The sequence below is a fragment of the Cryptomeria japonica genome, chromosome 7 (assembly GCF_030272615.1).
Source record: "Cryptomeria japonica chromosome 7, Sugi_1.0, whole genome shotgun sequence".
In the NCBI taxonomy this organism is placed as follows: domain Eukaryota; kingdom Viridiplantae; phylum Streptophyta; class Pinopsida; order Cupressales; family Cupressaceae; genus Cryptomeria; species Cryptomeria japonica.
Genome location: NC_081411.1, coordinates 310,459,542 through 310,531,630, shown reverse-complemented (window position 1 = coordinate 310,531,630; position 72,089 = coordinate 310,459,542). Strand labels below are relative to the sequence as shown.

The window sequence follows — 72,089 nt, the reverse complement described above, 5'->3', positions numbered from 1 at the left end:
TCCCCTTCATTTTCACATTCATTCTGTGTCACTTACCGACATCTTTATACTTATCAAAACATACTCATTAAGATATGGCAACATCATACTGAATCAGAAAATCAATTGCTTGACATCAATGACAAAATAATATTATTAAGACAGTAATCATCCTTTCTCAGTTATATCAACAATCTTCAACAACCTTCTCAATATCCTTATACCAACAAACTTACTGGAATGCCCACAATCTCCCTTTGTAAAATGCTAACATTTATGTGGAGATTAGGTTGTTCTGAAACAAATTCCCAATAGTCATAGTGCAAGGCATGAAACTGTATGTTTCATCACAACTACTACTTCCAAGATCTATCCTTTCCAATCCTTCTCAAATTTTTCCCTCCACTCCATTCGACACCATATTGGATTTGAGATCAAGTCTCACTGCTGATTTTGATCCGTATTATGGATTCGGATGACAACACCTAAGTGAGAACCTGCGGTATTGTAAATTCTATTTACAAGAACAAGAAAGCATAGAATTGAAGCCAGCCAAAAAGTCATCTATTCAATTCGAAATCCAACATATATCAGTCCAAGGGATTCCAAGGGTCACCAAAAACTCCTTGAGAATCAAAACCCAACAGTCACATCTTATTTATTTACATAATAAATTCTAAAACTATGAAATTTTCAAAAAACTATATCAAATTTTGTCCTAACTTTAAATAGGCATAACTTTCTACACAGGACTCAAAATTACGAGTCGTTTAACTCGTTGGAAAGGTCTCCAAGAGTTGGAGGCAAAGTTCTAAAAGAACCTGCCTCCGACAACATTCTAAAGGATAGGCCAAACTTTCAAGGGCTAAAAATGCCCCGAAGGCCTTCAAAAATGACAATTACTAACGTATAGAAAAACTAAAAAAAATATAAAAATATTTTTCCAGTGTTTCAGATTTGCTTCTGATCATTACTTCCCCCTTAGAAAGCAATGGGCTCCATTGCATCAACACTCTTAATGAGATGAGGAAAACATTCTTGAAGATGCTCCCTAGTAAACCACTTTCCTTGTAGTAGCTACCGTGGCATATGGATCAGCCTCAATGACCTGTTCATGACTTCCTTCTATGCAAGTTTCTGCCACCTTAAATCTTGCCTTGTCTTCATGTCTCTCCATCATTAAGCTTTTTATGGTTCTTCAATCTTTTGTATTATGAGAGGGACTCTTATGGGATTCACACCACATACCATTCTCTTGTGTCTTCTTCGGGTGAATTCACAAAGCTGGTTCCCACTTTCGCCAACGAAGGAATTTGGCGAAAGTGGGAAGTTTATTTTTTGAGGGGATCGCGCGAAATAGGCATGTTCGCTCGAGCTACCCCTTAGAGTTCGAGCGAACCTCCTTGCGGTCATGGGTTCGCTCAAACCGCGGGTGGTTTTTGGGTTCGAGCAAACCCACTATAATATTATTATTTTAAGGGGTTCGAGCGAACCCCCCCTTTGCTCGAACCCTTTTTTGGTTAGGTTTTTTTAAACCATTTATAAATAGCGAATGTGACACTTACACGTGTCATTGTCAAACTTGTCTTTTTCTATCTAGTGGGGGTTGGATCGAACCAGTCGTCAGCATCACGTCACCGAGCTTTGTCTGTAGCAGCTAGCGTCTTTCATATTTCAGTTTTCGACCTTTATTATATCAGGTGCACAAAATAACCCTTTGTTTGGTTTAATAATGTCTTTTTTTATTAAATTAATAAATAATTTGTTTGTTAATTTATTTTTTTAATTAAATAATTGTATATAGTTATTGTTTTTCAGCATTTTAGAAAAATGTTTGATAATTTATTGTTTTTCATTATTTTAGAAAAATGTTTGATAATTTAATGTTTTGACTGAAATGTGTCAATTTGTTTTTAAAATTACATAACTGTATATATGTATTTTTTTTTCAACATTTTAAAAAATTGTTATGAAAAACATAGAAAACTAAGGTAGTAAATCAGAACTTAGAAAAACATTAGCAAAAAAAGAAAATTAGAAAAATGTCACAAACGTAAATATAATAAATTAAACGTTAGAAAAATTAATAAATTTTAATTTAAAAAAACATTAGAAAATTTAGATAACAAATTTAAACAAATTAGACAAAATAAATCCTCTACAATGTGACCCATTTTCACATCCTATTACACGCACAACATGACCCCTTAAGACCACATATGCCCCTGATGACACTATACGTTCCCTTAGGACCATAGAGGATCACATATAACATACTAGTGTACATATGACATTCCCTTTAGGATCACATAGTGTCCTAAGGGGTCACACACGTGTTATAACACATGCGTGACCCCTTAGAACCACATATGACCCCTTATAAAATCCTAGTGTGAATGACATACCCCTTAGTCCATCACATAGTGTCTTAAGGGGTCGTATGTGAATGAAATACCCCTTAGTCCATCACATAGTGTCTTAAAGGGTCGTATGACATTCCCCTTAAGATCACATATTGCAAATTTAATACTTTTATAATCATATGGGCCCAAATTACAAAAATACAATGATTTTTTTAGATATGGAGTTCAATTACAAAAAAATTGTCAAAAATTTTAGAGACTTGTTGCATTCCATGTTATAAATCATGTTCTTGAATTTTTTATGTATTTCAAAGATTTAAATATACACGTGTTACATCTCTCTATCTCTCTGAAATATATGTTATCTCTAGATCTGAAATATATGTTATCTCTCTCTCTCTTTGAAATATTTGGATTTTTTATTGATTTTTTGAAAATGAAAATGATCTCTCTCTCTCTCTCTCTCTCTCTCTCTCTCACACACACACACACACACACATGAAGATTTATATGTATAATCTCTCTCTCTCTCTCATGCAGATTTATATGTATAATCTCTCTCTCTCTCTCTCATGAAAATGATCTCTCTCTCTCTGCTTATGTATTTATTTTAACTTTATGACATGTACCTAGATAGATGGCATCCCAGGATATACTTTCGCATGCTCCTGATCAGGATCCACCTGCGCAGGCTCCTGATTAGGAGCCACACATTGATGATGTTGATCCTCCACAGCAGGATCCCCCCTTGCTCGACATTGCTACTATTTTCTAGTACAGTGGTCGTGAGTTGCATAGGTTGAGGGCCATATTAGATGACCCCCGTATTGATGGCGTGTACAAGAGTACATGCACGTCCATTTTTGATAGTTTGCGGACATTAAGGGACCGCTTAGTTTCTCACACTTCATTCTCACCTAAGGTTATAGAGGATATATATAGATAGTTGAGGAGTGAGGTGAGGGGTCCTCATTCTTTTGCTGATGTGGTGGGGGTGGTCTCGAAGGAGACCATCAAGGAGAGATGCTTTCCACAATATCAGGAGAAGAGTAAGGTGAGGGGTATAAGGTCACCTGATGTATCGACCCACAAGTTGCATCATTGATTCACCCACGCTTCTTAGCTGCCCATGGTCGTTATCCTAATAACGACCAGATGCCATTATACTTTGCACAACAGGTATTTGCTGAGGTTCATTGTCAGATGAAACCGAACTACCTTGATATTCCAGGATATTATGGATAGGGGAGGGGCAGGATTGCTAATAGAGATGCATATTGTAGGCATGATAGAGCTCCACCTAGACACAAGGACCTTGTTGGCTAGAGATTTCCTGCAGTAGTCCCAGCCATGGCCCCCATAGTAGATCACATTGTGATTGCTTCTCAGAGAGAAGCAATTGATAGGATTGGACAGATTGCATCAGCAACAGCCACCATATCATCTGACAGGCTGGGCAGATATATGATGAGTCGACCACGTTTGTGATCATCCACAGATCATGCATCTTCTAGTCATGGGGGGGCTTCAGATCTAGATGATCGGTATATTACTGTTGGCATCCCCTCCCTAGATGAGGTAGCAACTATAGTCGGAGGTAGTAAACATGTACAAATGTCACAGTATTTAGCTAAGGACCTACTACATGCTTATAGTTTTATTTCATCTCGACTTGGGATACCATTGGCTGATATTAGAGAAGAAATTCTCAGAGATGGTCAGGCTACAGTGGCATCAACACATACCCAGAGGTAGTCACAACATTCTCATCACTCTATGCATGCTCCAGACACTGACCCACCTACAGATCACTCTGTTGCTGCAGAGGAGGAGCTACGAGCTGATCAGATCCATATCACAGATGAGGGCCACTTGGATTCATTTGAGGCCACTTGGATTCATTTGAGGAGGAGATACGAGTTGATCAAGTCCATATCACAAATGAGGGTTTGGACTCATTTGAGGAGCAGCTGAGAGATTTGAGCCATACTAGGTTTATGGACATGCTACTATAGTCAGACACTTCATCCACAATGCCCACTCATCTAGTTAGCCCCTTGCACTCCTCAGTGATACGTACAACTAGAGAGAGATATGCAAGCATGAGTGGTGTTGTTGATATGATCACGAGACAGGATCAGACTATATAGCCTACTCCAGGTGATACACAGGTATGTACATGAACATGTGCGTTTAAATTTTTAGAAGATATGTATACATGTCAAGTAAATTTGTAGGATAAATCTATATATACATATATATATATATATATATATATATATATATATATATATATATATATATATATATATATATATATATATAGATCATGTTTAATGAATAATCTAGTTCTAAGTTTTAATTTGTAGATCATTTAAATTGATCGTGGACTAATCCTTAAATTGACAGTTAGCTCATGTCACTCCTTCCTTGAGCTCTGAGCGTGTGCGTAGGAGACATTCTTTAGATTTTGTTAGTGGATAGGTTAGTTATGGTTTTTGGTACATATATGTATACATGCACGTTACAATTTATATTTATTTTTTTATTTAACTCTACTTGGATTTGATGTACATGCACGTCTAGAGAGATAGATATATTATATTTAATATTTAAATAAATTCTAGTTTTGTAGGACTCTCCCTCAGATGGTCGCTCAGTTCGTAGCTGACATGATCCATGTTGATTTGCTCTAGACTTTATAGCTCATTTACATTTATCTTTTTATAGACTTTCATATTATATATATATATTCATGCACATACATGAAGTTTAGACTAGATTATACTTTATACCTGGTTTGTGTTTGATTAGATTATATATATTTCATGCATGTACATGGAGTTTAGACTAGATTATATACTTTATACCTTGTTTGTGTTTGATCAGATTATATATATATTTCATGCATGTATGCAGTTTAGACTAGATTATACTTTATACCTGGTTTGTGTTTTATATGGATTATATATATTTCATGCATCATGTATGAAGTTTAGACTAGATTATATTCTTTAAATACCTCAGTTACATGTTTGATTAGATTGTATATTTCATGCATGTATGAAGTTTAGACTAGATTATACTTTATATCTTCGTTGTGTTTGATTAGATTATATATATTTGCTGCATCATGTGATATGAAGTTTAGACTAGAGATTATATATTTCATGCACATGTGTACATGTGTTAGATTATATATTCCATGTGCACATGTACATACATGTTAGATTATATATGTACTTTATGTTCGATGGACTGGACTGGATTTTATATATATATATATATATATATATATATATATATATATATATATATATATATATATATATATATATATATATATATATATATATATATGATCTTGAGAATGCATGTATGTTCTCTAGAAATTAAAAAAATTAAACTACATGTAACACGTATGTACATACAGTATCTATATGCATTAAAATTTAAAAGAACATGTTCAAACAAAAGAGTATGTATCAAATGAACAAACTAAACTTAATAGGTCATGTATTGAATAGTTCACATGGTATGTGCTTTTAGGTATGTATATTGTAGTTAAATAGTTCACAACATGTACATGTTCTAATTACACGTCCTAATTCCATATTATATCAATTTTACAAATGTACATATTACATTCTAATTTAAATGCATGCATTTTTTAATTAAATTATTTTAACTAGTGGTCCTTACAAATTACATGCATTTAGAATTAGATACAGTACCTTATACATACAAATTAAACATGCATTTAAACATGTACATGTACTTGAATTAACTTTGAATACATCCTAATTTGATATAATTAAAAATTTCATGTATTTAAACTTAAAAAATATTTATCCTTGAGTTTCAAAACAAGTTAAGAGATCTAGAATTTATCTTGAGTATTAATTCAATTCATGTGGGTTGAACCACATGTGTACTTTGGATTACTAAATATATATAGTTCATACCACATCCAGTGGTTCAGAACGCTCTTCAATAACACTTAATATTTTGTCATGATCTTCACTATCTAGTCTCCACTTTTGAGACCGCCCTCGACGTGGAACTGTTTGAAGAATTAGGCCAACAACAATGACCAAGTGACTATACTGATATACCTTGTTGTCAATTTGGTATTCAGTGAAATGAATCCCATGTTGAACAATTTTAACTTGTCTAAAATATGTCCCTTGCACTACAACTGAGCCTGCATGTACATGTATATAAGAAACGTGAGAAATTAAAAATTTCCACGTAAGTGATTTGTACATGTACATATTCAAATCAGAAATCAAACCTGTGGGAAATGACATTCCATCACTCATCTTAGATTTTGATAACTTCTTTCTCTCTTCTATGCAACACAATAAATAATAACTAACACCTTCTATATTTCCATCTTCTGCTATGACTGCAAAAATATCTCCTGCAATTTGACACAAGTTAAATAAATTCTAAGTTACATGTCATTTTTAAGGAAATATTTACATGTGTACGTCATATGTACCTTTTTTAATCAATCCTCAAATATGATCATAATCACCAGAAATCAAAGGAATGTCTTCAAAGTTTTCGTCCTCATTTGAATCCTCGTATGTATCAGAAACATCTAGTGGCACCATTTTCCATTCACTAACATATCCAAGCTCTTGGTTCATGCAATCAACATAGTTTTTGAAAATGCATTCAGAACAAAAACATGAATAATCCCTAGTGTATAATGTCCATGGGCGATTATATGTACTCATGACACAATGCAAAGATCTTGTCCTCTCCACGCTCTTGCATCCATGCATTGATTTTCTATCCACATCTGCAAAATGTACGTGTACAAGAATGTACATGTAGATCAAGTTGTTAAATTGAAACATTTGAACTAGGAACATGTATTTTTTAAAAGATTAAAAAAAATTAAATAAACCACTAAAAGAGAACACGTACCGGTTATCTCCCAAAACATTCTATATGGAATGGGTCTGTATGTTCTCGATGATGATTCCCCAGGATAGTTAGGTTGCTCAAAGTGTTTCTCACACCATTCAACAACATCATGTGCATCTTCTATATGATCTCCTATGTACTTTATTTGATGCTTTCTTAGAGCACGTTTGATACAAGCTCTTGCACCATCATGTTCACCCTTTCCATGACCACTCTAAAAAAAACTCCAAACATGTGGTATTTTGTCATTTCGATGATATCTACATAGTGCATAAAATGGCCTCAAAGATTTGAATTGTGCCGCACATCCATCAGACCAAACAAAATGTTTAACTATTGTTATGCCTCTATCTTTCAAATATTCAAAAAACTTCTTAAAGCAATGTTGTACAAAAAGTGTATCATGCTCCTTATCATCACTAATATAGAAGTGGTACTCTTTCTTAATGACATGATTTTCAAATGTACTATCAACACCATCCAAATTCATATGTGCATGTCGATAACACACATGCACCAAAATAGTGATTTTCTTTGAAAAGTAATACTCTGATTGAATCTCTTTTTGATGTGCAAAAGAGTAATTCTCTGCAAAGTCAACTACAGATAGAATAGTTCCAAGTGGGAAAGTGTCTCTTAATCTTTTAAATTGTTTTGCTTACCACTTGGCAAAAAAACCATGGCATATGTATGGTTTTATCAACTTACCAAAATTTTCCATAAATGTTCCAATAGGTATTTCCTCTTCTACATAATCTAGCCTTGTAGATTCCTTTCCAAATTTTGTTTCAAATTGTTTGTACTTGTAACTCTTGCAATTTACCATCTTCCTCATGTCAGTATCTTCATCTCTCAAAGGCAATTTAGCCAAGTCCTTGCATGTTCCACAAATTCCTCTTATGCAATTTATTTGACCAGTTGCATTATCATCTGATATATCACATTAGATGGATGCTATGAATTGACTTGTCCGTTTAGGAGGAGCATTTTCATAACCATCACTATCTTCTCTAATCTTTCGAAACACCTGATAGTACAAGTCAAATTTGATGTGATAACGACAACAAGAAGTTTCAAAAACTTTGTTTAACTTCACATAATATGGTCTTAATCGTTCAAACATGGTTTGTCCAATCTTTATATGAGGGTTTGTTTTAGTAAACAACACATACAATTCATGTTTTGTTGTGCCTATCCAATGTTTTACATGGAGATCATAACGATCGGGACCAATCCTTTGCTTGATAACATCTCTACTATTTGATGAAGTACGAGTATTATCATTCCAAAAAATTGTCACAAAGTTCTTAACAACATCTTCAATTCTATCAGAACGAGGAGCTCTACACATAATTGCCCAATTCCCTTCTCAGGTAGTATCATCCAAAATCTTTCTCCTTTTAACATATTTAGATATTGTCCTTCTACTAAAACCAAACTCAGATGACAGTGAAGAGATTTGTCTTTTTTGAGGCAATCTTTCATTTACTAAAGATGTCAACATCACTCTTCTTGAAATGGTCTTATCTAGTTTTTGATATTTTCTACCAATGTTCACCAAACCTTTCTTAACATTATCAACAATAGATTTTTATAGTTGAGAAGTTTTCCTCTTTTGACTTGTTATATTTATACCCAACAATTTCATTGGATCTATTAAGTCTTTATGAGTAAGAACAATTGATAACAATTGAGCTTTTTCTAGTGTAGTATCAAGATTGTTGAAATGAGACATTATTTCTTTTGCACTTTTATTCATTGACCTCCTTTTAGTATGTCTAGGTTCTTCACTGAGATGTTTCAACTCATCCACATCCATTTCAAGTAAATGATCTAAATTTTTATAAGAAACATTTCTCTTCACCTATTTAGCTAGATCCACAATATGCTCATCCATATCAGTGGTAGGAGGTAAGGACCCTGACCCCTCTCCTTCAAAGGTCTCCATTGGTTCAACTTGGACAATCTCCTCCCTATGTTCATCAACTATATTGTGTTCTTCAACAGGTTCGTTTTCCTCGACTCTCGCTTCAGAACTCCCTTCTTTTCGAGCCCATTCTGCACATAATTTAAGAGTTTGTGTAAGGTTCAAATTAATCTAGATTATTCAATTAGGTTTAAGAATAGGGGTGAATTTGGCTTAAAGCTTTGTGTTAAAATTAGCCCGTTCAATTTGGTTTATTAAATTTAATTACTTTTAGGACCTTACTGTTATAACTCTAATTAAATTACATGTTTAGGTTTAAAGTTCAATTTGTTCTCAGGTTAGGATTAGGGCTCAAATTTAAATTTAACTTGTGCAAGTAGGTTTAGAGTTAGAGTTAAATTTTGTTCAGTAATTAATATTTCAAGAAGATGATAATTATTTTAATTTAATTTTTTTCTGATGCTTAATTCTAGATTTACATATGAAGAATTATAATTAGTTTATTATTGTCGTTTAATTTATATTATTCCTTACGTATAGTGTTAAGGTTAAATTTTGTTTTGCGCTAATATAACAAATAAACATAAACATATAAAGTGGAAATAAATATTGATGAGTTATTTTGAAAACCTCAATCTCTCACTAATTTAACACATAAAATGAAATTTTGATAAATTAGAAATTTCAATTTTGAAAATTAAAAGTACAAATATTTTGATGCATGCATACGATAAAGGTGACCTCATATTAATTTGTTATGGACCATAATGTAGGTGGACTATAATTTGTCACATGTGTGTATATTTAAGACCTATTATTGCATAATAGACCTCCTAATTTGAAATGTTTTTGCATACGTGAAGTCATATAAATAGAACCTAAATTATTCAACATGTAATAGGTTATAAATTTATGTCACATTTAAGACCTACAATCAATGTAATAGTCCTAATAGGCCTTATTATTGAAATCAATATGACCATGTATGCAAAAAAAATTCACATTAATATACTTAACTCCCCTTAAGACAGATATATTATGTGATATTAAAGGACCTATCACATGAAATTAAGTACATGTCCTAAAAATTCAATATATATAATTTAGAACCTAAATTATGACATAATAGGTCTTATTAATTTTATGACTTAATAGGTCTTATCTACTATAAATGGACTTAATTATATAGGAGAAAAATGCAATTACACAACAAACAAGTTGATGGAATTTGAAATTTGCAAATAAACATATTATCTCAAATTAATTATGCTTTTCAATTAAAATGAGATTATTTTTAATCCTATTATTTCCAATTAATTTAATTAAGATTATTTAAATAAATTATCATTAAAAATATTAGATAAAAAATATTGAACTAATTAATACTAACAAATAAACACTATTTTTGGTACGTAATACATATAAAATTAAATAGAAATAAAATTAAAAATACATACTTGCATCATGATATCTTTGTCTTCTCTGTTCTCGATATCTTTCTTCCATTTCAGGTGAATAATTCCTTGAAGTCTTATTTTGCCTTCTCTTCTTGTTCCCCATGCTTTTAAAAAAACCTTCAAATTATTGCTCTCAAAATAATTTTCAAATGTCTTCTCTCATCCAAAAATGCGAATTATTTTAATCATTTGTGTGATAAAAAATGAAAAAAATTATGGACATTTATATGACTCCACAAATGAAAAAAAAAAAAAATTGCGTCGGCCAAAGTTCGAACGAAACCTGACAGTTAAAAATGGTCGGGTTCATTCGAACCTGACCGTTACGAAAAAGTATGGACCAAAATTAAGCCTGTGGGTTTGAGCAAATGGGGATTCGCTCGAACCCCTTATGGTTCGAGCGAACCCAATTCGATCTAACTACTGTTCATTCGAACCTTTCTGTTAGAGGTTTCTCCCAAAAAAATTTAGAGTTCTGAAGAATTTATGACTTCGGAGCTCTGGTTCAAAGAACGAATGAAATAATCTTGATAACCCAAAAATATTAGATGGTATTACTTGGAGAAAGCTTTCCAATGAGTATAATTTTGTTATATTTTGAATTTATTATGTTCTTGTTTTTTTAATTTTATGGAAAATTGGTTTTTCACCGAACATGAACTTCTCTGTTCAACACATTGGGAAAAATAAGAAACTAATTCAAAAAAAATTTGAAAAATATCTAAGCCCATGGTATTGATGTCTTCTTTCTAACCAAAAAAAAAAATGAATTTCATTATATATAGAACAAGTTATGTGTTCAAACTTAAACCTATGTCTGAATTATGACTGGTCGGACTTCAAAACTTTATAAAATGAAAAATATTGAACATATCACTATCAAACCAAATGCAAGCCATGGATATTGATGTTACAAACCAAAAATCGAAAGATTTGAGTTTTTATCATTTATAGAAAAAAAGTTATGCGTTTCGGGAGGCACGTCACTCTTAAAAAATGTAGTTTGTTGTAAAACACTACTTTTTGAGGGAGATGGACTTTTTTTTTCCAAAATCCTTCAAAAAAATTTGAAAAAAATGTATATAGAATCTACAAATAAAATGCTACAAAGCACTAATTTACATCATCTTCAAATTTTTAATAGTTTAAAAGTTATAGTTCTTGGAAGTTGAAGATTATTTTAAAAATGTACATCTCAGTGTCAAAAGTGGCAAAAAAGTGGGAACCATTATTGTGAGTTCACCCCTTCATACTCCATGTCTTTTTTGTTGGTGAATTGGGAGAGGGTTCCTTAGAGGTTTGTTTCCATGTAGTTTTTCCACCTTCACCCTTCCATCTGTTGTTTGCGAAATTATCCCTCCTTCCTTTCTGTTTGAATTTCTCCTCAATTTTGGTAGCAAATTTATATGCACTAGGTAAAGTCTCTATGTTCAGGAATTCCATTTCGGTTTGGATGTACCTGTGGAGTCCACTCTAATATTTCAAAACTCGGTGCTTCTCAAAATCTTTGATGCCAAGCTTTGTTGCTAAGGCATGAAACATATTAGTATATTCCTGAACAGTTTGGTCCTTCTTCTGTCGAAGCAATTGCCACTGCATATATTTATGTTCATATGTATCAATAGGAAAATATTCTTCCTTTATGTGCTCCATGAATTCTCCCCATGTGGGTTTTTGATCAAAAATAAAAGTGTTGTCTTGGATGCTAACTTTGCTTCCAAAGAATCTTTCACATGATTTTTAGCTTTGAGGAGAGCGAAAGTTATCTTCTCTTCATCTGAAAACGGATTGACAGAGAAATATCTTTCCAGTTTTGAAACCCAATCATCAACAACATCTGCATCGATCTTTCCTTGAAATGTGGGTATATCAAAATTCACTTGCACCTTGAATGGCGTATACCCTGTGAATGGTGGGTTTGCTTGTGACCCACAACTTTCCAGCATTTGCTTGAACTGCTCCATCATTTCTTCACATTGTTTTGTTAGTGCATCTGCAACTAATGCTTTAATGTCATCGTCAGTCTGTAACATAGCCATCTGCGATCATGTGCGTCTCAAAGGAAGGTAGTCTAAAGGATTCCTTGTTTCCAACCCCAATCTTTGATATGTTGATTGCATTTGATATGACATACATGAGTGAGATTGCTTTGATGCCACTGATATGAATTATGGATTCGGATGACAACACCTGAGTGAGAATCTGTGGTATTGTAAATTTTGTTTACAAGAACAAGAAAGCATAGAATTGAAGCCAACCAAAAAGTGATCTATTCAATTCAAAAATCCAACATATATCAGTCCAAGGGATTCCAAGGGTCACCAACAACTCCTTGAGAATCAAAACCCAACAGCCACATCTTATTTATTTACATAATAAATTCTAAAACTATGAAATTTTCAAAAAAACTATATCATATTTTGTCCCAACTTTAACTAGGCATAACTCTCTACACGGGACTCGAAATTACAAGTCGTTTAACTCATTGGAAAGGTCTCCAAGAGTTGGAGGCGAAGTCCTAAAAGAACCTACCTATGGCAATGGTCTAAAGGACAGGCCAAACTTTCAAGGGCTAAAAATGCCCCGAAGGCCTTCAAAAATGACAATTACTAACATATAGAAAAACTAAAAAAAATATAAAAATATTTTTTCGCTGTTTTAGATTTGCTTCTGATCAGATTTAGAAAAGTTAGACAAAAGTCATGGTGCACTACAGACGGGAAGTTTAGTCCACGTTAATGAGATGCCTTTCCAGATCCTACAAGCATGAAATGGCTAAAATAATTCTTCTCTGCAACACTGAGAAGATTCATTCCACACGGTTCAGAAGAAATATCCACCGTTGGCAAAATCCAAAACCAAGTGATAGAAGTGTTTGTGTCTTTATTAACTAGATTCATTCTACTTTTTTGATAATATCAGAAAGAGCGGCCAGATCTGTCTATTTGAAAGTTGCCACCGACTTGAAATTGGTAGTTAATGGCATGGAGATGGGTTGCTTAAATATAGCTTGGTAACCAGGCTAGAAAGAAGTATAGAAATGCCATCATTCCTCTTTGGCCAGGGCAATTAGCTGGCAATAGTTGTGCCTGTGCAAACTTGAAGTGCACGTAGGTAGCTTTAACTGTTAACGACATTTCAACAAGTAGTTGAGTTGATGTGAAAAAAGTTTGACATTGAAAGTAGTGAAGTGATTATGAGTACAATGTGTCTTTGATGGAGTCAAATTTGATGGTTGTATGTTTACTTTTTGATCCCTCTAGATGATTGTATGACATACAGGCTCTCTAGAATTGACAGGATAGGGCGAAGAGCTTTGGTTAGAATTTATTTTAGGAATTAGGTATGTTAATCACAATCTCATCGTCTTATGATTGTATAACAATACAGGTTCTAGAATTGAAGTCTCATCGTCTTATGATTGTATGACAATACAAGCTCTAGAATTGAAGGATAAACATCCCATTGAAAAGAATCTAAGAGTTTGAGTCAAATTTTGACTTATAGTTAGTTTTTAAAAATTATTTTAATTTTATATTTTATTATGTTGAAGGCGTCTTCTTATATGACATGGACAACTTGATTGAAACGATCAATAGTTGAAAATGTTTCTTAGCGTCACAAGATGATTGAAGACTTTTGAACCATCCATTTTTCTCTCTAATATCTATTGTTCATAGCATTAATTGAGTTGTATGTGTACCATCCATGTATATGAAATTTTCTTATAAAGCATGTTCTTTTCCTTACACTATCAAGAGTATTATCCTCTTTTTAGGTCATAAGATGAGCATGCATTATTCTCTACACGTGTGAAATAAACTATTATTCAAAGTCTTTCTATAAAGTATGTGTGCTAGACAAAGGATTAAGTGTTGTAGATTTATTAGGCCAACTTTATTTTTTCTCAGATAACAAATTCAATTAAGTTAGAGATTGGCTAACCATATATTTCTATGTGCGTGCCATAAAAGTCAAATACATGATATGTTATAGATTAATAATTAATAACTAATTATATTATATTTTCATCTTTGCTTTTTTTAATATCAAAACAAATTACAAAGTAAATATTTTAGTATTTTATTATTTATTGAAATAAAATGTATTATATGTGTGCATTCATTGATACATTTAATCATTTAAATATTTTAATAAACTTTTTAATATTATATATATATATATATATATATATATATAATTTAATTTTAAATTAATAAATATAATATATAAATAATAAATTATAAGTTTATGATGAAGATTGGAAGGATGGCGTGCGAGTGCTGGGTGTGCAGGGGTCGAGCTAGGGCATACGTGCCCTAGCTCATGTTTGTGCTTTTCTGCTTGTGTTTTCAAGGAGAGGGTTTTCCTTTTCCATATCCACTTGGGGTGTGGGTTTTTTGTTGTGCACGATGGCTGGTTTACGAGAAGCAACTTCAGAGGCATCTCCTAGCTTGTATTTTCAAGTAGCTTTGGGTTTGAAATCCCCAAATCATGGCGTTAAGACTTTTGATAATAATCTCTTTGCTCCCGATTCGGGGGTTGTTGGTGCTGGTGTGTTCAATGGTTCTCGGATTTCAAAGATTAATGGTTGTCTTGAGAGATGCAAAGAGAGGCCGAAATTAGTGATTCTGCTTGAGATGATTGACGAGGATGTTGAATATTTTTCAAAGCATTCGCTAAACTGCAAATTTTTGGGGATGAGGGTTTCTCTGTAGTTTCTGGAGAATTGGGATCAGCGGACTTGGGTGCCGAAAGGGGAAATGGATATTATATTGTTGGCAAACAATTACTTCATGGTTACATTCAATTGCATGGAGGATCACAATAGGGTCTTTGAAGGAGGCCCGCATTTTCATAACCAAGTGGGGTTTTTCATCAAACCGTGGCATGCGAGATTTAACCCTTCAGAGGAGCTTCTGAATCATGTCTCAATGTGGATTCGATTACCTCAATTTCTGATGGAATGTTGTCGGGAGGATGTGTTACGAATGTTAGCTTTGTTGCTTGGGAAGCTTGTCGGATCCTCAACACAAACCTTGGGGAGAAAGGTAATGACTTTTGCTCGCATTTGTGTTGAAATTGATCTTAGTAAGCCTTTTCCAGATGCTATAGATATGTGTGTGGGATTTTATTCTTAGGTCCAACATCCTGATTATGAGACTTTACCCTTCTAGTGTGGCCTATGTCATGAGTCTGGTCATTTGCAGTGCAAGTGTCCTAGGTCTAAACCAGTCGAGCATCAGCCTCAACAACCCTCTTGTAACCTTGATGGGGAAGATAAAAGAAAAGCCTCCATGTCTGGTGAGGTTGTGGGTGCAGATGGTTTCGTCCAAGCTAGGACAAAGAACAAGAGTCGAGGTCAGAAGAGGACTTTGTAGGAGAGACAGGAGGAGGATACTTTTAACAGATTTGAAGCTTTGGATGATCTTAGCCAGCAAGAGCTGAATCCAAGAATGCTTCTTTTGGATCAAAGTGTGGTGGGATTGGTTCCTGATAGTGTGAACTTGGATACTACCCAGGCCCAACAAGAGGTTGGGAGTCAACAAATGGATACAGATCAGCAGCTAGTGGCTCAAGAGGGACCCATCTCTGGTAATGAAGCGAAGATGGCTATTGGGGAAGTTTCTCCTGTAGCACAGAATTTGGGCTCTACTAGGGTTAAAAGTAATAATATTTCTTTGCATCTTGGCCTTCTTCAGAAGGACATCAAAAAGGACTAGTGGAGACGATATCGAAGGCTAGCAGAAAGGACTTATATAAGATCAAATTGATGGGGGAGAATTTGGTTGAGTCGGGGTCAGCAAAGACTCCGGATTCTCATTTTTAGATCATCCCCCAAAATGATTGTTCTATCATGGAATGTTAGGGGCTTGAACAGTGGCCCTAGACAAAAATTTGTTCGAGAGTTGATGAGTCATTCACCTGATGTCATTTTCCTACAGGAAACTAAATTATCTGTGGAGAGTATGTTTGGTCTGGTGTGAAAGTTGTGGAGGAGAGGTGAATGCCAGTGTATTGGGGCACATGGCTCCTCTGGAGGTGTGGCTTTCCTTTGGAACCCCCTGAGGATTCGGCCTATATGGTGATTTTCTTCCAAATCATCCTTATTTGGGATTGCTTCTTGTCTTGAGACTAGGGAGTACATCTTGCTTACTAATATTTATGCCCCTACTGATCTTCATGGTAAGCAAAAGTTGTGGTCTCATATTACATTTATGCATAGGTTATTTCCTTTCCATCCGTGGATTATGGCAGGTGATTTCAATGCTATCTTAGAGTTGTGTGAGAAGAAGGGTAGTGCTATGCGGTTGGATCCTTCTTCAGGATACTATATCAGACTTGAATCTTGTTGACATCAAGCCTAATAATGGTTTATTTACTTGGAACAACCTGAGGATAGGGGAGGATTGGATTGTGGAGAGACTGGATCGCATCCTGGTTTCTGGTTTTTGGGTTGGTGGGGGGTGGTCCACATGCTCTGAGATCCTAGATTGGAGAGGATTGGACCACTAACCCATAAAATTAGTGTCTTCTTCTACTCAAGTGGCTTGTGCTCCTTCACTCAAATTTCATCTTATGTGGCTGTGTGACTCTTTTTTGCCGGAACTTATTGTGGAGTGGTGGAGAAAAGGGAGGCCAACCTATGGCACTACTATGTACACTTTTTCTAAACAGCTGCAATTTATTAAGTTTTAGCTTAAATGGTGGAATCGTTAGTGCTTTGGTAATATTTTCATGCTAAGGATGAAGCTCAACTAGAGTTGGATGGCATTATAAGAGAGATGAGAGAGCATGGATTGTCAGAAGCCCTGCTTAGGGAGGAAGACAGGGCAATTAAGGATCTAGAGGAGTGGGAGCTTAGGGAGGAGATCTACTAGAAACACAAAGCTCAGGTTGATTCACTTCAAGAAGGAGATAAGAATACTGCATTCTTCTTCAATTTGGTGAAAGCAAGAAGACATGGTAATGCCATCCCTATTCTTGTTAATGATAGAGGTGAGTAGTGTTTATCTTTGCAGGAGATTTCTAGGGAGTCTATGCAATACTTTCAATCCTTATTTAGTGAGGATTCTCAGGGGGAGTCTAAAGAGGAAGCTCAGGTTCTTGCGTGTATTCCTTCTTTAGTTACTCGGGAGATGAATGAGCATCTTATGGGTCCTATTTTGTTGGATGAACTTGAGGGGATTGTTTTCCATATGAAGAAGGGGAAAACTCCTGGACCGGATGGGTTTCCTATTGAGTTCTTCTGGGATATTATCAAATTGGATTTATTGGAGGTGGTTCAAGAGTCCCACAAAAATAAACAAATGCTTCAGGCTTTGAACGTGACTTTCATTGCTCTCATTCCCAAGTGTGATGGGGCTGCTCGGTTAAGTCAATTCCGCCCTATATCTCTCTGTAATGTGATTTACAAGATAATATTTAAGCTGATAGTGGAAAGGCTGAAGAAATGGCTTGGGGGTCTCATTTTTTAGGAGCAGAGTGGTTTTGTAGAGATTCCTCAAATCTTGGATGGAGTGGTCATTGCTACTGAGACCATTCACTCTATGGCTACTTCTAAAGAAAAATATATGTTTATCAAGCTAGACATGGCAAAGGCTTATGGTAGTCTCTGATGGTCCTTCCTTCAAAAGATCCTTAGGTCCTTTGGTTTTGTTGTTCAATGGATCCAATGGGTGATGAGTTGTGTTTCGTCTACCTCGTTCTCTATGCTAATCAATGGAGATCATACTGAGTTGTTTGGAGCTTCCAGGGGTCTTCGACAGAGGGACCCTCTTTCCCCATACTTATTTATCCTTCTGGCTGAGGGTCTAGGGAGATTGATTAAGTATAATGTGGGGATGGGTATTATACATGGTTGGAGCTGGGGTAATGATATACCTCCTCAATCTCACTTGCAGTTTGTGGATGATACGACCTTGATTAGATTGGCTAGGATCCGAGAAGCCATAAATTTGCATAAAGTCTTGGATGTATATTTTGCTACCTCTGGCCAGTTGATCGATGAAGATAAATATTTTATCTTCTCTTCAATATACTGAGGTCTATTCAATTGAGGATTTCTCACATCTTGAGATTCCAGGTTGGTTCTCTTCCTTTGACTTACTTGGGCATTCATATCTCTGTCAGTAATCCTCTCTGGGAATCATGGCAGTGTATTATGGACAAATTTTGAATGAAGGTTGAACATTGGACGCACAAATGGTTATCCTTCGTTGGGTGGGTTCAATTGATCAAGTCGGTGGTTCAAGCTCTCCCAATGTATAGGTGTATGCTTCATGTGGCACCAATGTGGTTTGTGAAGGAATTGGATTCCTTGGCAAGACAATTTTTATGGGTAGGCAACTTGTCCTCCTCTAAATGGTGTCTTGTCAAGTGGGACTTGGTGTGTAGCCCAAAACAATTGGGTGGGCTTGGCTTAAGGCAATCTACATTATTTGGGGTGGCTTTGGCAGAAAAATTGTACTACAGGTGGTGTGTGGAACAGGACCAAAGTTCGGCTAGGATTTTATCTTACAAGTATATGCGGAGGATTCTGGAGGAGGAAATCCCAAGATATCTACTTGCGGGAAAAGGTTCCACTATTTGGAGCACACTTAAGAAGAGGGTTGCACTGATAAAGGAAGGTTTATTTTGGATCTATAAGAGGGGGGAAGAGGCTCTTTTTTGGTTGGATTCTTGGGATGGCTACCCTTCCATTATTATTTAGTTTCCTAATTTAATGAATCTCTGTCAGAGGTTCCCTAAGGTAGGGTGGTCTAGAGAGAGCGACTTTAAATTGGTTTATAGGTGTGGGCAATTGGAGAGGGTGCAGTGGAAGGTTCCTGATGAATGGTTGGTCGTTGGTATGGAGGAAGATTGCATCGAGCTTCATGGCATTTTGGCTAGTAGACATTGTATCCCCCTCAAGGATAGGGATAGACTTGCGTGGTCCCCATATCCTAAGGGTTTTTTTACTGTTGCCAGTGGATACCAGGAATTCTTGACCCAAAGATTGGAGGGGAGGGAAGTACACTGGTGGAAATATATTTGGAGTAAATTCTCTTGGCCAAAGTGCAATTCCTTTGCTTGGACTTTGGCTTTGAATAGATGTCTAACCTGGGACAATATTCGCAAGTGTGGGTTTCATGGTCCCTCCATTTGTGTTTTGTGTGGTAATGGGGAGGAAGATTCTTCACAATTGTTCTTCAGATGCCCCTTCTCGATGCAAATCTAGCATTACTAGTGGGGGGTGTGGAAACATCCCTGTATTCATGAGGATTCTTTAATGGATTTTTGGAGCATTATGGGTAAGCCTCCTACTTTGTCCTTTTTTCTCAAGATTATGTGGCACATAGGTCCCATTTTTATACTTTGGCAGATCCGGTTAGAGAGGAACTGAAGGATTTTTTGGGAAGTTAGGCTAACACTTCAGCAAGTATGGTATAGAATAATAGGAATGATCCAGGAGACGGTGGAAGCTAAATGTGAGGTAAATTTTCCTCTGGATAGAGGAGAGACTGAAATTGTGAGTAGGATGGGTTTGCAAGTTTTGTCTCTTGTTTCTATTTGTGTCAAGAGAGGTAGACATGCTATGAAGAAGGTTCAAATGGTGGGAAGATGGTTGCCACCCTGAGATGATTTCATAAAGATCAACGCAGATGGCTCCTCTCGAGGTAATTTGAGTTCTGCTAATATTGAAGGTGTTGGTAGGGACCGTTTCGGGGATGTGGTTTTCTTCTTTTCAATGCACAAAGGACAACAGGCTAATAATTATATGGAGGGATTAGAAATTCTCTATGCCCTGGAGCAAGTTTATGTGTTGGGGTGGCATAAGGCTATATGTGAATCGAACTCATAGATTATTGTTAATCTGCTAATTGAGTAGAAGGTGTTTCTGATTAATTGGTAGATGGAAGGGATTGTTCACTAGAATTCGTGGATTAGTGCCATGATGGATAAGTGTTGGCATTATAACAGACAAAGGAGATTGTTGGCATTCTAATTACAAAGCGAGATTGTTGGCATTTCAATAAGGATATTGAGAAGGTTGTTGATGACTATGGATATAACTGATTAAGGATGTTCACTGTCTTAACATTATTATTTTGTCATTGATGTCAAGAAATTGATTTTCTAATTTAGTATGATGTTGCCATATCATAAGCAGTATGATTTGATGAGTATAAAGATGTCGGTGAGTGACATAGAAAGAATATGATGAATAAGGGGAGAAATAAGTTATTCAATGGGCAACTATTACCGAGTTAGACAATGATGAGATCATGATGTTTAGATTGTTTTGATATTCTACATATTCTATATTTTTGTAACGTTAATACTATACTATGTTACCGAGCAATGAACATAGTCAATAAACCCTAAGGTTATCGCTATTGGTTAATGAAGGCAGAAATGTCTATCGAGTAAAGTTTAGTATTTACTGAGTTGCAACCGAGTAATAACAGAATGCATTGAATGAATAAATGTGTTATTTAATGAAGGAAGCTGATGAGCTGGAGTTGATTAAATGATTGGTAATCCATGCATGAAGTTTGTTAAAGAATCTATGGCAATGGAAGATCGGCAGGAAGATCTACAGCTCAGATTGACCCGCAATACCTTAGCACAAGTTCCAAGAATGTATGCAAGTTCCAAGGCGAGGTAAAACGTTTTCAAATCGAAGGATACATTGAACCTGGTTGAGTTTGAAGATTTGATGGCTATGATTGATCATGGGAAATGTGATCAAGGAGATTAAGCAGTTGGAAAATTGTTTATAAATAAAGAACTGGTGATAAACAATGTATGCGGCCAAGTGTAAGCACAGGAATGCTACATAGTGATTACCGAGCACAGAAGCTTGAAGATTTGTTTTGATAACAGAGTATAGAGCCCAACAGAGGGATAAGATAAGTCCTATGACTAAGATTGTATTGAGCAAATAAGAATTTGCTTTAGCATTTGTAGATGTGAAGTTGCAGATATATTTTATTACTGTTATTTTGTGAAGTGACAGAAAATCTCTTAACCGAGTGGACTTAACAGTCTTATTTGTAAAACCCTCTAGCAAGGTGACATTCAGATTGAGTGTTTGAAATCCTTCAACAAGGTCACCTCTAACAAGGTGAAGATCCTAACAGATCTGAGGGAAATCCCTTAACCGGGTCACATCTAGCAATGTGTTTGTAATCTTTAACAAGATTATCTTTTAACCGAGCATACTCTAGAAGAGTATATTTCTTAGTGGATCTGAAATCCCATAGTGGTTTTTCCCTATTTGGGTTTCCATGTTAAATCTAGTGTTATATGTTGTGTGATCTAATCTATTTATGAGTCTGCATGCTTTATAGTTTTTTTGATAAGTTTATCGAGGTTGAATCTATTGTTTTTATGGAAAATTAAGTTTGTATGATTCACCCCCCCCCCCCCCCTTCTCATCTTGTTAAGCTTGGCATCTGTACTAAACATATTAGTATCAGAACTATCAATTAGTATTAGAGCTTTGGACTCCGGGAGAAAAAAAAAAGTTTAAAAGTACCTAAGGCAAAGATCCAAAGATGTATAAGAGGGATGCACCGAAGCTGAACAATTCTAGCTTCTCCACATGGCAGAAAAGGATGAAGCTGCACCTATAAGGAGTTGGAGAATATGTTGTATATTATCTGGAGAATGAATACACTGCACCTAACACCTATCCATTGACAATGCAAGAGATAAAGGCAAAGCAATGATTGAAATAACATCTACATTGACCGACTCAGAGTTTAATGACCTAGAAGGCTGCAATGATGCTAAGGCAATGTGGGATAAGCTCATATCTGTGTATGGTGGAGATGAATATGTTCAAAGAGCAAAAGTGGATAGTCTAAGAGGACAACTTGAATCTATGAGGATGAATGAAGGTGAGAACATAACCTGGTACAGTACAAGACTAAAGGAGATTATCAATCAAATCAAAGGAGCAGGTGGAACTATTGAAGAAAAGGATGTAACAAGTAAGTTGTTAAGAACCCGTCTACCAGCTTATGCAATCCGAGTCTCTGCAATCAATGAATTGAGGTATGTATCTAATATGCCAGTTTCTTTAGATGCTACTATTGGTAAGCTATATGCATTTGAGTTAAGTAACTTTGATAATAGTGAGTCATTGGTAAATAAAGTTGAGTCTGCATTTAATTCTTTCCATCTTGATGAATCTGATAATTACAATGATAGAAAGTATAAGTATTCTGAAGGGAATCACAGTGGAGCAAGTGAAAGATTTCACAAAAACATGGAGGAGGTACACAAACTATATGAGGAAATCAAAAAGCAAGAAGAGTTTGAAGCACTATTAGCCAAAAGGTTACCGAGAGGAAAAGGTAAGTACAAAGGAAAATTACCCTTGAAATGTTTTAACTGTGATAGAATTGGACATATGGCTTCTAACTGTCCTGACAAAGAATCTAGTGAAAAGAGAGACTATCGAGATGACAGACAGAAAGATAATCATTACAGAGGACACTGAGACTTCATGAGAAGAGATAAAAGGACATGCCTAATAGCTGATGAGGAATCTAATGATGATAAATCAGATGAAATTGATACAGAGGAAGTTGTTTATGTGGCTATCAAAGATGGATCAGATGAAGAAAGGTATGAAGAAAAATCTTTAATATCTCATATAAATACTAATGATTCTTGGATCATAGATAGTGGATGCTCACATCACATGACAGGTGATAAACACAAGTTTGTTATATTAGAAGATTATGATGGAGGCTATGTGAGATTTGGTAATAATGCACCTTGTCCGGTAAGAGGTAAATGATCCATAACACTTCTTGACAATGCTAAATGTAATGATGTTTATTGGGTTGAAGGTTTGAAATACAATTTGTTGAGTGTAGCACAACTAAACAACATAGGTTACCGAATAGAGTTTCAAAAAGGAATTGTCAAAGTTCATGACAAGCATGGAAAGTTAGTTGCTACTGGGACACAAACAAAAGGTAACACATTTCACCTTGAATCAAATCGGAATAAGTGTCTATATGCAAAGATAGATGATACCTGGTTATGGCATAAAAGGTTTTGTCATGTAAATTTTGACAATCTGATCAAAATAAGTAAGAAGCACCGAGTAAGAGGGCTACCAAGTCTTGAAAAACCTGAGAATGCTATGTGTTGAGGATGCCAGATGGGAAAGATGACAAGATCAAGCTTTACAAGTAAGTCCTACACTTCTAAGGGAATTTTAGATCTTGTGCATACTGATCTTTGTGGTCCTATGAAAGTTCAGAGTTACTATGGTGATAAATATTTCATATTATTTGTGGATGATTACTCAAGGATGATGTCAGTAATGTTTTTAAAAGAAAAATCAGAAGCTTTTCAAATGTTTAAATGGTACAAGGCAAGAGTTGAAAATGAGACAGGAAGACAACTGAAATGTCTTAGATCAGGCAAAGGAGGAGAGTTCACATCTGATGAGTTCAACTTGTTCTGCAATGATCATGGTATTAAAAGGCAAGGCTCTGCACCGAGAACCCCACAGCAAAATGGAATAGCTGAGAGGAGAAATAGATCTATTGTGGATTGTGCCAGAACCCTGATGATTGAGAAAAAAGTGCCACAAACATTTTGGAGAGAAGCAATGAGCACAACAGTTTACACCCTGAACCGAGTACAACTGAAGAAAGGAACTTTGAAGACACCTTATGAAATCTGGTATGACAAGAAACCCAATGTAAGTTATTTTAAAATCTTTGGAAGTAGATGCTATGTACACAAAGATGATAGAAATGGTACGTTTGATCAGAAAAGTGAAGAAGGAACATTTCTAGGTTATTCTTCTAGAAGCAAAGCATATAAATGTCTGATCAAATCATCTAACAAAATAGTAGAAAGTACAAATGTGAAAATTGATGAATTTACAGACAGAAATGATGAAGGGAACTCCAAAGAACCAAAAGATTATGAAGGATTTGTCTATGTTCAACCGAGAAGTCCTACCGAGAAGACTGTTGAAGGAAATGAAGAGAATATCCAGTTACCGAGTGATGAAGAAGAACATGCAGAGTCTACCAAGCCTGTATTAGCCAAGTATGTCAGAAGGAATCATGCATCAAGTCAGATTATAGGAGATAAGGATGATCCAATGATGACAAGGAACAAACTAAGACAAAACACGTGTCTGATATCTGAATTTGAACCGAGGATAGTGAAAGAGGCATTTAACAGTGAAGATTGGATAAATGCTATGACAGAAGAGATTGATCAAATCAAGAAGAATGACACATGGACACTGGTCCCAAGACCGAAGGACAAAAATGTAATCGGTACAAAGTGGATTTTCAGAAACAAGCTAAATGAAAAAGGTGAGGTCATTCGAAATAAAGCAAGACTAGTTTGCAAAGGTTATGCTCAAGAAGAAGGAATTGATTATGGTGAAACTTTTGCACCTATGGCAAGACTTGAAGGAGTAAGAACATTGTTGGCATATGTTGCATTTAAAAATTTCAAGGTATATCAAATGGATGTCAAATCTGCATTTCTGAATGGTATATTAGAAGAAGAAGTTTTCATTGAACAACCTAAAGGATTTGTTGAAGAAGAAAATAATGATCAGGTATGTAAATTGAATAAAGCTTTATATGGCTTGAAACAAGCACCTACAACATGGTATGAGAGATTGCATTCATATTTGATCAAAATTGGTTTTATAAGAACAAGTGAAAACAACAATATGTACATGAAGAATGATGAGTATGGAATATTGATCTCAGCCATATTTGTTGATGATATTATCTTTTGTGGAAATGACTCTCTATGCAAAAACTTTGGAAATGAAATGAGCAAAGAATTTGAGATGTCATTAATCGGTGAGATAAAGTATTTTATAGATTTACAGATACTGCAAATGAAAGATGAAATTTTCATTACCCAATCCAAGTACATAAAGGAAATCTTGAAGAAATTTGGAATGGAGGATTCAAAACAAGTAAGTACTCATATGCCTACCAACTGTAAACTATCAAAGAATGATGAATCTGCATCTGTTGATGAGACACTTTACCAATCTATGATTGGAAAGCTACAATATGTTGTTCACAGCAGGCCAGATATAGCTCATGCAGTAGGAATAGTTGCAAGATTCTCTGCAGATCCCAAGGAAACACACATGACGGCAATCAAAAGAATTTTCAGATACTTGAAAGGCACTGAAGATTATGGCTTAGTATATCGGAAAGGAAAAGTCTTTGATTTAAAAGTTTATACTGATGCTGATTGGGCAAGCAACATTGATGATAGGAAAAGCACAAGTGGAGGAGCTTTCTTCTTAGGAGAAAGACTAGTGAGTTGGCTTAGCAAGAAACAAGGATGTGTTTCACAGTCAACAACAGAAGTTGAATATGTTGTTGTAGCATTAAATTGTACCAATATAGCATGGATCAAACAACTATTGGAAGGCATAAATGAGCAAGTTACCGAGCCAGTAAGCATATTCTGTGATAACACTAGTGCCATAAACATTTCAAAGAATCCTATAATGCACTCTAAGACAAAACACATCTCTATCAAATATCATTATCTTAGAGAAGAAGTTCAAGAGAAGAAAGTGGTGTTGTAGTATGTTAGCACAAAGGAGCAAATAGCAGATATCTTCACCAAGCCACTACCAAGGGACACTTTTGAATATCTCAGAAGTCAGTTAGGGGTCCTACCCCTATCTTCCATTCACTGACCGAGTTCGATGAAAGCATCAATTCGATGACTCTACAAAATATATTTTAGGAGTTGATGCTGATTTACACACTTTAGGAAGTTTTCTAAAGGTGTGCAGGAAACAATAACAGGAACTGGAATTGAAGACATAATGCTCAAACCGAGACTAAGTAGATACATAACAACAAGGAATTCACTTCTCAGCGACAGAAATTATGTTTTAGTTCTTTTCATTTTTGGCATTGTTTTCAAAGGGGGAGAAGACTAATGAATGGGGGAGAAGTCTACTGACCGAAGGAGAAGACTACATTTTAGAATCCGGGAGAAGACTAATGACCGAGGGAGAGCATTTTAGCATTTTAGAATTTCACAGCAATCCGAATCATTTAGGTCAAATCAATTGGTTTTGCCATCAATGCCAAAGGGGGAGATTGTTGGCATTATAACAGACAAAGGAGATTGTTGGCATTCTAATTACAAAGTGAGATTGTTGGCATTTCAATAAGGATATCGAGAAGGTTGTTGATGACTATGGATATAACTAATTAAGGATGTTCACTGTCTTAACATTATTATTTTGTCATTGATGTCAAGAAATTGATTTTCTAATTTAGTATGATGTTGCCATATCATAAGCAATATGATTTGATGAGTATAAAGATGTCGGTGAGTGACACAAAAAGAATGTGATGAATAAGGGGAGAAATAAGTTATTCAATGGGCAACTATTACCGAGTTAGACAATGATGAGATCATGATGTTTAGATTGTTTTGATATCCTACATATTCTATATTTTTGTAAGGTTAATACTATACTATGTTACCGAGCAAAGAACCTAGTCGGTAAACCCTAAGGTTATCGCTATCGGTTAATGAAGGCAGAAATGTCTACTAAGTAAAGTTTAGTATTTACTGAGTTGTAACTGAGTAATAACAGAATGCATTGAATGAATAAATGTGCTATTTAATGAAGGAAGCTAATGAGCTGGAGTTGATTAAATGATTGGTAATCCGTGCATGAAGTTTGTTAAAGAATCTATGGCAATGGAAGATCGGCAGGAAGATCTACAGCTTAGATTGAACCGCAATACCTTAGCACAAGTTCCAAAAAATGTATGCAAGTTCTAAGGCGAGGTAAAACGTTTTCAGATCGAAGGATACATTGAACCTGGTCGAGTTTGAAGATTTGATGGCTATGATTGATCATGGGAAATGTGATCAAGGAGATTAAGCGGTTGGCAAATTGTTTATAAATAAAGAACTGTTGATAAACAATGTATGCGGGCAAGTGTAAGCACAAGAATGTTACATAGTGATTACCGAGCACAGAAGCTTGAAGATCTGTTTTGATAACAGAGTATAGAGCCCAGCAGAGGGACAAGATAAGTCCTATGACTAAGATTGTATTGAGCAAATAAGAATCTTCTTTAGAATTTGTAGATGTGAAGTTGTAGATATATTTTATTACTGTTATTTTGTGAAGTGACTGAAAATCTCTTAACCAAGTGGACTTAACAGTCTTATTTGTAAAACCCTCTAGCAAGGTGACATTCAAATTGAGTGTTTGAAATCCTTTAACAAGGTCACCTCTAACAAGGTGAAGATCCTAACAAATCTGAGGGAAATCCCTTAACCTGGTCACATCTAGCAATGTGTTTGTAATCTTTAACAAGATTTGCTTTTAACCGAGCATACTCTAGAAGAGTATATTTCTTAGTGGGTCCGAAATCCCATAGTGGTTTTTCCCTATTTGGGTTTCCACGTTAAATCCGATGTTATATGTTGTGTGATCTAATATGTTTATGAGTTTGCATGCTTTACATTTTTTCTGATAAGTTTACCGAGGTTGAATCTATTGTTTTTATGGAAAATTAAGTTTGTATGATTCACCCCCCCCCCCTCTCATCTTGTTAAGCTTGGCATTTGTACTAAACATATTAGTATCAGAACTATTAATAAGGTGTATTTCATCCACATTCCTCATGAATGGAATACAACAACGGATTGTTTGGCTAAGTGGGCTTCAAAACATGGTGATGAATGGAAAGTTGAGGGTTGGGGGCATTTTCTAGGATTGCTGTTAGGATTTCCATAGGATCCTTGCCAAGGATATGGATAGTTATGAAGTTGGATGATGACTTTATTTGCTTGTAGTTCTTTCCTGGATCCTAGTGACTCTGGGCTTCTTATGTAATGCTTGTTTCTAATTATTAATAAAGTTTTTAGCCCTTTATTAAAAAAAAAATTATAAGTTTACAATTTCTACAATTTTTATTTTATTTATTTTAATAATTATAATATTATAATACATAATATTAAAAATTATATATAAGAGTAAATAATAAAAAAATTTAATAAATATATATATTTTTGAAATGTTAATATTTTAGTCATATTTGGATCCTTGTAAGTGGACGGATAGTTGATTTGAAGCTATCACTTATTCATTGAGACCAATTTTATACAAACAATATCATTTGGTAAATGCCCTACCAATTCACATGATGAACTATACAAATGTATGCAAACAATAGACAACAATCTTCCTTCTCTCTATCAATCCATATCTCTCCCTATCTCTCACCCTTTCCATCTTCCTAGACCTCTATATCTAGATTTCTTCGCCTCTTTATCTCCATTTCTTCCTTTATTTGTTTTTTCCCTCTATTTTCATCCCTCCATATTTCTTCTTTTATTTCTTCGCTTATCTCTATCTTACTATTTCCTAATTCAAATATTTTATTTAAATCATGCTTAGATTTGCTTGAGTGGATACATAGTTAATTTGAAGCTATCACTTCTCCATTGAGACCATTGTTGCACAAACAACATCATTTTCTAAAGGTCTTACCAATTGGCCTCGCGTATTACACATTTGTGTACAAAAAATAGACAAAAAAAAATTGAATTGACCTTCCACACCTTTTTGGCGTACCCATTGCACACCAAGGTGCAATTGCTAGTTTCTATTTATTTATGAGATTGTAAGTTCATGTTTTATAGGGGTAAGATATACACATCTTGTTTGTGATACAATTTGATGTTTTTGTATTGACTACAAGGTAGTGTTACATTTTACATGTGAAATGCTTATATATTATAAGTCATATATAGACCTCAAAATAGATCACTTGATATCATGGACTATAAAAGAAACCATTTTCATTTTTATATGTAAATAACTATCAAATAGTAGGGTCTAAGGGGTTGAGCTTAACTGGTTAAAACATTGGGTTCTCACTATGGAGACCCAAGTTCAATTCCCTATAGGGACATCTGAAGTGGAATTCTAAGCTGTGACTCTTGGCCTTCCATAGGATGGGGAAGGTCTTGGGGTCAATCTAATCAAACATAATAATAATAATAATAATAATAATAATTCAAAGATATGCAATGGGGATGGGGCCCCTTACTGTGTCCCCACTGGTTCATAGCTCCAGTCAAAAGCTATTTAGGCTTCAGCGAATTACTGATCAAAAAAAAAAAACTATCAAATAGTAGGAGAACCTAATTTTTTAACATCACTAACACTTCGATAAGAGCATGTTTCAATAATTTTCATACATACTATATTTAAGATATTTATGCTAGTGGCATCTACAATTCAAAATGTAAGACATCACTAAAGTTCCAATTAAAAATGTGATTAAAGTTACAATTAAAATATTATATAGTAATATTATCAATAATTATATTATTATTATATTTTAAATATTAAATTTATATTATTCTATTCTATTTTATGCTAGATTAATATTACACTTTTACCTTAACAAAATTGCATTTTAGTGCTTACCTTAACGTGACTCTAAGCCCAAGCTTTATCTATTAAATGGTAATCCTAACTATTATAGTAATCAAATGTGTAAGGTTATTCCAAAGTTTTATCCCATAATCCAAAACTTAGCCCTAATTTTAGTCCTATCTTAAAGTTGTATGCTAGAATCCTAATCCTAATGATTCAATCATTATATTATATTATATTTTTAGTGAATTATTATATTATTGATTTTTATTTTTTAGGTAAGTACTACCAAGGGGGCAACTCCCATGCTATATGAAAAAATGCATGCCCTTGCCACAAGGGGTGCAAAAAAGAACAACACAAAGATGCACTATCAAAACAACCCTATTATGAAAACACAAAAAATAATGTGCAACAAGAATGAAAAGTAGCCAAAGACACTCAACCCAAAGAGGTGGGTGTAATAAGTTTGCTCTTTACTTTCACACTAAGTTTATTGAGAGAGGATCTCAAAGTCATTTTGTGTCTCAAATGTGATAATGTGTTCTTCATTTTAACTTTTGTCCATTCTTCGTCGTTTGGAAATGGGGAGTGTTGGTTTTCCAATGAACAAGCCTCCAAGTGTGAAATATTTGGACTAGCCGGAAAAGAAGGGAGAATCTCAGTGCTAAAAGAGGAATTGATGGAAGAATCAGAAATAACCTTCTCAAAGGACTTAACATCACCAACAACCCCATCATTGGACACCTATGAACCATTAGAAGGGATTGAATTTGGATGCGATTTAGTTTGATATGTTAATGGTAGAAGGTCTACCTGTGATGATGCTCATACACATTGCTTTTGAAGTATGGTTAGTTGGTAGTCCTCACAACTAGTTATGGTTTCTATTCTAATCAATGAGTTATTAGAAACTACTCAAGCTTATTTGTTACCATTAGATTTGGTGTTTGTCTTTAGATATTAGGTTGAGGTAGGTTCAACGATGTTTCTATGTGATAGCTAGTGTGTCATCACCTTTGGATAGGATCTATCTTTTAGGAATTGACACAATGGATGATGAGATGGTTTTTGATTGAGTGATGGTCACACTAGTTTTTTTTGTAGGTATCTTGATGGAACACATGGATGGTTAGATGGTATATATCAACTATAAGAATTGCTTTCTTAGCAATTGAATTTAGATTTGACCCCTAATACAATGCATAAAACAAATGGGAGAATATTGGGAAAGGTGTGGTGTACACCTTGCATGATAATGTTAACAATGTAAAAATAAATATTTAATTGTCATGCATCTAGAGATGTGGATACAACATGGATAAAGGTAAGATCGGGGTTGTATGAAATATATATTTAATATGAATGCCATATTAAGAAAATATCTCTTTTTAGAGTAGTCACTTATGAAAAAACATTTATTTTTGGGGTCATTATTTAGTGAGCTCATGATTTTTGAGGCACATGGTTTATGTAATATAATTTAGTGATTTTGTACAAGCTTATTCTATGAAAAACAAGCACATAAGTAGTTGTTAATGTCGGCTTATTGAACCTTTAGCGTGTTGGTTAGAGGTTAGATTTAGCATCTCTTGGAGGTTGCATGTATGTGATTACAGGAAACATGTATTAGGATATGTGGTTACATAATTCTTATTTTCTTGTCTACATGAAAGAGCGCAATTAAATTTCTAAAATACTTTTAAGGTCTTGCATGGATACTTTACAAGCGTATTATAATATTGTTCTTGAGCTAATACATTGAGTCATGTGGGTGCTTTTGGAGGCTATATTTTTTCCTAAGGTGCAACTAGTGTTATCTTGTGGTAAGCTTCATTATTCTTTTGCGTTATATATTCTAAATACATAATTTACATTTGTTTCTTTCATGGCGGTTATTTGGAATTGGCACATTTTTTCTCGTAATTTCCTTTTAATAGCTATGTTTCTAAATCAAATGATTTTTTCTCATATAAGTTTCAATTTTATTCACATGCTTACAATGATTGTCTTTTTCTTAGTTTACACTCATAGCAAGTAGATGCTAGGTCATGTTATGCATTGTTTCCTCAAATGATTGCATTAATAATAGTTACACTATAATATGTGTTTAGTTAATTTGCTGTTGTTTATGGTTTTTAAATGAGAGAGAGACTTGTTATTTCTTATATTGTTTAATATGGCGAGCTTACTCTTTCTCCTTGCTCTTTTTCCTCACTTTCGATTGTTTTTTTTTTTAAAGTTCTTTATAGCTCATATTGTGAACTATCGATATATCTTATGAGTTGTCTTTGGATGAGTAATGAATATATTCATTTTTTGAAGAACTAAACAAATGCTTCTTTAGTAGATATGATGTAACATGAAACTTTATTTACAGAAATTTGTAAGACAACAATTCATCCACACATGAAAATTATAATAATATTTTAATTTTATTAGAAAATAAAATAATTACAAATATGAATTATAATATCTATTTCTACATTGTATTAAAATACAATTTTAAAAAAAAATTATTTAAATTGATTTAATACACTAAAACAAATTATGAAAACTTAGAATTCATTAAATATTTTTCTAATTTTCTATACAAAGTAGATAAACAAAATATAACTTTAAATTCATTAACAAATATCAATATTGTGAAATTATAATAATATTAAAAAAAAAAACTAAAAACATAAAATAATTAAAACAATAAAATTATAATATCTAATTCTAGATGTTCTTTAAAAAAAAGCTATAAATATATTTAAATTGATTAAGTTTACTAAACAATTTTATGAAAGCCTACAATTCATTAACCTTTCTTCTCTATATAATTTAGATCGTTAATATTATGAAAATTTTAATAATATTTAAAAAATTAGCACTATCTTTCATTGAATTTTCTCAATGCAAACTTCTAAATATTACTGCTAATACTGTGTTAAGAACAGTTACTCAGTATTACAGTTATCTGATGTAATTTGGCATTTTATATTCAATTTGATTCAGTATGAAAAAAAACACACCATAACGTTGAATTAAGAATTTGTGTACATTTCATAAACTCGTTGTATACACTACTCTTTTTGAATAAAATAAAATTCCACTTGGCATTTCGGAGGGCAACCAATACATTTAGAGGCTGCTTTTATTATCTAACAGAACCATTTCTGCCAACTGGATTTTTCAGAAGCAATGCTAATTTTGAGGAGCCAGTCTGATCAATGCTGCAAAAGTCACCATGTTAGGAAAAATAGTTGTAATAATAATTCTTAAAGTATGCTAGGAAATTAATGAATTGGACACTTGGAGAGTACACCAATATTGTTCAACAATTATATGATTCTACAGCTGTACAGATCTTCTTTGATATGAATCAAATGTCATATATGATAAAATCTCTATAAATCAACCTATATAACTTTAATCACCTGTGGAGGTTGGTACATCAGTTGCTGCTCTGGCATTAAAGGCTCTTGAGAGATCAGCTCATGAGACAGCGGTTGGGTGTAGGCCACAGTCTCCTTAAACAATTGGGAGGCAGAAAACAAAAAATCCAGTGAGGTGCAAGAAGGTGGTGGGGAATTTATACCATGATGAAAGTAGTTATCAGATTTCATGTTATACAAAATGGAAACAGCTATTCGGGTATCAGGATGCACCATGGCATCGATGGTTGGATGTTACATTGAAGTTTTGATTTCTCATCGATGAGGATCATTTATAGCCTGTTCAATGTACCATTGCCTCAAATAAATTTAACAACAGTTCTCATCAATAAGAAGTCAAAACTTTAATTGTTTAGCACCAACCATCAATACAATGGTACATCTTGATGGCTAGATAGTTGTTTCCATACAAAACTACCTAATATTCTCATTTATCCAGGTATAAGATTCAGCTGAAAGCAATTAGTACAGTCAATACATACAGTGTGAAGGCTGTGATGGTAAGGCTGAGAAGTCATGAAATGAAAGGGCATTCCTCCATAAGGCGGAATGGATTCAACATGAGGAAGGTCGGTCCAGTGTCCCCCATATTGCTCATCCTGCAATAGAGCCAATTGTAGTTTAACCAACAACAAAAGAAACCATTAAGAAAGAGGATTTGTTTTATGAGATAGCACAATTTGTGGGATCTCTTTGCTGCAAAATAAGTCTTACAAGTATTGTATGAGTTACTGTCTTCCTAATTCTTATTTGGTTATCTGATATTGAGGATTTATTTTGCAGGTATGACCATAGGCTAGATGTTTGGCCCGCTACCAATAATTGGTGGAATGGAACGAGGAAAATGTCAATGTGTGTAGGTGTGAATGGACCAAATGGTGAAGATCCTATATTTACATTTTAAGGTAAGGACTGTACACCTAAGTAGGACTGGTGGTTAAGATTCCATGGTTCCATCTTAAGGGAAGATGAAGTGTACCCCTGAATGGCTCCAGTAGTAAAGATACCATTATTCCATCATGAAAGAATAGGTTTAGTGGAATTTACACCCAATTTTCTATCAACAATCCCCCAAAGTAGTTGCAATGGAAATACACCATGCAGATGATAACTTCCTTTTGTTTCTCTCCTCTGTGTAACAGAATCCATTGATAGAATTGGGAGGATCTGAAAGCAGAATGACCATGCACTACAATACAAGTTTCTTATTAAGAAAAGTTGTTCTAACAAATTAGATAGATACATCAGAAGTTACACAAAAATGCAATTTGAAGAGTACTAAAACTATTACAGAACAATGACCCCAAAATCTTTCCTAGTAGCTGGATATTAAAATTACTAGCTCTCACTAGTTCTCTGAAGCATGATTGAGTGGGGTATGCAGGGGTTTGTAATAATATCACTGATCTCATTCAAACTGGACCCAACCTTTTCATGGAATTTACCATATTTCCATCATGAAAGAATAGGTTTAATGGAAGCAGTGAAAATGCACCATTCAGATGATAATTCCTTTTGTTTCTCTCCTCTATGTAATAGCATCCATTTTTAACACTGGGAGGATCTGAAAACAGAGTGACCATGAACTACTATAGAAGTCTCTTATTAAGCAAAGTTGCTCTAAAATATTAGATAAATACATCAAAAGTTACATAAAAATGCAATTTCAAGAGTACTAAAACTAGTACAGAACAGTGACCCCAAACCTTAGCTAGTAGCTGGATATTAAAATTACTAGCTCTCACTAATTCTCTGAGACATGATTGAGTGGGGTATGCAGGGGTTGTAATAAAATCACTGATCTCATTCAAACTAGACCCAACCTTTTCATGGAATGTACCATATTTCCAACATGGGAGAATAGGTTTAGTGGAATTCACACCCTATTTTCTAAGAAAAATCCCTCAAAGCAGATGCCTGACATGCTTGCATCATGTAAGATGATAACTTCTTTTTGTTTCTCTTCTCTATGTAATAGGATCCTTTTTAACACTGGGAGGATCACAAAACAGAGTGACCATGAACTACTATACATATCTCTTATTAAACAAAGTTGTTCTAAAAAATTAGATAAATATATCAAAAGTTAGACAAAAATGCAATTTCAAGAGTACTAAAACTACTACAGAGCAGTGAACCCAAAAACTTTGCTAGTAGCTGGATATAAAAATCAGTAGCTCTCACTAGTTCTCTGGGGCATGATTGAGTAGGTTATGCAGGGGATTATAATAAAATCACTGATCTCATTCAAACTAGGCCCAACCTTTTCATGTTATGCCATCATGTAGTATCCTATCCTAATAGTCTTCAATGTATGATATATTTCATCCATTCATAATTTATTCATGCAGATGAGTCTTGAAGGAGACTCAAAATTTTAGAATAAAAATCAGTACAAGGTTGAATCTAAACCAGGATTACATGGGGTTGCATCTGCCCTTCTCTTCCCCCCACCCGGACCCCTCTACAAAACCCGGCATACCCATCTCTTGTCCCTGAGGTTTTCAGTCGTTAGCTGTTCTTATGCCTGGGGATGTCTGATTGTCCCTTTCTTTTCTTTAGAAATAGTTAAAAATTGAAAAAGAGAATGAAGAGTATGGTGAACCAAAAGTTCCCCATGCCCCTTATCAAACCCTGAACTCTCCTTATAATTAACCCACTACCCATTTGCAACTCACAATTACCTCAATCAATTTGTATTTTGCATTTGCATCTGGTAAGAGTTGCATATTTTTATATTTATAATCTTACTATTATGACTTTTGCTGGACATTTTGTCATTTTGTAGTCAGGGTCTTTTTTTCAATCGATAAACGGCAGAGCCAAAAATGTTGATATTAAAAGGATAAAGTTCAAGATTTTGTCATTTTGTAGTCATGGGTCATTTGATATAATGAAATTAAGAAAAAAAAATTGTTTGTATTTCTGCTATACTTGAATGAACAAATATTGAATACTGAATCTCGAATTGATATATTGTTTGAGCATTTAAACTTGAATCTCGATGTCATGTACAACTGAACTTGTAAAGTTTGATTGACCCTTAAAATTTTGATTTTTCATATGCTTAATTTTTATACTGCCCTCCCCAAAAATGGCTTCTCAGACTGCCATCCTTCAAACATGGCCCCTGTTTTCCCTGTCCTAGGAATGATATGAGAGATAGATCCACACATATAACATTATGTTCAGCTGTTGAAATCTCAAATGTGTAATCCAAAACTGTTTAAACAAATTAAGATGATTCAAGTCACTATGCACAACTCGGTGTTTAATTAAACGCAGATGCTTGGAAGGTATTCTATCAGCCATGATTGGAAGGATAAAGAAAGGATTGAGAAAATAGATCATTTTGTTGCAAATTGTAAATCTGCACCAAAAGACAAAACTAGGGGGTTTTCTTAAGTACTCTGAATCTCTATCCTAACAGAATTTAGAAATGACAGTAAGTTATAGATTTCAAAAAAACATTATAAAAATGCTTTGGATTCTCTGATCAATCTAGAAAAGAACTGATTTCTATGAAAATAAAATGATATGAAATTGCATTAATGTCTACAAATGACCAAAATATGAGGGACCCAAACACATGCCTTTATATCATCTCTACGAACAATGTCGACAAGAAAATCAAGTATATCACCCCTGCTCACAGCTCCTGCAATGTCATTTCTCTGCAATGTACGCCTCTTGTTCTCCTCAGTATGTAACCATGAACGCAGAGTGAGCTCTAGAATGAAAAGCTCACAGGCCTTCGAAAATAAGACTGGAGCTTCTGCGCTTATCATCTGACGACCAAATCTTTGTTACTGAGACAAATCCTAACATGAAGTTTCAATCATCAAGAAGGATTAATATAGGGGAGGCATCTCATAATCCTACCTTAACTTCTTCATCAGATTTCATTATTTTCTTGATCCTTGCAAGAGGAAGTTGATGCTGCTTGAATTCTGCCAAAGAAGAACCAAAAACCTCAATGAGCTTCTATGAGTGATTTGACTGTGTTAGACACAAGCGCACAGACTCAGAACTGAGGTCTAAGTATGTGCACTACTTCCAATCTTTTTGCATTCTTTTTCAGACGTTGTAAGGGAAGAAACTCCAAGGATGATTATCGTGTAGAGTAAGGAAACTCAATGTGCTGAAATAAATAGAATTATGAATAGCAAAGAAAAACTGAGATTACCTGCAATTTGTCTCATCTCCTGCACTTGCTGTTGCCAAAACCTTTGAAGATGTTGTTTCTGGATTTGCATGGAACGAAGATGAGAGTGAGTAGACCCCTGTAGGAGGAACTTTCAAATTTGAATTAGATAGATTGGTCTACAGGTCTCTGTTTAGGTACATCAGAAAGTAAATCATCATAAGGAATTCCTTCAGCTTGTTCTTTACTGTGGAATTGCTCTATAAGGGAAGTTTGAACTCGTGCATCCTCATAAGTACATGCCTACTTTTGAATAGTTCATCTCATTGAAGCAAAATCTTGACATTTATTCAATAGTTCATCTCATTGAAGCAAAATCTTGACATTTATCAGAACAAGCATTTGGTTTCCTGACATATTTTAATCTCTTTATACTCTCTATCATTCTGATAATGGATCACGAAATATGATCCGAAATGTAAATGCAAAGAATACTCATGCAATCAAATCCAGAAGCAGCATATACAAGCATATGATTTCTTGACATCTCTATACCCTGGGGCATGTAATTCTAAAGTTTCTACTAAATACAATCAGAACAATAAAAGCACTTATTCCCTGTTGGAGAATTCCTCAATCTTCTACAACCCAATTTGAATGCATGAATTCTAATGAACATGGATAATCATTTGAGCGAGTACATTTCCAACTCAAAATCAAATTACTGTAACAAACCGACTCCAATTAAGCATACTATTTCCCCGAATCTCAGCACCAGTTCCGTAAATTTCTACTAAATATGACACCTTAAAAAAGCCTGTATCCTGTTGATGAATTTCTCTGCTGTCGAGCTTTGAACTCTGACATCCTAATAAGTGGTTAGTATTTAGACCATGATCCTCGCCAACATATCCTATTAAATGAGGATATTATATCCAGAATCAAGGATATCATATATTGACATCAAAGTACAAAGGAATCATGCAAAATTTCTACTAAATACAAAAAATGCAAAGAAAAATAAGCCATTTTCCTTGCTGTGGAATTTCTGTATAGCCCCCAGCTTTTAACTCAAGGATCCTGATAAATGTGGATTGGCAATTGAGCCATGAACCTCATCAAATCAAAATAAAAAACTAGAATAAAGGAAAGCATGCCAAAAATCAACTATGAAGCATACTGTTTCTTGAAATATCAGCACGCCAAAGTTCTGCAAAATCTCAACTAAAAACAACCAAAACAATAGAAATACCCATTTCCTGTTAGAGGGCTTTTCTACATTCTAGTTTTGAAACTGGGCATCTTAATATAAGTGGGATAGCTTTCAACACACCGAACTAACTCTAGCAGACTGTTTCTCCACATCTAAAAACTATGAATTTCTGTAGGTCTCTACAAAATGGCAAATAGGTCTGTTAATGTGTCAGAACTCAAGCTTTAAACTCAGACAACCCAATAAGCATAGCTTAACATTTGAACAATGGCTAACTCAAAACCAAAATCAAGTATATCCCTATTAGTCAACAATATTGTCTTGACATTTGCATACAAGCCAACCCTGCAAAATCTCTACTAAATACAGCCAAAACAATAAAACCAACCATAACCTGCAGGATAATTTGTATATATTCCAGCCCTCAATTCAGACACCCTATTAAACGTAGTTAGCATTTGAGCTATGAGCTTCACTAACTCAAAAGAATCAAAACCAATACAAAGGGAGACATCCTAAATTCAAGTATATTGTCTTTTGAAATCTCAATAAACCCCAAGTAAAATCTCTACTTAATACAACAGAAACAGTAAAATATGCATATACCCTTTTGAATAATTTCACAACATTTAAACATAGGTTAACATATGAGCCGAGGCCCTCACCATCTCAAAATCAATCACACCCACCCAAATGAAAATTATTCTTCGCACTTTCATCTAAATATCACCCAATTGTAGGAATCTCCATTTACAAGCAAAACTTTCAACTCTGATTCAAGTCAAACTGAGACGGATAAGAAAATTTACTAACCCAATTCTATATTTTGAAACCAGGCCATGAAGACATTCAAGTTTTCAAAATCTATCATAAATAAAATGCTTTCTATAACATTAAAATGCCATTCAATTCTATAGATCTCAACTGATTACAACCACAATCTTCAACTCTGAGTCAAATTGATATACATAACAAGATTTACTAACCCAACTCTAAATTTTCCAACCAAATCATGAATACACAGAAACTTTCAAAACCCATTACAGAAGAAGATGAAAAGTAAAGCTCCAAAACCTGTTGCAGAAACATTTGTGGCTGCTGCTGCTGTAACAGCTGAGCCTGTGAAAAAGCTTGCATTGGGGAGCCTTCAAGATGTGGGTAGTTTCCTTCCATTAATGTAAGTTAAGAAGAAAGTTCCACAAAGCTCAAGAGAGGTGAATGTGAGATAGAATATTATCTGTAGCTCACTAACCTTTTTATAGAAGGATGGTTGTCAGCTTGCAAGATTTAAGTACTATAGAAAAAATGACAGCTGATAAGCTTAAAATTAGTAACAGCATTCAAAATGTATGGCCAGCTTCTGGATTTTGCAGGCTTTATAGCTTTGTTTTTCATGGGACAGAGGAAGGGAATATTTATAGGTTTGCAGGCAAAGCATATACAGCTTGAAGCCTACAATTTATATTCATTTGCTTGCATGTCCCGTTTATACTAACAAAAGATATTTTTCTTGTGTTTAAGGTTTATAACTACCCACTCCACAAGATTACTTGGCTCACCAATATTAAGATTTTCAGTCTGTGTTACTCTAGGTTGTAATAGTTAAATTATATCTTAGTATATATTTATAATTATATTTTTTTATATTTCTATTAAAATATCATATTTGTTCATTATTTCACTTAAAAATTATTAGATTAAATTATTATTATTATATTATCATTTCATGTTATATTTTTATTTTATATTTATTCATATCTTTATTTTTGAAAATAAAATAGATATATAATTTATCTAATATTTTATTTTATATATATATAATTTAATAACAAATAATAGTTTAAAGTTGTTTTACTTATATGGTTCATATTATTTTATTTTTATTTCAATAGTTATTTTTATTTTTCTAAGATTTATTTATTTAAGTATTATTTTATTCTATTTTGATTTATTTAATATCATTTTATAGTTTTAATTTTGTCAAATATATGTCTGCTTATGATGAATTGGTAATCAATCATGCTAACAAGTTGTGGTATGCATATTTAACAATAACACAGTGGCAAAAAATATTTGCAGGTTTATGGAGCAGCCCCATTGCTCCTAAAAAGAAATGTTTTAAATGGCTTATGTTAATTAACAGACTTCCTTTCAGAAAAGATCAGTCAAGTACTAATGTGTGTAATGTATGTAGAATCCCTGAATCTGCAAGACATATTTTCTTTGAGTGCAGTATTGCTAAAGAGATTTGGTTAATGTTTGGCATTTCTATTCCTAATTAGGTTAACATTATGGAAATTCTTACCGGTCGCATTCATGGTTTGAAAAAAGACACTAATTTGTTTTGGCATATTCTTTCTATTGATATTTTATGGTACATCTGGAAGATTAGAAATGAGGATAAGTTCCAAGGTAAGACTAGGGCCCTTATTGAGTCATTTCGTGGACTCACTCTTCATCATATTATTTTGCAGGTCACTGTCACTATGAAGATTGAGAGGAACAAATTTCTAAGGTTTCTCAAGGATGGCCATGCAACAATGTTTATCTATGAGCTAAAGAACGGCTATGAGTGGAGACGTATTGCAAGAGACCATAACTCTTTTGTCAAAGCTCTTGAGACTCTTAATGCAGAAATCTGGAGAGTCGGGGATCCCTAAGTTGAGAACAATATGGATGGAAGGCCCCATAGGCTGGATGGCGTGGATGGAACCCTATCATGGTCACCTCCATGATTAACTTCATACTTTTTTGCCTTTTTGTGCTAGTCAATTTGGTCGTTTGGACAATATCTATATGTATAGTTTGTATTTTTTTGTAAACAGAACTGATAGCATCTCATCTTAGGTTTGGACATGAGTATATAGGTACTAGTTGTTGAGCTAGAGGCATAGCCTCAATGGACTGCTGAAGTTGTACTATCGGTTTACTCTCTCTCTCTCTCTCTCTCTCTCTCTCTCTCTCTCTCTCTCTCTCTCTCTCTCTCTCTCTCTCTCTCTCTCTCTCTCTCTCTCTCTCTCTCTCTCTCTCTCTCTATATATATATATATATATATATATGTCAATGTGTTTTAATTTTATGTACACTATTATTTGGAAGTTATTTTATTTACTTGAGAGCTACTTTATAATTTTAGTTTTTAAAAATAAATGTTAGTTTTAAATAGATTTTTTAATGTTGTAAGGACATGACTCTCTTCAATACCACTCTTTTAGGCATAATAATTTTAATAGTAAATTTGAATCTTATTTTTTAATTTAGTTTTATATTTATTTTGAAAAAATAGTGATCAAAAGTGTAATTTTGTATGCCAGTATTTTTATCTTTTTTATTCTTTACTTTTTATATTTTTATATAAACTCATCTTCCAATTCATTTATGTAGACACACATTTCAACATGATTATTCAAATTATGTAATTGTTACCTATATACCTTTTCTTATCCAATGGATTTTATTATTTTAATGTCCTAGATATTACTAAATATCATTGCATTTACAAAAGGCACATGCTAAGAGCGTTTTGATTAGAGTTCCTAGAAAGAATATAGTTCTACATAACACTACTCTAGTGTATTTGCAGTACTAGGGTTTGTGTACAATCTTTTGAACATTTCTTCAAGTGTTGACCTAGTAGAAGGTATTCCTTGGTGACATATTAGTAGTCCTATTAAAATATTTTAAAATATCACCAATCCTCATTGTATATGATGAAAAATGATCATGATAAACTATTGCAAAACCACAAAGATCCAACCATAACAAACCCTAGTCCTACAATGAAACATTCACTACGCATCAATGAAGATACAAAGAACATACAAATCAACAACTGAACAATATTACCATTCACATGCCAAGTAGGGTTTCAATCTCCATTGTCTCCTATCTCCATTGATCTTATTTGATATATTTGCTCTCAGATTTTATGTGTGCACAAGAGCTCAATAAAGAACAGATTGTGGTTGTGAAGTCGCTTGATCGCAAGAAGGCTTGATTGCATAAGTGATTATTAGGGTTGATAAGGATGAAAGAATCCTCTTATATAGAAGATGCTTTAGAAAATGGAGGGATACGATTAAGAGGTGAAAGAAATAAATGGTTGGCTAGGATTAAAGGGTAGATAGAAGAAATAATAAAATAATGAAGGGGGTAGGTAGAAGAGGATTAAGAGATAAATGACATGTGTCATAGAGGAAAAAGTTAATGAATTAATTAAATAAATAAAAATTTATTTAATTAATAGACGAAGTGGGACCAATTAAATAAATAAAAATATTTATTTAATTTAGGAAAAAGATGATTTAAATAAATATTTAGATATTTATTTAAATGAGAAAAGAGCTAGAATAGGATAAATGAATTAATTAAATAAATAAAGATTTATTTAATTAATAGAAGACTTAGGATAAAATAATTAAATAAATAAAATATTTATTTAATTAAAGAGGACAATTTTAGGTGTCTACATTTTGCCCCTCTTTGAGACAATGCAGCCTATCGCATTGGCTCAAAGAAGATAAACTAATACAAAGTTGTCCCAAGACAGGAATCATATGCCCCCTCGAGAGATTGGATGGAAAAAGTGCAGAAAATCTCTTGATAAGAAAGAAAGGCGAGAAAGACTAACAAGATAGGGTGACAAGGTCACGCAAGAAAAAGACTGACAAGAGATAAGAGGACTAACATGAGAGACTAGGGCTAAGTAGCCTATATGTACAGGCCACAAGGAAAACAATCTCATTTGCATCCACAACATCCAGGAGATCAGAGCACCTAGAGTTTAGAGAGCAGTCAACAGAGTAGGAGAGATGGCAGATAGGATTCACAAATTTGATCGCATCTGACGGTTCCAGAGACCAGATGACATGGGTGAGCCAGTATGTACCTCGACCTTGCTTTGTATGTTTCCGCATTTAGTGCTTCATTTAATGCATTTTAGAGTAGTTTAACAAAAACGCGGAAGCAGAATTTTAGGTCTTAACACGTCTAGGTCAAGTTTGCATGCATCCATGACAAAGAGTTGTGTCTAGGTCTTCTTAGGGCACGTATATGCAAATAATAGCATCTATGCATGTAAGTGGGCACGTATGTGATGAACATGCACGTCTATGATAGGAAAGCATGTATAGGTCGAACAAAATCGCGTATGTGATGAACATGCACGTCTGCATTGCAAAAGCGCGTATGCATAGGTTGAAATCGCATGTGCGTAGCAGAAACACATTTATGTCTAATTAGGCTAAAATCGATAGCTTTGTGATAAATATACGCTATCAATTGGATAAGCTGCTAAGAGGACTCACTTAATAGGTGCCCTAGGAAGACAAACTAAAAGATAGGCTAGAATTGATAATTCTGTGATAAACATACGTTGCCAATTGGATAAGTTGTTGAGAGGACTCACTCAATAGGTGCCCTAATCAGGTAGGTTTGCTAAGATGAATATAGGATAAGTCGTCAATTTGATCAAATCCAGTGAGTGCTCTAACAAAATAGGATCAAGTGCAATGCGATAAACATATACACTGATAGGATACAACACCATGTGATAAACATAAGCACTAGGATAGGAGTAGCACTATGTGATGAACATGAGTACCACTAGAATTGACACGATTGATTTAACTGGATGCAAGAGTACTTGCCCCAGCTAGAGTCACGAGAAAGATTTCCAATGACTCGGAGATTGCGACCAGAGTTGACCTTCGAGGAACATGTCGACATTGACAAGATGGGCTTGAGACATGTGTTATATATGCCAGAGATTAGGATGAACACAGGATTGTTGACTTCTCTTGTAGAGAGATGGCACTCAAAGACATGCACATTTCATTTGTCGACTGGCGAGATGTTAGTCACATTAGAGGATGCCTACATGATACTATAGGTGCCAATCCATGGGGATCTCGTAGTATATGACCAAGAGGGAAATAGGGATGCACTCAGATGAATCTTTGCAGACCCGAATCTAGAGTTGAGACCTGGACATCTGAGCTGGGATGTTATGTACTCCAGCGGATGGAGATTAGCAACTGTGGTGGGAGGGGTTATCAGTGGGTTATTATGTCCCGATAGGGTTACACAGGGTTTGGCTATCGAATGGGGGAGGACATTCGAGATCCTTCTCATTGAGAGAAGGAGGTTTGCATGGGGGCCCTGTATTCTAGCACATTTGTGCCATGAGTTGCACCAGTTTGTATACCTCAGTGGTTGTGGGTTAGGATGTGGAGTGACACTTATGCAGGTGTGGGCTTATGAGCACATTGTTGTGACAAGGCCTATTCATTTCAGGTTTAAAGGACACAGACAATCATATGTGCACTTGTATAGCATGATCACTTCCTATCCACGGATTAAGAAGGTAGAGTACTAGCGGTGAGTGATTGATGACATTGATAGTGTGATATGGAGGCATTATCTCGACTATGAGGCCTAGGAGGATGATGATAGGGAGTTACCATATTTTGTTTGCAGCAGATATTTGATAGGGTGGATGCCATACATTTTGGACAGGCATTTGATTGATAGAGTTTGCAGGCAGTTTGGAAGATAACAACGTATGCCACGGGGTTTAGGTAAGTTTGCTTGAACAATTAGGGAGTAGGTCCATTGGGGGCCTATATTGTCATATGATGCATTAGTGACATAGTTTCAGGGGATGGTTGTGATGCCATGGGATATGTTGCCAAATGTTATTGATGTCGGGATGGATGATGAGTATGCAACCTATTTTGCAGCTCATCTGTTTCCTAGGCTTACAGATCCAGGTGAGCCCATACCTGTAGAGGAGGAGGAGGATGATGAGGATGGAGGTGGAGGTCGACAGAGGAGATGGAGGAGAGGGGGAACCAGGAGGATGGTCTAAGGAAGAGGAGGACAAAGAGATAGAGGGAGACCAGAGGGTGCATAGGGAGGTGGAGAGGGAGGTAGACCACCGAGGCCACCCAGGGGTAGAGGAGGACAGGTCCAACACATTCCTGGATAGGTACAGGTATAGGGTCAGGGTCAGATTGGACAGAGGTAGGGACATGATGCTCCACAATAGAGAGCGAGCAGAGGGATCTTAGGGGGGAGATAAGGAGGAGGATGAGTTGCTCATGCTACGAGAGCTCACACAGGGGCAGGTCGATGAGATCGAGGATCTCAAGAGAGATGTGACTCGATTGGGGTGACAGTTGGGAGACATGCAGAGGGAGAGGGATGAGGCCAACTAGAGATACACAACTACAAAGGAGACAGTACAAGAGTTGAGGGCTACAACAGCAGGGGACACAACATTAGGGTTTTCCTTCTATCTTGAGGCAAGAGATGAGATAGCATACTGGAGGAACCTATATTATGTTGTGGCACCTCTAGATTTGAGGGTAGGGAGCTATAGGAGAGCTTCACACTCTACCACTACAGGCAGGAATAGGAGAGCAACATCCAGTGGCGGGGTCATGGGTCCACCTGCACCACCAGGAGGAGGAGAGTACATACGAGGAGATCCAGGGGTGGGTACTTCAAGTGCTCATATTTTGCCGAGGCTAGCTGGATCCGAGGGAGGGAGTTCATCATATCTCTCTAAGATCCCATTTTGTATCAATTTTTGTATGATGATATAGACACCTTCGGGTGATTTTGTAGCCATATGATATTTTGACATCATTGTATCATGCCACTGATATTTTTTGATATCTATATATATATATATATATATAGATATGAGATGATCCATCCTTGTAGTAGCTATATATGCATGTGTTGTATGTGATGCTTATGATTCTATTATGATTATGCAATCTTATGTATACATGTGTTATTATGATGTTGATGATGATTATGATATGGATGCAAATATGTACATGATGAAATGCAATATATTTTTGTTATTTTCTGGATTTATATGTACGCTACGCAAATGTGATATGTGCTAAATGCATATGAATGTATGTTTATGATTTATTTGCATGATGAGATGCATGATGTATTGATTTGTCATTTTATATTTTATATGAGAATGCAAATGCTTATATTAGATGCTAATCAGTGGTGTGTGTAGGATGTGATGCTATCATGATGTCTATATGCATGCGTATGATGTGCTAACATGTAATGAAGCAAGTGAAAGCTATATGAAATGAAAATCTTTTTGGTGTGTCATTATACTCAGTCATATGATAGCAGGCTACATGGACTCAGGAAGGGATAATGGAAAAGGGAGATGGACAGTAGAAGATATGGAAGTGAAAGAGCTTCTTGTGCTTTATCATCATTGAGTTTTATTATGGAAAATAGGTTATGACAATCTAGGTATATGTTTGACCAAGAAAGCCATTGTACCCATTTGCATGGAGATCAGACAATCACAAACAAGGAATGCCCCAGTTCACACTAGACTCACAGTGTCCTCATATCCTTGGATGAGCCATAGTATTACTATGAGACAATCCACATACATCAAAATAGGTGAACATACTCCATCCTCGCCTTTCTAGTCACAGACATCCTAGAGATAGAATCTCTAGTCAGAGACATCCCGAAAAAGCTAAAAGACATGTCACCGAAAGATAAAATCAAAAGAAAACCAAGACTTGACACGAATATTCAATGAAATCCTCATGTTATTTGTGTTTCTTGCCATTTATGTTAACATGTTTGATTTGGTCACAATGTTGTTTTCCTTATAAAGGACAGATAATGCTGAAAAACCATGTTGTTGCCAAAGTTTGTTGAAAGATTTAATTTGTTGAAATCCCTGTAAGGAAGTTAAGTAGCGGAAACAACTTCCTACACTAACCTTGAGAGGAGGGTAATGCAAAACTTTTTCAGATCATTACAACAGTTACAGAAAATAGAAATAGATATAATAGCATTCATACCACAACACAATGATTTACGTGGGGAAAACCCTTTCGGGAGAAAAACCCCACCCTCCAAAAGCAGCTCAATATTTTATTCAGCAATCAAAAACAGATTACAAAATACTTGCAGAGCAAGCTCTTCGCAGGAGTACCACTAATCAGAGATTCAGAGGCAACTCAATAGCCATAGGACTCATACACACAACCTCTATCTCACACACCTCATAAATAGGAGATACAATACAAGAAACCATCAAACGGTATTACAAAACCATGGGCTAAAACCACCCAATAAGATGTAGCCGACCTTATCTCCCTTCTATGACATGTTAAAGCACACATCAACACGTGTCGCTCCCTTTTACAGCTCATTTATGTATCCGATACAAATTATTTTTCCTATTTCAGGAGTACAAACTTCCGGAGGCCATAACTTGAGAACCGGGTGTCCGATTGACGAACCGTTTGAAGCGCCGGAAAGCTCGCGAAGTGCTCTATCACCTCGTAACCCGCTTCCCTGATTACAGTCACTTTTCAGGGCGTTTCAGAGCCTCTAAAGTCCCCAAAATTAAGTTTAAATATTTTATTGCACCCCTCCAAGACGAAAACTTTAATATCTTCAAAACTAGCCGTGACCTTGCGACGAAACTTTACCGGAATGCTTATCTAGCCAACCAGAAGCTTCAGGGAGAGTTTCGCACCATTTCATGCTCAAATGAAAACTTACTATAAATAGTAACCTCGCATAAATGCAAGGTTGAGACACCATTTTTCCCAACAATCCCACTGCTGCTTGTGTCTTATCTGAAACTGGTGTCTTTATTGCGGAGAAGAATGAAACTTTATTGTGGATCGGCGATGCAAGTGACCTTTTATTGTGCATTGTGCGTGAAAAGGAGGAATGAAAAGACAATGCCCCTCAAAACATGTGATGCTCAGGTACCACTTCCATCACTAGATTTAGGATTTTGCCCCAGTTATAGATTGGACCTATTTTATTATGGAAGGAAAAGGTGAAAAGGGGTTTATTATGAATGGCTAACCAATCTTATATAGATCAATAACAAGCCATGATGGGAATGGGTAAATTTATTATGAGATGGTAGGTTGTGAGTGTGTGCAAAGTGAAAGGATGAGATTGAATCCTCAAGGAGGGAGGAGCAATGTCTCTACACATGGCACGGGTAACCCGGTTTTCACTATGGTACTTGCCTAGGGTGCCACCGAAGTGGTTTTCACCATTGGACAAATATATTTCTCTTTACTTTTTTTTTACATTTTTTTTATTTTTTTGTAATTTTTATATTGGGATACTCTAACAAAACTATGTGTAAAACCTATGAAGGTGCACGTTGTTGATCAGATCCTCCAAAGGTTCTCCATCTGGTGTTGAGAATTGATGTGCACCTGATCCATATACTGTTGTGATAATGTAAGGGCCAAGACAATTTGGTTCAAACTTGCCCTTCTTCTCTCCATCTTTTTGATTTTTAGGATTTTCTCTGAGAACTAAGTCACCTACCTCAAATGTGCAAGACTTTACCTTATGATTGTAGATTTGATTCATTCTTTGTTGATATACTTTGAGATTATCAAAATAGTTTATCTACGCTCATCCAATAATTCCAAATCTTGTAAGTGAGAGACCCTATAATTTTCATCATTGATTAGATTACGAGCTTTGTTTTATGAGTTAGCATGTAATGATGTAATTTTTGTGAGGCAAAAACCACAGCAAGACATGCACGCTCAATCGATGTGTAGTTAATCTCATAACCAACCAATGTACGACTAATATAGTATACTGCTCTTTCCTTTCCTTCATTGTCTTGTTGTGCCAAGAGTGCCCCCAGTGTTGTTTGCGTAGCTGATATGTAAAGTATTAGACGTTTTCCTAGGATAGGTGGCATCAATACTAGTGGATTCAAAAGATATTCTTTGAGAATTTGAAAGGCCTATTGACACATTATCCCATTTGAACTTGATATTTTTGTGAAGTAGATGCTGAAGGATGACATTTATCTGCAAGTTGCACAATGAATCTACATATTGATTGAAGTCTTCCTTGTAGAGACTGAAGTTAACTAATATTATTTGGTGGTGGAATCTCTAATATAGCTCTGACTTTTGTTGGATCTACTTCAATTCCTCTTTGTGAGACAATGTATCCAAGGAGTTTCCCGGAGGTCACCCCGAAGACACACTTCTTAGGATTTTGTCTAACTTTGTATTTTTCCAGACTTTCAAAGACCACAGAGAGGATATCAAGGTGTGTTTCTCTTATTATTGACTTTCCTAAGAGATCATCAACATAATCTTCCAGAGTGATGTGCATGAGATCGTGAAAGATTGTTGGCATTGCTCTTTGATATGTAGCACTTGCATTCTTTAATATGAAGGGCATAATACTCCAACAAATGGTACCCCAAGGACAAGTAAATGTTGTTTTATGTTGGTCTTTAGGTGCTATTTTGATTTGGTTATACTTAGAGAATCTATCCATGAATGATAACATTGCATGAACAACTGTAAGATCCACTATTAAATTAATGTTCAACAGTGGGAAATCATCTTTAGGACAATATTTATTGATATCTTTGAAATCTGTACATATTCCGATTCTATGATTTGTTTACTAACAGGTACCAAGTTATAAATCCACTCGGGGTAATCAATTGGTCTAATGAATCCAGCATCCAATAATTTCTCCAGCTCTACCTTGACTAATAGTGCCACCTGCAAATGCATCTTTCTCAATTTTTGTTTTACAGGTTAAGCTCCTGGAGTAACTGTCAAATGATGCATTACTAGATCAAGGTCCAATCCAGGCATATCTGCATATGACCATGCAAAGTTGATTTGTCATTATGTGAAGAAACTTATGAACTTCGGTCTTTCTTTTTCTATCAAAGATTGTGCTAAGAAGATGTTGTATGTAACTTCCTCTGTGCCAATATTTTTCTTGATAGTTTCCTCCACCAGTATTGATGATTTCTCTTCATACGATGTCATTGGGAGAGTGTCAAAGCTTCCATCCTCAAGCACCTCAGAGAGGTTTTCACCTTCGGATACATCCTCTATTTTTAGCCTTTTAGGGTCAGATAGTGCCACAATATGGTTTTCACCATAAGACTCATGATTTGTTTTTATTTGTATACTTTTGCGACTAGAAGGTTTGGTGTTTTCTCCAATATATATCGCACTATCGAGTTCTATGATGTATCTTTCTTTTTGGTCCCCAAGAGGAAGGTTGTTTCTTATGCCAAGGTAGTCAATAAAGGCCTCATCATTTTGGAAGATGTCTAGTTGTGGAGGCCCTTGTTGGGTCCAATCAATGAGTTATGGATGAATGAGAGGAAGGCTATCAATGTTTTCAATCAATGGGAGTAATGGTAAAGACACAAGAGTCTTCAGGTATTTCAATGCAATCATCAAGGTCATCAGTAGAAATCTCCTCATCATCCTCGATCGTAGACAAATCCAAATCGACATCACTAGAGGGGCACTCAGCAATGAGAGTCTTCACTCTTCACGGTTTTGACCTAGAACCTTGAGATGTTGAGGGTTCGGGATCCCAAAATGTTTTTATCTACAATTCTCCACTATCTTTGTTTTCTTGTTATGTAGGCTCTGATAGAGTTATTTGACCAACTCTGAATTTTCTATTAAACTCTTCTTATGTGGGTTCTCTCAGTTGTTTGAATGTCTCGGTGAGCTCATAATCACTAGATGACTTTTTTGAACCCCATATTCCCATTCGTTAGAATCTATGGAATAGAGTTTCTTTTCTTGTTGGTCATTAGAGTCTGTGATTTGCATGCTTCTTTAGAACTGTGAGTGCCTAATCTAAGGGGTATGAAACCAAGTCCTTTGGAGTGTTGATTTTTTAAATGTTAACTCTGGTTGCAATGATTCAACAATTCCTTTCTTTTGTAACCCAAGAGGGCTTTTATCATCACATCCAATTTTTTGTAAGAAATTAAAGCCTTTTCCATACTTTTCACATGGTATTTTGATGTGATCTTGTGTAGATTCTTCTTCAAGTTCTTTATAAATCATTTTGTGAAGATCTTATTCTTCCATCTCACCCCATTTGTAGAATATGGTGGGATCCCAATTTATAGTAATAGCGGATACTTTTTTAGAAGGATGTGGTTGTCCATAATCTTTAGGAGAATCCATTATTTGTCTTAAATGCATGGCTTGATTCAAAGTATACTCTCCCATGTCATTGTCCTTGTATTTTCCTTTAAGCTCACCTTGTTTTGATGTAGAAGGTTTTAATGGTTCTGGATCCACATAGGTTGATGATGGAGTTTCTTCTCTATTAATTGGAATTATTATCTCTAATCTTGAACGCAAGTTATTACAGTATGTGAACGATTTTGGATCACCTTTTGTGGTTACTTCAACTCTATTACAAGGAAATTTGATACATTGATTATATGTCGATGGTACTTCTTTCATTTCATGTATCTATGGATGTCCCAAGAGTATGTTATATTTAAGATCTAGATCAAGGACTTGACAAACCACATCCTTCATGACATGCCCAATTCTCATAGGTAAGGTGATTGTTCCCTTGGATGAGCGTTCTTTGTCATCATATGCTTTAATGGTGATCTTATTCTTTGAATTTGCAGTTTGTTCAGAGTATCTCAATTGCTTAATAGTGTTCTATGTATAAATGTTCATACCTTCTCCTCCATCTATTGAGACTCATTTGATACAGTTTTTATGGAGAAAGGATTCAATGTGGAGAGATGCGTTGTGTGGTTGGCATATGGATTCGTCATCGACTTTTGTGAATGTAAGGCAATGTGGAGTGGAAAGGTATCCCACCATGGCTTGAAACTGGTCCACATTCAAATCAGTGGGTATAGAGGTTTCGCTCAAGGTTTTATCAATAATAGCCTTATGTGAAGGGGATATATGCAAGAGCTCAAGGATGGAAATAAGGGCAGGTGTCTTCCCTAACTGGTCTACAAGGTCACACTCATTTTTGGTAGATTATGAGGTTGTGGTCTTGGGTGGAACACCTTGCAAGGTGACTTTACCTCGGCGGGTTGTGACATTGCATTCAGAGGATTCATCATTAGCTGGTGAAGAGGATGGTCCAATACCTTTCAAAACAACTTTACTCCTTTGGGAAGAACCTTTGGGAGTTTTTTCCTTTATGATAATGGTAGAAACATAACTGTCCATTGAAATGTGGTTAACAGTAGAATCATAATCATAGGACATCTTAGCATAGTTATCTGGATTATCTACTTTGGATTTTCTCTTATCACGTTTAGGTAATGGCTCCTTAAACATCACATGTGTTCCTCATTGGAGGTACGACCATCAATTTCTATGTCGTCCTTGTCAATAAGATCTTGCATAACATCCTTCAATCTATGACAATTGTCAGTTGTATGTCCTTTTCTCTTGTGATACTCACAATACTCATCATCATTCCACCATGCAGGTTTTACTTTTGGTTCATAAGGTAGATTATCTAGTACTGTTATATGCTTGTTTACAACCAATTTCTTAAATGTTGTCTCAATCGGCTCTCCCAATGGAGTGTATTTCCTTCGAGGCTTTGTTGGCCTTTGATTTTTCACTTGATTGTTCAAATTGGATGAACTTGCATCAGGGAAAGTCACTTTTGGTTTTACAACATTTGCATCTACTACCCCATCATTGACTATGTTCTTATTCTTGTTCCAAAAGTAGGGTTTGTATTTCCCATTTGATTCCACTTTGTTCTCTTTGAATAGCTTAATGGTGCCTTGTTCAATAAGGACTTTGTCAGTTGCCAATCCATTTTCTATGACATACTTGAAGGTAAACAAACAAGCATTTCTTAGTTCATATCCAATATCCTTGTTGACATTTGGAGTAAAAATTTCTACCATTTGTTTTTGTGGGATATCGCAAGAGCATCGACTAACAAGACCTCTCCATCACTGTAAAAATGAAACGAAGGACTCCCCATTTTTTTGTTTGGTGTTGCACAAAGTAGTCACTGACACATCTATTTCAATATTGTATGAGAAATGTTGTATGAAATTTTCTGCTAGATCACTCCATGACTTGATCCCGGGTGGAAGTTGGGAGCACAATTCCATAGCTTGTCCAACTAAACTTTGTGGGAACAATCTCATCAAGTATGTTTTTTGTTGGCTACCTCAATATATGTTATGAATAATTCTCTTATGTGTGCCTTAGGATCTCCTTTGCCTCTGTACTTATCAAATTTTGGTGTCACGAAATGTGGAGGAAATGGAGCCGTTGGAACACTTTTATCAAATGGATAGGGACATATATCTTTCATTGTATACTCTTACTTTGGTGTATTCATGTCTTCCATTTGTTTTTTCAAATCCTTGATTTGTTGTTGCAAGTCATTCTTGGGTGGTATATTTTGTCTTTGAGCTAGTCCCATGCCTGAACCACCGAGTGAAGGAGGAGGGATATAATGCATATATGGATGGTATTGATCATAGATGTGTTCATATGGAGGAGGTACATAATTACAGCTAGCATATGAACCACTTGATAGGGTATTGTAATGAGGAGCACTAGGTGTAGGTTGATACATGTCATGACCATGAGGATAAGAGGTATCATAAGAATGATCTTGGATATTGCCCCCAAATCTTACACGGGGTCTCCTTGTGTCATGATTTTGAATGTTCCCTTGAGTGTAATTGTATGGATTGGTATGATCTTAGGTATTATTATGAGCATGTGTATTAGCATTTCTTCTCCATGAGAAAGAACAATTGCGGCGTTGTTCATGAGAGTTCCTAGCAAAATTTGTCTGAGTGTGGTGTTGGGAACTTTTGGTTTTTGAAATAAGGATGAGGGTGGCTCGGGCACAAAACATTCTCTCCTATTACCACCATTATGTCCTCTAGGATTTGAATTTGTTTGAACCATTTGAGTAGGATCCTCTTCTAAAATTTGTGACACATCAGAGTCATGAGGTAGCTTCATCCCATTTTATGCCATGACTTGAAAGAAGTATTGTCTATCTCTTCTCATAATTTCCTCAATCAATCTATTGAATCTTGGTTCCATGGCAGTCTCTTCAATGTCTGTGAAGGTAATAGATGCATTGTCATTATCATTGTTGTTTTCTTTATCGATCTCATTGTCATTGTCTGACATATTACTGTGACTATCAAATGGGTTGTAAAATTTGTCTCCATCAAACTCATAGGTACTCATGTTGAGAGATCTTAGAGATTCTTTGGCTTCTCTAATAGACCTTTGGGAGTGGGTTTCAACCATGAACTAAACCTTGGCCAAAATGAAGAATGGAAGAAAATGTGAAGACTATGGAAGACCAAGAAAGGATATGAGATGGAAATAATCTAGGGTTGTCTTGCAATGTCCAAAAATGTAAGTCCAAGATATGTGTGATCTAAAGTAAGGTGTGGCTTCCAAAGAGATGATAGATCTCTTAATGCTATAAGTTGACCTTGACTAAAGAGGACCAAGTGGGACCCTAAGATGATAGATCTGATATGGGAACCACCTAGTGATATGTTTTAGTAAGTTTGCAAGATATGATGAGGACAAAAAAGCAACCTCTTTACTCTAGTTTGGAAAATGTGTATGAGGGATTTCAAATGAAGGAAAATGATGGACAAATATGTGACCAAGACTGGTTGACTAAAAATGATGAATCCCTATAGGAAATGCCTTAGAATCTCTTCAAATCTCCAAACTTAAACACGTTTTCTCTTCTCAAATTTTATAAAATTTTGTTTTGAAACACAGACGCGGAGCTATTCTACACAAACACAGTTTCCCAACACGAACATAGTTTTAGGTAACACAGACATAGTTTAATTTCACAGACGTGGTTATATAATGCATAGACATAATTTCTTGTTGTTACTGACAATGTTTTTTCTCTTTTGAGATAAAAACGTGATTTTGCCCTACGCAGACGCGATTTTCCAACACAAACACAGTTTAAACTGACACAAACACGGTTTCTAAGAAAAAATTTGTTTGTCCAAATATGGAGTTGTTGAATGTGACCAAACCTTGATGTTGAATGTTTTGTGGCATGAAAACACAACAAACAATGAAGACACGTTTGAAGGTGTGTTTGTCCAAGATGTTTTTGTGTATTTTCAAAATATTTCCACTGGTATAGCACAAATTGAAGACACTTGAAAACATTCACAACCTAGGCTAGAAAGAGAAACCATTCAATGGGGCCCTCGCGACATAGAAATACCTCAAACAAGCAAACAACTAGATATTCTGGTAGCACTGGCTCCCCCACCACAACACTCACTTCTCAAGAATACCAGATTCTCTTACCTCAAAAGACCAAAGATCAAATGTGGAATTATTGTCTCAACATGAAAGGGTACATGAGGGGTATCTATGGGGTATGATCCACACTCCCTGAACCATCAAATGTAAGGATTTTTGGCCTCTGCAACAAAAGGTATTTAGTGGGGGAACTTCTGCAGTCCTTGGTGTCTACCCATGCAACGACAACTCATTTAAGAACCCACTCCTAATCCCCAAAGAGGATTTTTAACACATCCAACACAAGCGTGGATACTAGGGAGAACCGTCAGTGTAGATACACGTCACCAAGTCATCATGGCTTTTGCCTAACATATTAATTTATATAGCGGGCAAGAGAAGTACCGCTCGGGTCCTTCTCTTTCACTTGGGCTTATGGGATACCCAGGAGACATGCCCTCCTACCTAAATAGAAGATGATAACAATTTCTCTTACACCCAAGGTCCAATGGAAGGCGAGGGGAGAGGATACTTTTGTTATCACCTCTAGGGTTATAAACATAAAATGTGCAAAGCGCACCAAACACTTCAAACAAGCTCTTTAACCCCAAATGAAAAAGATATGACCCTAATTAAGCTAAAAATTAAAGACACGCACCTTAATTAACCATGTACCAAATGATTAGTATTTTTGATAAATTACCCCCACATGCAAGCACACTAGTTAGGTAAATTTTAGAAATCCAAGTCCAAATGTGAAAGGAGGCCTTTGACAATACAATGTTTTCTCCTTTTTAAGACAACTACACCACTTCGTTAGCCCAATCAAGGGGGTTAGGCCAAAACCAAATCAAAAAACCCTAAAAACCTGAAACAGATAATGAAAACTGAAAACAAAAAACGGAGTTATACCGAACACAGATGCACAAATATTGTACACAAATGCAATTTAAAATCTGAAACCTGCAAAACTAGATTTGAACACAGACATGATAATAGGCAACACAGATGCACTTTTTGGGTAGAGATGCGATACGATGAGTCATAGACACGATTTTCTAGAAATCTGCACCTGCAACAAATAAAATAGACAAAAACATGGAAATAGCCAACCCAGATGTGGTTTCTAATAATAGACACGCAAATATCAGACATAGACGTGATTTTAAGATCTACAACCTGCAAAATCGACAGAAAAACATAGACGCCAAAACAGAGATCACAAACACGAAATCGGAACACAGACGCAGAAAGAATAGTCGCAGACGCACAATAAATCAAAATTGTCGCAAATCCAACCTGCAACTTCACAAAAAAAAACTAAATCTACAAACAAAATGTTAGAAACAAAAGGGACAAGAGTCCAACCAGGCATGCCAAAATGTATACAGTGAAAAATGATGATAATAAACTATTGCAAAACCACAAAGATCCAACCACAACAAACCCTAGTCCTACAATGAAACATTCACCATACACCAATGAAGATACCTAAGAATATGAAAATCAGCAATTGAACAAAATTACCATTTAGATGCCAAGAAGGATTTCAATCTCCATTGTCTCATATCTCCATTGATCTTGTTGGATATATTTGCTCTTAGATTTTATGTGTGCACAAGAGCTCAACAAAGAGCAGATTGTGGTTGTGAAGTCACTTGATCGCAAGAAAGCTTGATTGCATAAGTGTTGATTAGGGTTGATAAGGATGAAAGAATCCTCTTATATAGAATATGCTTTAGAAAATGGGGTAAGATTAAGAGGTGAAAGAAATATATGGTCAACTAGGATTAAAGGTAGGTAGAAGAAATAATAAAATAATGAAAGGGGTCGGTAGAAGAGGATTAAGAGATAACTGAAATGTGTCATAGAGGAAAAAGATAATGAATTAATTAAATAAATAAAGATTTATTTAATTAATAGAGGAAGTGGGACCAATTAAATAAATAAATAAAATTATTTAATTTAGGAAAAAAATAATTTAAATAAATAAAGATATTTATTTAAATGAGAAAAGAGCTAGAAGAGGATAAATGAATTAATTAAGTAAATAAAGATTTATTTAATTAATGGAAGACTTAGGATAAAATAATTAAATAAATAAAATATTTATTTAATTAAAGAGGACAATTTTAGGTGTCTACACTTATAATAGATCCTAAGGCAGAGCAAGCAAATGTGAAATGGGAAAATCAAAGTATAAGAATATAGACAACTAACTCATTTTCATAGGTTAAAAAAAACCAAACCCATGTTAGCACTTTACTAAGTTCTTATATGATGTTAGATAATGATGCTAAGAGGAGTAATTAATAGTGGCATCATGAGGTAGACTGTAATGGTGTGAGTATGCTAACAAAAACTATGAAAAGGTTGACACAATAAAATAATTAAAAAATACACATAAAAAATAATATAGCCAACAAACTCAATATATTAATAATCAAAACACACAGACATGTACACACACATATATATAACATAAATGGATGGTGTTTTTGATACATAGGAAATGATATCCTAGCCTATAAATGAAAACTAAGATCTTAAATCTCCATGGCACATCATTGGAACATGAATAGGCTCAACTACAATCCTAATACGAGAGTTGGGCACTTGAATTAATTTTACATTTATTTCAATGGATTTGAGATTGTGAAGTATGTGTAAATGAAATAGGTTAAATGATATGAAAATGGAAACTTTTAACATAAACAATAAGATTTAGAACAATAAACCAACATAGAAGCTCAAATTTGGAAATGAGATATGCAAAGAGGAACCTATAGCTGCAATTTGGAGCCGAGTACCATACTATGAAGAAAGACACTCTAGTCCACAAGATGTCCAAACAAACAAAAAGATTCATAAATGCATTCAATAGGCCAGGCTGTAAGTCTATTTCCTTGAATCTTGACCAAAAAGTGTTAGACATTGGAGCAACTCAACATAATCCAAGGGTTTTCATCTATTTGAAATATGAGACTATTTGTCATTTCCTCTTTGTAAAATTTTAGAACTCTCTAAAGAGGGTGAAAAGCCAATAAAAAGGACATAATGGTTAGCAAATCAAATGAAGTATTCAAAACATAAAAACAAAACCATTATACCTTTCTATTTACCTTCTCCTTCGGATTGAGCTATGGATGAAGTGAAGAAGCGCCCTTGTCTCCACTTGATTTGATGAGCTCCTTGAGTGAATGTGGGTTTCTCTCCAATGCACAACAACTTGGATGAATGAATGAGTGAATGAGTATCAAGACAATGAAGGATATGGAATGACTATAATTTGGATGCCATTTTCCCATAGTATAGATGCACTAAGGATGGATTCAAAAGATAAAATGATAGCATGAGATTGCACAAGATGAGATATCAAATCAAGGGGGGGAGACCCCAATTTATAGATTTGAAGAGGGAGGAATGGACGGTTGATATTGAAAGTGGATCAAGGGTTGATATTGAAGGAAGGTGGGGACATGGTGTGGAGATCAAGAGATTTTCCACAAAGGAATTGCTTGTCTCTACACTCCACAATGTACATGGGGAAGTTATCCTCAAGTACATTGGGAAGACAAAAAGGAATTAAAAATTTCTTGGGGGGAGGACAAGGGAATTAAAATTCCCAAATAATGAGATGCATGGGGAAAGGAAATGGGAAAATGAATTAAAAATTCCTTAGGAAGATGAGAGTGCATGGGAGAATGAGAAAATTTGAAATCCTTGAAATGACCAAAGTTGGTGCATTTAAGGTTGGGGGCTGAGAGGGGACAAGCCATTTATGGCAATTGGTTGACTTTGTGGCTAATCATGAGGATTAGCCAATAGAAAATGATTAGAGAGGGTGATTAGGTGAGATAATGAGAGATTAGAAGACAAGTGGAAAAGTTAGGAGGATTTGACAAGAGGAGAGAGAATGAGTGGATGAATTAAAAATTAGGAAATAATATTAAGTGGCCTTCTAGAAGAATTAATTAAGCTAAGTGAAGATTAGAGAAAAGTGATTTGTAGGAATCATGTGACTTAGTTAATTAATTTGAATTAATTAACTAAAGGGTTTAGAAGAATTAATTAATTTGAAGAACTTTAGAGGAATAATCAATTTATTTAATAAATCAATTATTGGACTATAGTGACATGATTAATTTAATTTAATTTAATTAATTATGAGAAGAATAAAGGATAACATAATTAAATCAATTAATTATGTAATAAGGTTAAATTTAATTATTTATTAATTTAAGCATCTACATTTTGCCCCTCTTTTACGCAAGCGACAAAATTGGTGGTGTGTACAAGACAGAGAAAAGATGCCCCGATGTGAAGAGGCGGGTGGTATATGCTCCCTCGAGAATTTAACCGGGAATTTAAAATTTTTTTGGGGAAACTCTTAAAAAATGAAGAAATGACCAAAGTGGAAGAGAAGGGGAGAAAAGGAAAATGAGGAAGATGGAGGAAGTACGAGAAAATAGGACCATGGGCGGCCCTATATAAGCCACATAGGGCCCAAGGTAGGATCATTGTCACATACACCTTTAGAAGACTTGGAGAGCACAGAGCCTTAGGAGCAAGATGGACCGCAACCCACAACACAAGCACCATGCAGAGAGGATCAGACGACACGATAAAATGGTTGAGTAAGGCCCATAGGTATGTGCCCCAACCCCACTTTATGTTTTAGTAGGTTAGGGTATTTATTAGGGTAAAAAATGAGGCTAGAAAGTGGGTGTGGTGGAGACGTTGATCACCATTTCATTGTTTCCGCAGGTGGTTAACATTTATGTAGACGTTGAGGGGGGTTGGAAGGATGAATACCGCTTGCACAGACGGATCAACATCTACAAAAATATTGGTCTGCAATGAGGGGCAGAGACTATAGTCCAACGTCTCCACCTGTGGCGCGACGCAATCGCCACGGGTTTGACGTCTCTATCAAGGGGATCAACATCTCCATCAGGAGGCTAGGGAGAGGAAAATGAGGGATGGAGAGGGGATCAAAGGGGTTCAAGGGGGTGCGTACATGCCCCAAGGATGGCATGGGATAGGAGTAGGTTAGGATAGGCATAAAATAAAATAGAATAAGTAGGCTAATTGAGGCGAATTGCTTGGTTGCAGTACGAGGCGAGACCTCTCACATCACGAGAGCACTGGCCTTCGACGATGAGGCTGCATAGATGACTAAGGGCAAATGAGAGGGAGATTATGAGAATCATGGGTCTAGGATTTGTGGGGAGATGGCCGTAGATTAGAGAACATACCATGATGATGAAAGCACTCATAGAGCGTTGGGACAGTCGAACATGCACATTCCATCTGCCGACTGGGGAGGCCACTATCACATTGTTAGATGTTTGGAGGATCCTGAAGTTCCCCATCAGAGGCATGATCCCATAGTACAAACTAGATGGAGGGGACTACTACCTGTGCTAGGTGTGTGAGTATGACGCACTGCCACTGGAGGGTACCCGGATGCACCTTGGACGGGGGATGCAAATACGACATATTCCTTGTTTGGTACTATTTATATGCAGATTGATCAGTGGCCGCATGATGTTGGACCTCAATGGGCATGGATTTTCTATTGGATGGTCTTGTTGTGTTTATTACATGATCAAGGATGCCATGATTTACATGTGGGGAGAAGTGATGCTTGGGCAGTTGTTCCATGATATCCATCTTTGTGTCTACTGGGGTTACAGGAACCTTGACACGGGAGTCACTTTATTGCACATATGGGCTTGGGAGCACATCACTGTGATGCGGCCGATAGGAGTGCAAGATAGGCAGAGGAGATTTCCCTATGTGGACAGGTACAGGGGGCTCCTACATTACACCAGAGTACGGGCCATGTGGTATTGACGAAGAGTGATCAATGAGATGATATTCTTCAGCTGGTGGCTATTTATGGATCGTGAGAGGTGGCAAGAGGAATGGCAGCTTGCATGGGTGCAGTCAAAGTGTTGGTTGTTTGGTAGGATATTTTATCTGATCAAGCGCTATGTACCTCACAGAGTGATGAGGCAGTTTGGACAAACTCACGACATAGTCGGTCATGAGCGACTGCATCCACAGATTACACGAGAGATAGGTACTTGGGTACAGGTAGCGGGACCACTAGACATTCAGATTAGCTGGGATGGCGCATAGAGGGTCACTTGGGACAAGAGCCTATGAGCGAGGGAGGATCCAAGGCATACAAGGGCCTACAACTACTAGTGGGAGGCACATAGACCAGTGCTACTGAGAATACATGGGGTCTTGGAGGAGGATGAGCTACGACCCTCTATAGACGAGGTAGTAGGGGGAGAGGATGATGGGCCTATGAACAAAGAAGCGACGGGAGGAGGAGGATAGGGAGCTAGGGGGTAGAGATAGGATCCACAGAGGAGGAGGGGGGATAGAAGGTGCCTCAGGTAGAGGAAACCTTATAGATTCAGCCAACAACAAGAGATCGGTGGGGTGGCTACAGAGGAGGAGGGAGGAGAGGAGAGACCCAAGCCCACGGATATACTAGAGTTACAATTGAAGGATGATGATGGCCGATGGGTATAGGGATAGGTGCTAGTACAGGCCAGGGTATCACAAGCAGAGTACAATAGGGTTGTGTAGGAGAGGGAGCGGAGATTAGAGGAGGAGCTCGAGTTAGAGAGGGCCAGAGAAGACAATCTTCAGTTAGAGGTGGCCCGATTGACCAAGGAGGCAAATGATTTGAGGGAGAGCCTGCAAATGACATTGGCGGAGGTGGGGGATCTCAGGCAGGACAAAGATGAGGGGGAGAGGCTATTGGAGAAGGCGAGGAGTGGAGAGGCCATTGGACAGTTGAGGGAGGATCTCTGATAGTAGGATGATGAGATTGAGAGCTTGCGGGATAGATTGAGCAGGGTGGATGCAGATGTGATGAGGTTGAGGAGTGCGAGAGATCTTGCTTGATAGTTGCTAGCTCTTGTAGATTGGCCCCCCTTTTGATAGAGATCTCAGCATCTAAACAACAAATAGAGCGGATGGGAAAAGAGATCCAGTATTATAGTGATCTATATCATCAGGCCATGCTCAGAGGTCAGCAAGCACCCTCCCATGCGGAGACCACCCATTCCCAGAGGATGCAGAGTCAACAGTCAGGTGCCTTTGTGGGGATGAGGGAACCACGACCACTAGGTGCAGGCACATCAAGGAGAAGAGGTGCAAGTGAAGATGGAGAGACTGTAGGATAGCACTCGATGTATGTGACACACTATTTTTGACCCTTCAGGGGATATATCATTGTACTCTGATTTGACACATTCATTTTTTGAGATATATGAGACGTTATTTTGATGGCGTATGCATGTATGTGGACTTTTATTATGGACTTTTATAGACTTTGCTTATTGTTTTATTATGTAATGGATGATGACTTATGATATGATTATGCATATGATGAATATGATATGACCTATTTGTGATGCATGATGGAAGATTATGAGATATATGCATGCATGTGTTATTTATGATGTTGCTAGCATGTTTGTGGATGCAGGATGCATGTGTATGATGTATGCCTATATTATATGCATTTTTTTTTTTTAAATTCATGTTATGATGATGTATATGCTATGACGTAATGCAGATGAATGTCATGTGTGTATGTAATTATATGTGATATGATTTGATGAATGTATTATCCAAATGTGATGTAATGATAAAATGTGTTCAAAATGAATGAATGCAACTATAATGAATGCACCTAAATGATGTAAATGCAATTACTATGCATAATGCCTATAATGTAACAAGAACCCTTATTCAGCCACTAGTATTATAGACACAATAGACTGAAAGCATGTTGAACTTGTTCTCGACAAACTTACCAAAATGGGATTATTTTCAAATGTTTTATATTGAATAGTGTGATTATTAATGATTGCAGCACTACGTGAGATATTGATGTTTGAATGGGATTTAATTAAACTTCCATCATTATTTATTATGGACCTAAAATGTAATGCACCTAAAATACAAATGTAAATGAAGATGAACTTTAAATGAACAATGCAATGATATGATAATGAAACTATGATAAAAAATGATAATGCAATTATATGAAAGATGATAATGATAAAAAAAGATAATGCAACATTTTTTAGAATGTGCCAACCTGAATACAATGTTACCAAACTAGATAGAAGAAAGGGAAGAGTGAATAAATTGAGCTCTCCAAAATGCATGGATGCAATGAGTGAATGAAGGGATATGGAGGGATTTGTTGTTGTGCATATGTGGAGAGCAAACCTAGTTTTGATATTGCCAAGGATGATCTACACCACTGATTATAGGAATCAAGATGTTGTGAAAATCTGAGGCATGGACTAACTCTCAAACAACAGGTATCCCTTGCACTCAACTGTGTAAATACCATATAGATATAGATACATGGTTGTAGGTTAGTGCAAGAAAGACCATAAAACACGTCATACCACAAAAACATGTCCCAGTGTACACCCACCCAAAACATACCAAGATATAGAATGATCTTGGAAGTCGTAGCTAGGAGTATTCGTAGGACATAATGATGCAAATAAAAGAAAAAGACCAAATCATGCAAACAAAATGCACAAGGCCAATTAACATCTCTTTCCAAGAGTAGGACTTAGGATTATGGATAAACCACTAGACACAGGAAGGATGCATCCCAATGGGCAGGAGTAATTGTTGGGGTTGAATAGGCAATAGAGAAGATGGTATGGACATATGCATGTAGATGTGGTGTTGATTGAAAATATTTGATTAAGGTAGTGTGGATGAGTGTTTCGACAACACACAAGTCAAGAATAAGCTCAAGCTAAAAAATTAGAGGTTAAGCTCAGTGTATTGGGATGGAAGCTCAGTGTGATGGGAGGAAAGCTCAGTGTACTAGGACAGCCCTTATTGACAGGTGGGACAAAGACTCATCATCTCATGAAGATACAAATAACCTTGATATCCACTGGTGAGGTGGTGAAGATTATGTGGTGGCATGGATTGAAGAATGAAGTGGACAATCAGTTGCAAGCGAGTGAGGGGAATGGGATGGAGGGTCATAGGATTGCTTTTCTTATAGAATGAAGGAGACAATTAGCTGCAAGCGAAGAAGGGGGAATGATGGGGAGCCAATGCGGGAGTCATCCTACATAGATGTCATTTATAACTAAAGTTGTACAATCCTCATCATTGTAGGGTTGCGGAAGACGTTAGAACATTCAATTTTTATTATGGAGTATGGATGGTGGGGAAGCAGCATGTCAAATAATTCGATTTATGGAATATGGAAATCGGGTGGGTGGGTGGGAGAAAATGAGGGAAATAGGGGGAATAAATGGAGGATCAATTAATCATGCCATGTCAGAGCATTTGAAACAATGAATTTGATTGCCTGAGTCACGTTGATTAATTTCGCACGCTTAAATTGATCGTCTCCACATATATTAAGCATGGGGTAAGTGTTTGTGAAACTGCATGTCCAATTATTGGATTTATAAAAAATATGGATATCAAGTGGGTGGGTGGGAGGAAAAGGAGACGGTGTAAAGCAGAATTTACTAGCAAACACTATAAAAGTGGCAAAACCATGAGACTAGGGGGGAATGACAATTCTATAAGTCTCAACCCAAAAAAGCCAGTTTATCCGAGCAGACGATGGATCTAGCTTATTTACCTTGATGCTTGAAACTAGGTTTTCACCAAGGTACTTTCCCCTAGTGCCACAAAGTGGCTTTCCCTGATGGATGAATTGATTTTTCTTTGCTTTTTCCATTTTTTTTATTTTTTTATTTATTTTTTGATTTTTTGACTTTTGAATAACTGGTGACCTTTGAGGACTAGGCATAAATTCTCTTTAGGTGCATAATTTTAAAAATCTCATCCAAGGGTTCACCTTCAGGAGTGGCCAACTGATAGGCACCTGATCCATACTTTGCAGTGATCACATGGTCCAAGCCAATTAGGCTCAAAGTTGCCTTTCTTTTCACGATCCTGTAGGTTTCTTTGATTTTCTATAAGCACAAAATCACCAACATCAAATTCTCAGGTTCAGACCTTCTTGTTATAGCTCAACCATAGTCGGTTTTGATAAACCTAGAGGTGCCTTTCATCTAGAAGTTCAAGCTCTTGTAACCTAACGACTCTATATTCCTCATTAGGGAGGATGTTCTGTAGCAAAACCCTTAGTGACGACATCTCGATCTCAAGGGGTAGTATGGCTTTGAAACTAATGACTAGGGAGTATGGGGTGGCTCTTGTGGGTGTGTTGATACTTGTGTAGTAGGCCCAAAGAGCTAGATGGAGTTGCAAGTGCCAATCACGACCAACTTCATTCACTTTCTTTTTGAGGATTTTGATGAGGGTTCTATTCGAAGCCTCAACTTGACCATTACCTTGCAAGTAGTATGGAGTTGAAAAGCGGTGTTGAATGCCAAACTTCTAACAAATTTCTTTGACATCCTGATTCTTGAATGTTCTGCCATTATTTGTGATGATTTCTTTAGGGATTCCATATCGACAGATGAGGTAGTTCAGGATAAACTTAGAAATTTTCTTTCCAGTGGTGAAGGTGAGGGGTATGGCCTCCACCCATTTGGTGAAGTATTCAGTGGTAGTTATTATGAATTTGTGGTCATTGGATGAGGCAAGATGGATTTTCCCTATAAGATCGAGACCCCACTAAGAGAAGGGCCAGGGTGTAATGAACAAATACAGATATTGAGAAGGTGCATGAATTTTATCATCGTGTTTCTGACAAGGGACACATTTCTTCACATAATGGTATGCATCTTCTTCCATTGTAGGCCAGTAGTATCCCATGTGTAAGAGATTTTTAGCCAATGTGAGACCACTTGAGTCTGCTCCACAAATACCTTTGTGCACTTCGTGTAGTGCCCATTCAAAATCTTCTTTTTCTAAACACCTTAGGAGGGATCCATCAAAATGCCTTCGTAAGAGGGTGTCATCGAGGATAGTGTAACAAGCGCAATGACAGATAAAGGTTTGTTGTTGGGTTTTAGTGAGGTGTGGATGGATGATATCATCTCGAAGGTAGGAAAAGGTTTCTTGATACCAAGTGGAGTCATAACCAACAAGGACACACACTATTTCAGACATAGGGACATCATATGTTGGAATTAGGATTTTCTCAACCAAGAACTCACACTTCTAACTATTTGTCATCCTCTGGAGGAGGGAAACGATTGCAGCCATAGAATTAGCAATACGATTGTTTATTCTAGGAATTTGATCAAATTGGATAAGAATGAAATGACACTTGAGGTCTTCTACCATGCTGCAATAAGGGAGTAGCTTGTCATCTTTTGTTTGATACTCATCATTTACTTGTTTTATGACAAGTTGGGAGTCACCATAGACCTGTAACTTAGTTATCTTCCATTGGATGGCAAGGTAGAGCCCAGTGATTAAAGCTTCATACTCTGCAATGTTGTTGGTACATGAAAAGGCAATCTTATATGACTTTGGGATGCAATCACCTTGAGGTGTCACAAGCAAGATACCTGCCCTTGATCCATTCTATGGAAATTCTCTTATGAGGGGGTGATCACCTTGAAGGGGAGAATCAACCAATTGATCTGCTATGAATTATCCTTTGATTGCTTTATGATATACTCAATATCAAATTCACTTAATAACATGACCCATTTTGCAGTTCTTCCAGTGAGAGCAACTTTGGACAACAAGTATTTGAGGGGGTCAATTTTGGCGATCAGCTTAGTCTTATTGTTGAGCATGTAGTGTCTTAACTTTTGTGTGTTGAATACCAATGCAAAGCAATCTCTTTCTATGGGGGTATAATTGAGCTCATACCCTACAAGTGTATGATTGATGTAGTAGATTGCGTGCTCTTTGCCTTGGTCATCTGTTTGTGCTAGTAATGCCCCCAGTGCCACTGTAGTTGCTAATATGTACAAGAGAAATGGTTGTCCCTGGATAGGAGGCATCAAGACTGGAGGATAAGCTAGGTACTCTTTGAGATTATCAAAGGCCTTTTGACAAAGACAGTCCCACTTGAATTTGTTATCCTTTCTCAGAAGATGTGCAAATGGGTGACACTTATCTATCAGTTGTGCAATGAATCTTTAGATGGACCGAAGCTTCCCTTATAGGTTGCACAGTTATCTAGGTGTCCTTCGGGGAGTCATTTCCATTATAGCTTTCACTTTGGCAAGATCCACTTCTATGCCTTTGTGAGATACTATGAACCCGAGGAGCTTTCCTGATGTGACTCCAAAGATACATTTCTTAGGATTTAAATACAACTTATATTTTTCAAGTCTCTCAAAGATCTACCTCAAGATTGGAATGTGCTCATCTCTTTTATTTTTTACTTGCCGAGGATATCATCTACATAGTATTCTATTATTTTGTGCAAAAGGTCATGGAAGATGGTTGTCATTGTGCGTTGATAAGTTGTTCCTGCATTCTTGAGTCCAAAAGGCATGACTTCATAACAGAATGTGCCTTAAGGTGTTGTGCACGTTGTCTTGTGTTGATCTTCTTCTACAATTTGAATCTAGTTGTAGGCGGAAAACCCATCCATGAGGGAGAGCATTCCATTCCCTGTCATCAAGTCCACAATCATGTCGATGTTGGGCAAAGGAAAATCATCTTTAGGGCATGCTTTATTCAAATATCTGAAGTTTGTGCAAATCCTGATGCCCCCAGCAGGCTTACCAACAGGTACAATGTTGGAGACCCATTCAGGATAATCAATTGGTTTGATCAAGCAGACATCCCACATATTATGTAGTTCTTATTTAACTAGGAGAGCAATTTGAGGATGCATCTTGTGTAGTTTCTGCTTGACAGGTTTGGCATCCAGATGAACTGCAAGATTAAGTACCACCAAGTCAGGATATCAAGTCCTAACATGTCAGCATATGACCAGGCGAAATTGATTTGTGTTTCTTTAGAAATATTATAAAATTATGTCTCTCTTGACCAGTGAGTAACTTGGTGATGAGTACATTCTTTGGTGTTTCTTTTGTGCTCATATTGATTGTGTCAATTTCCTCAATGAGTAGAGGGGACTTTTCCTATTGCGGGGGAACCATGGTAGGGAGGTCAATTCCCTCATATTAAAACACTTGATCCAAGTTTTCACTTGAAGATGTGTCCTTTATTTTTTACTTTTTCCATGTCTGAAGGTGCCTTAGAGAGGTTTTCATTAGGGGACTTCTGATTTTCCTTTCATTTTAACTTTTGTGACTGAGGGAGTTGACATGACTACCAAATTAAGCTTTTGGATGATGTTGAATCCCATTGACAGATGTGTGGTTCTCAAGGTCTTGCTATGAGAGCATCATCATTGGCACAAATGTCCATAATAGGGGTCCTTGTTGGTCTTGGGAAATGAGTTCAGGATGAACAAGTTTAAGCTCATATGGATTAGGAGTGGTGACGAGGGTGATAGTGTTTGCATGGGCATTGTGAAATATATTGTCAAGGTATTCGAAAGGCATTTCGTGGAGTTCTCCTCTTCATCGAAATCTTCAACTTCAGTAGGGGGATCTGGTTGGACACCAACAAAAGTGATCTTGGGTATAGGAGAGAAACCCAAACCTCTATTGTACTTATAAGAGATCGAAGAGATGGGTGCTTTTATGCCTTTTTCTTCTAGTCCAAGACCATGTCCTTTGTAACCCATCTTATCTACCATGGCGGATGCTTTTGGATACATCTTCTTTGGGATGTCTATTGGTTCTTCATCTTCTTCTCAATACAACCAAGAGGTAACATCAATTTCCAAACTTTCCTCATCAAGTGGGCCCCACTGTTGGAAGGTAGTTTCTTTGCATATGATAGTGGTTTGTCTTGTTTCTTGGTTTCCTTTGGTTTTCTATATGACTTAGGAGAGGGTGGGAGTTGACCCACATAGAGAGCATTCTGTAGGGTATACTATCCACAACCATTGTCTATAATTTTATCCTTGACCTCAACCTCAGATTCAGATGCGATGGATGCGACATTGAATGGATCGGATGGGTGAAGTGGAGCGGGTATATTGAGTGGGCAATGGTAAAGGTGTGTCCCTTCAATAATTTTGCAATACTCAAAGGGTTTTGGGTCTGCATGGATGGTGATCTCTCTACCATTGAATGTAAATTTAAGGTATTGATGGTATGCGGAGGGAATGGCTTGAATGGAATAGATCCACAGATGGCCAAGAAGGATGTTATAAAAAACCTAACAAGTTGTTTCCATAATAGTCGGGGCTAATTGAAGAGGAAATGTAATAGTACCTTTGGAAACTCTCTTTGCATCATCATATGCTTTAATTGTAATCTTTTCAGATGGGTCAACCAAGTCCTCAAAGATTCCTAGTTGTTTGATTAACTTATATGTACATAGATTCAAACCAAATACACTGTCTATAAGGACTCGCTTAACTTTATATTTTTGTACAAGGGCTTCAATATGAAGAGGTTTGTTGTGGGATGGATCATCAATGAGTGCATCCTTGGATGTGAAAATGAAATGGAGTTGGGCAGCAAGGTTTCCTATTAGGGCTCAAAATTGGGTTGCGTTAATGTTATCGAGGACACGAGATTCTAGAAGAGCCTTCTCAAGGATCTCTTTATGAACAAGGGATGTTTTAAGGAGCTCAAGTATGGAGATCTGTGCAGGAGTTTTCCTGAGATGATCAAAGAGATTATATCAGTGGTTGGATGACATGGGAGGTTGCGGGGAGAAGGAGGAGCTCCCTGGAGGGTTACTCTCCCTCTACAGGTGGTCACATTGCAATCATTTGAGGGTGAAACTCCTTGAACGATTATTGTGGCTAGAGAGGTTTGAGTAGATGATTGCGGGGGAGGGACACCTTGGATGGTATCCCTGGGTCTACAAGGGGTAGGAGGGGGGTTGTCCCCTCATATTGTGATGGTATTTACATGGGTATCGGTGAGTTCTATGCAACCTACTAGGGAGTCAAAGCCAAAGACGTAATTAGTGTATTCATAATTGACATTGTTATGATGAGGCCTTGTCCTTACCATGTTTAGGGAACGGGTCCTGGTACATTTTGATTTTATCATTGGAGTTACCAAGCTTTGCAACATCAACCTCAATATCACCCTTATCAATAAGGTCTTGGATATAGTTCTTAAGTTTCATACACTTACATGTGTCATGACCTTTGATGCAATGGTAGTCTCAGTATTCATTCTCATTATACCATCGGGGCTTAGGTTGGTTGGGATCAAAAGGGTGTGTCATTGGGAAGACAACAGGGGCAACCTTGACAATCTTTTGGAAAATAGCCTCAATGGGCTTACCTAGTGGGGTATAGTAACGATGATTGTTGGATCAGGGAGGGCAACCTTGGATAGAAGGGGTGTTGCAAGGTTGTGATTGATCATGAAAGTTGGATTGGTTGTGAGGATTATAGCAGTTATTGAAGAAAATGCTAGTGGTGGTGGGCTTGGATGGTGTGGCGATGGTTTGGACGTGCTTGGTGTCACTGACCCCATCTTTGACAACATTTTTCTTCTTGGGCCAAAATTTTGGCTTGTCATTTTAAGAGGAGGAATTTTGATTTGATTTTTTATAATGTTTTATGGTTCCCTCCTCTATGAGCACATGCTCTAAAGCTAGACCTTTCTTAGAAATATCCTCAAAGGAGGTCAAGCACTGACAAGCCAATAGTTTGGATAATTCTGGTATCAATATGTGTTGAAATAACTCAATTTGATTTGGCTCAGGTATGTCCCAAGGGAATCTTTTAATGAGATGCCGCCAATTTTGGAGGAAGTTGGCAAAGGTTTCTTCAGGCTCCTACTTTGTGTTGCTCAAGTCCATCATGGAAGCATCATTCTCGATATTATAGGCATAATGAGCTACAAATTTTTCAACCAAGTCAGGGAATGATGTGATGGAACCTTCAGGTAGGGCGAAGAACCAAGAAAAGGGCCTCTTCAATAAGGCTTTTTGGGAATAGCCTTCTTAGATAGATGTCATTGTAGGCGACTTTTTGGCATAAGAAATAGAATTCACGAACATGATGCCTAGGATCACCTTCTCCCTTGTATTTCTTGAACTTGGGCATCTTAAAACTAGGTGGA

General features: G+C 36.1%; 1 protein-coding gene across 2 annotated transcripts; it reads right to left on the bottom strand.

Moving 5' to 3' along the window:
- Window positions 1-33,106: 33,106 nt before the first annotated feature.
- On the bottom strand, window positions 33,107-40,389 carry LOC131058839 (nuclear transcription factor Y subunit C-2-like). Of its 2 annotated transcripts, none has more exons than XM_059209092.1 (7): window positions 39,974-40,389; window positions 37,729-37,825; window positions 37,425-37,492; window positions 37,136-37,330; window positions 34,025-34,141; window positions 33,525-33,617; window positions 33,107-33,320 (listed from the first exon to the last, which is right to left on the bottom strand). In XM_059209092.1, exons 1-7 carry the CDS (start codon window positions 40,070-40,072, stop codon window positions 33,315-33,317), a joined length of 675 nt encoding a protein of 224 aa, XP_059065075.1. In that variant the 5' UTR covers window positions 40,073-40,389; the 3' UTR covers window positions 33,107-33,314. The 2 variants fall into 2 exon arrangements, with proteins under 2 accessions (XP_059065075.1, XP_059065076.1); XM_059209093.1 differs by having other exon boundaries at window positions 40,152-40,385.
- Window positions 40,390-72,089: the final 31,700 nt, after the last annotated feature.

Bases quoted from the DNA above. Each gene is read 5' to 3' on its own strand.
- LOC131058839 (XM_059209092.1), bottom strand. From the start codon at position 40,072: ATGGAAGGAAACTACCCACATCTTGAAGGCTCCCCAATGCAAGCTTTT. The intron at 37,331-37,424 runs GTAGGATTATGA...TTTGGTCGTCAG, and splicing joins AATCTGATGAAGAAGTTAAG to ATGATAAGCGCAGAAGCTCC. The intron at 34,142-37,135 runs GCATGTGTTTGG...GCTCTATTGCAG, and splicing joins TTCGTAGAGATGATATAAAG to GATGAGCAATATGGGGGACA.